A 72,089-nucleotide genomic window follows, 5' to 3' on the forward strand; every position below is an offset into this window, starting at 1 on the left:
AATGTATATAGTGTATCCAACCGTAAATTTATAAACATTGTGTGTAATGCGTGTATAACAACGTTGTCACGTCGATATATGATGGTACAGGCATATGTTTGAACTTGGTAAAGCACGTCTCGTGTATATATAATGTCTATAGTTCATCCAAATGTACATAACTTCATCTAAATGAATATAGTGTATCCAACCATACATTAATAAACAATGTGTATGTATTGCATCTATAGCAACGTTGTCACGTCTATATATGATGGTAGAGGAATGTGTACGAGCATTCGTGGGTTACCCGATCACCTCCGAGCAAGCTCCTCTAACATCATTCACTTCGTAGATATGGCGGTGAATTTTTTGTCTCGCTTCTGTGTTGATGCGATCATGATGGCGGGACTGGGCCAGTCTAGAAATGTTGTCTTCGCTGGGAGACTGAGATGAGTTGACATGGCTCTTGAAGAAGAAAACGTCGAGAAAGGTAGCAGGGGGACATCCGCAAGCGAGGTAGAACGGCGAGTAGCCGGTTGTGCGCTCGAAGGCCGTGTTGTAGGCGAAAGTGAAGAATGGTAGCAGGGTAGTTTTTGTGGTTTGGTTGGATGTAGACGGCTATCATGTCAGCAAGGGTACGATGAAAGCTCTCGGTGAGACCATTGGTCTGGGGGTGGTAGCTTGGAGCTGTCTTGTGTGTAGTTCCGAAAGCGCTCAGTACTCCATTTAACATTTGTGACAGAAACACCCTTCCACGGTCGCTAAGCAGTATACGAGGAGCCCCATGACGCAGTATTATGGCGTGAAGAACGAAGGTAGCAACTTCCACAGTTGAGCCTGTAATCACAGAGGTGGTCTCAGCGTAGCGCGTCAAGTGGTCTACGGCGGTCACTATCCACCATTTGCCAGAAGATGTGACGGGAAGAAGCCCGTAAAGCTCGACACCCACAACCTCGAATGGTATAGTGGGGCAGAAAATTGGCTATAGAGGTCCGGCAGGTGCAGATGTCGGGAGTTTCCGGCGCTGGCATGGGAAGCCACAGAGGTGGTCCCACGTACCGCGCTACCCTAGTAGAAAGGTCAGGCCAGTAGAAACGACACTGAATGTGGTCAACAGTTTTTTACACCCAAAATGGCCAGAAGTCAAGTCATCGTGGAAGGATTGAAGCACATGACGTCGAAGAGCGCGTGGTAGCACAGGAACCCAGCGTCGACCGTCAGGATGGTAAATGTGGCGGTGAAAACTCAATTTTCCAGCTTAAAATGCAGGAGTTTACGACGATGTCGCGCGTTAGGAGGATGGGAGGCTCCCGAAAGGTGGTGCTTAATACGCCTGCAGTATGGATCGGACAACTGGCGTGAGCGAAATGTTGGATCGTCGTCCGAGAACAGGTGACCTATTGTGGCGAGCGTAGGAACTGCGGTAGAAGTGATCGCCGAGGTCTCGCTTGCGCTGATCTGGGTAGTAGGAAGCGGGCAGCGAGAAAGAGTGTCAGCGTCTTGATGTTTTCTACCAGACTTGTAAATTATGTCAAAGTCATGCACCTGAAGGCATAGAATCCACCGAACCAAGCGTCCGGACAAGTTCGGAGTGGAATGCCAGCATAAGGAGTGGTGGTCCGTAACGATGGTGAAGTGACGACCGTGGAGATCAAATCAAGTGAAATCATTTCATTTCCCAGAAAGAAACAGGCTCTGGAGATGAGGTTCACTGGCTAAAAGCTGTTTATGGACAGCTTGACGAGGCCAGTGAACCCTATACAATGCAGTTGGGACAATGACAAAGATATGTAACAACGATAAATTGGTCATAACCTAATATTACAATACCAAATACGGTGAAGAAAAACATATATATACATTACTACAAAAACATCCTTAGAAGGATTGATTGTTGGGCGAGTTGGTAATTCATGATGAAAGCAATTAGCGCGAAAAAACTTAAGACTAGACGAAGAAGGCTACAGCACAAGCGCATACTAACAACTGAACTTTTATTAGAAAGACGAAAATATATAGCAACCCAAACCACATGCTCACCACAAACACAGCCGAAAACCTTAGATGTGCGCATCCAGGTATGTTAGCTCTGCCTTAGTTAACGCAAGGGAAGGCTTTGCCACACAGTCATCTCCAACTTTCAAAATGAAAAAATCGCAGCATATCCACGGAGTGAATGATGATGAGTGGGCGAAGCTGCGGAGATTCATCGGTAAACCGTGAATCTTCCGTGAATTCTGCCCAGTACATCATCACCGACGTGAGATCGGGCGCGTTTATACTAAAGGTTCGATGAGTTATGACGACTTGCAGCTCACATTAATTTTACATGTACGCTGTGAATTTTCATTGTTCAGAAAACCATTGCTTTAGAAAACATCTGGCGTCTTTCGTTAAGCAGCTGGCGTCTTTTCGTTTTGCTTTAGAAACATCTGGCGTTCTTTCGTTTTGCTTTTACAAAACATCTGGCGTCTTTCGTTGGTTTATTTCATCAATCAACGGCGTTTTGAACGAAATTTTTATTGTTTAATCACGCACAGGAGAAATCTCACCAGGCACTACTTTGGAGGTAAACAATGGCTGCTAATGGGAATGAGAGACAGAAGAAGTCGGCTTTTAGCTAACACTTACACTTCTACTTCTACTAACGTTTCCTGCTGGAACATGCCAATGGCTGCTAATGGGGAATGGGAGACAGAAGAATTCGGCTTTTAGTTAACGCGCACGCTGCGAATTTTTTATTGTTCAACAACGCACAGGAAAAATCTCCCACCGGCACCACCTTGGAGGTCAAAGCGTAAGACTGGTTACGCACTACGACTACGACTACGAGGGACGAACGGGTGCCGCCTTAAGGAGCTTCGCCCCTAAAAAGCCTCAACTAGCTCACGTGCCGTCTGGTCCCTATGACGTGCGAGCACTTTCGCATCAGACAAGCGAGGAGTACACCTACACTCACGGCAGTGCAGGGCCAAATTAGACGACGCCTGCCCATTCAAAGATCGACGGTGATCTTGCAGGCGCGCATTCAGACAGCGGCCTGTTTGTCCTATATAGTATTTACCGCACGTGAAAGGCACCTGATATACAACCCCCTTGCCACAAACCGAAGGGCTGTCCCTGTGTTTCTATAGATGTTGTTTTTTCGGCCAAGAATAAGCTTGGTAGAGTATGCGCCGCTGTTGAAAGGAAGGTGGATGGGACTGCGCAGAAAAGGCATGAGTGTAAGGTGAAACACAGGGAGAGCGCTTCGGTTTGTGGCAAGGGGGTTGTATATCAGGTGCCTTTCACGTGCGGTAAATACTATATAGGACAAACAGGCCGCTGTCTGAATGCGCGCCTGCAAGATAACCGTCGATCTTTGAATGGGCAGGCGTCGTCTAATTTGGCCCTGCTCTGCCGTGAGTGTAGGTGTACTCCTAGCTTGTCTGATGCGAAAGTGCTGACACGTCATAGGGACCAGACGGCACGCGAGCTAGTTGAGGCTTTTTTTCATTTTGAAAGCTGGAGATGACTGTGTGGCAAAGCCTTCCCTTGCGTTAACTAAGGCAGAGATAACATACCTGGATGCGCACATCTAAGGTTTTCGGTTGTGTTTTTGGTGAACATGTGGTTTGGGTTGCCTATATATTTTCGTCTTTCTAATAAAAGTTCAGTTGTTAGTATGCGCTTGTGCTGTAGCCTTCTTCGTCTAGTCTTACGTTTTTTCGCGCTAATTGATTTCACCAAAAACATCCTGATACCAAACATAGCACAGAAGATAGTTACATAGAGGCGAGCAAAAACAAAAAACAAAAAAAAGAAAAATAATACAAAGGAAAAACCCAACAACCATAACACCACTATCGCCAAAAAAATTTAAAAACCTAATGACGAAATATCAGGGAAGAAATATATACAAAATTGCACCTTGTGTATGACCTGCATCATACAATGTACATGAGATGTCAGACGAAGAAAATTATACAGACACTGTTTTTGCTATATACTTCCATCATATAACCTACTCGGTACAATATGGATGCACACACTGAAAGAAAAATGAAATCGTACAAAAACAACACATTTTATAACGCCAAAACTTTAGCCTATATCTACAAAAAAGGATCGCAGTTCTTTTAATTAGAAGCTGTTTACGTGACTGTATTTATTGAGAATGCTTGGTAGATTGTATTCCAATGTTTGCGATTTGTAATTATTTCGAACCTCGGAACAAACCAAGCGTCACTGCTTCTTGTTCCCAACAAAACGTTTTTTGCAGTTAGACATGCGGTATTTTTAATGAATTGTTTAAACAAAATGGAAGAGAAATAGTAGGATCGCAGAATGCGAAATGTATGCATATATGCAACTTTAGTAATACCGTAGTCCCAACACACGAGTTGCGTTGATGACAAAAAATCTAAATTAGCTACATGTCTAATAACATTTTTTTCTGTAAGATCTGAAGTTTCATTGTGTTAGTTTTTGTCGTGGTTGCCCACACCAAACTGCAGTAATTTATGTGCGAAAGAAAAAGAGCATGGTATATTTGCCATTTCACTTTTGCGGGTAAGATATGTCTGCAACGAGCTAGCACACCGATTAGACTAGAGGCTTTTCTGGAGATATCAACGACGTGTTGGTTCCAGCTGAAGTTTGATGAAAACGTAACACCAAGAATTTTATGTTCATCTACAAAAAGAATGTCTTCACCTGCGTAAACTAACGCTTATTTTGATGAAAATATTTTGATTTTTGCTCGGAATACGCTGGCTTTTGTTTTCAGTGCATTATTTTCAATAAATTTTTGGTAGACCACAAGAAAACCTTGTTCAATAACTCCTTGCACCGAATAATTCACTCGTTTGCGTCAGGGCCTGAAAAAAGCAGGTTCGTGTCATCAGCATATATGACAAACCTCACACTGGGATCAATATCCACGGTGTCATTGATGTACGCATTAAATAATAGCGGTCCCAGTACGCTTCCCTGGGGCACAACATTTAAGACAGGTAAATATGATGACGTGTGAGTGCCTAATTGAACGCATTGCTGTCTGTTTTGCAAGTGTCACTTTATCAATTGGAGTGACGTGCCGCGGATTCCGTATGATTCCAGCTTAAGGAGTAAAATGTTATGATCAATGCAGTCGAAAGCCTTGCTGAAATCAAGAAAAACTTCTAACGTTAAAAGATTTCTTTCAACATTTTGCAGTACCATTTCCTTAAGTGTTAATAGGGCTGTCTCCGTTGACCTTCCTTTCCTAAAACCAAACTGAAAGTCAGTGATTATATTTCTGGAGCAAAAGAAGGCAGATATATGCGTATAGATTAATTTTTCTAATCCCTTAGAAAACACAGGAATAATTACATAATTAGCCACCAGCTTACTGTCACCACCCTTGAACAACACAGTCACTCCGGTTCTTTTGATATCATCTGGAAAAACACCCGACTCAAGTATGAAATTAAAAATGTGGCTGAGCGCAGGAGTAATGCAACCTAAGACATATTTATTGGTTTTATTTGAATTTTGTCAATGTGTGGTGCCTTACTGTTCTTCAGATTCATGAATGTCGTGTAAATTTCTTGTTCATCCGTTGGTGCTAGAAAAATACTGTCGGGGCATTTATTTCCTGTTGTAGCCCTAAAAAAGTCTGCTTGCAAAGGCCTATTTGCTGATATACCCACATTGACAAAATGATTATTCAAGAGATCCGCAAGTTCTTTACCAGCGAGCTCAACATTGTCAACGGTAATATTAGCTGGTGCGGAGTCCCGCTTACCGCGGATAAACACATTATTAATTAAGCGCCATACAACGTCAGGTCATTGCTGTGCGCTTTCAGCAAACATTTTCTCGTAGTAAGTTGCCTTAGCTCGCTTAAGCTCCCGATTCAGCTTGTTACGTTTTTTTTAAACTCTCCCAAATCTGTCAGCACTCTCGATTTCAAGTATAAGTTGCAAAGTTTATTCTTAAGTCGTATCATACTAGCAAGAGAGGGGATCACCCATGGTTTACGTATTTTTTTCGCTAGTTTATCTTGCTTGAATGGAAAATGTTTTGCGTATATATGTACAAAGACAGCAAGAAATTTCCGACAGGCTTCGTCTGCACAAGTTAAGTTGAAAAGAAAATACCAATCATGCTCACTCATGTCCTTCTTAAAATATTCCAAACTGTGGTTTGTTACAGTTTACATTGTGTACGGTTCTCGATAAATCTCCTTAATATTCGGCTTATGGGAATAACGCATAAATACCGGGCAATGATCACTTATATCTGGTGAAACTGTTCCACACTGAAATACACTGGCTTCAATATTTGTTATTATTAAGTCAAGGCACGAGACAGATAATGGTGTAACACGTGTTGCTGTGGAAATGACATTCCTAAATCCGGCACATTGAAGCATGTTCAAAAAGTCGGTGGTAATGGGGTTATCATTCACGATATTGATATTGAAATCTCCACCACGTACTAGTGTATAATTAGTGGACGATACGTAATACAGAAACTTATCAAAAAAGTTTTCAAAGTTCAAAATATTGCCCCCTGGAGGACGATACACAACAGCTATCATGTCTGAATTGTGCCTGAGTGCCAAAGCTTCGTAGTCCTCACACGTGACACAGAAATCTGATACTAAAATATACTTCCAGCGATCGTCAACGTGAATAGCACGCCTCTACCACGCCTTCTACCACGACGTTTCAGTCATCACGATCACTTGAAACTTGAACTGGAAATCATTCAGAAGGTAGTGTATGACGTCACGCTTAAACTCTGCAGATCGCACATTGAAATGCAACACAGTCGAATGGAATCTGTTTTGAGCTCTAAGCAAATGAGGCAATACGAACTCGTGGTATTCCATCTTTCTTGGACGAACAGTCAGGCTTTACGAACTAGACGTTATCATAGATAACGAACTTTCATCATGAATCTGAATTACAGCTGAAAGCTCGCTCTGCATCGCCAAAATCTTGCCATTCGCTGTCCACACAGATTTCCAGTTGCATTCATGTTTCTTTCTTATTGCCATTCCAAGTAGCCTTTTCAATGTAGGGCAAAGATGCTCGTTGATGTAGATCGGTGTCGAGCTATCTAGTCCTACGTGTTTGTTTGTTAGTCGACACTTCTTTGCTTTCCTCAGAGTTGCATCACGCTTCGCTCTTGATTTGAATTGTACAACGATGTTGGATCGCTCAGGGTTTCGCGTAGGCACTCTGTGACAAGATTCTATATCTGTTTCTCTAATTGGCTCATTAATGGCACTTCCGATCATTTAGCATGATAGCAGCGCCCTGAATTTCTAGATTGACATTGCGAGAGTACTGCTTCAGAAGCAGAAGTCGCCTTTCCATGTCAGCACCTCTATACTCCAAAGCTGTTCATTTAGCTCGAAGAAGCTCGTTTTGTTTTTCCTGTTCAACATTTACCGAGACCGCAGTACTCAGATTTTGCTTCAGTTCCTCAACTGCTTGGTGAGCAAATTCAATGCTGTTAGCCATATTTCGCTGCTCAGTTCTTAATTCTCGAATTTCCGTACGAAGATCACGTTCTATCATGTCTTTGTACTTTGCAAGCTCTTGTTTGAATTCCGCCCGTAGTTCTTCCTTGAGCTTTATGAGTTCTTTTTTTCATGGTTCAAAACAACAGTGCGCGCTTACACGTCCGTTAAAAAAGGAAAGTCACAAACTTCACAAGCTTGGCAGCGACGACGAGAAAAAAAAAACTACAATGTTCAACTACTAACCTGCAGCAACAAAAGGCAGAGTGGTTGGATATGGATGGAAAATCTGCACCGACCAAACCACAGCCGAGCACTCCTGCTCAGTTATCGTGTAGTTCTTGTCGGCAGCGGTGAGTACGAGATTGGCATATGCAACCACTCTCTCTTGAGAAGAGGTGTCGCTTTGCAGAAGAACGAGACCTATACCGCGGGCGCTACCGTCAGTTTGTAGGATAGTTGGTGCGGCTTCTTCAAAATGGCAGAGAAAAGGTTCGGACGTGAGGGAGCCCTTTAACAGGTCGAATGTCGTTTGATATCCTTCAGACCACACAAAGGGGACGTCGGAAGCAAGTAGCTGGTGTAGAGGAGCAGCTATCGAGAGAAAGTTTTTTTTTTATTTTTTTTTATTTACAGATACTGCAGGCCCTCCTCGGGCCCATGCAGGAGTGAAATACAACAATACAATCAGGAATAAGTAGTTATACACTGGATAGCTTGGCATAATTCAAAGAATACATAAATAACAAGTACACACCAGGAAAGTCATCAATGTTCAGTGCATATATATTTTTGTGAGACAACATAACTACACTCAACTAAAAAATTTTTCAATATAAGTAAGCCATTGAATTGCACTCAAAGCAATGTATATTCAATATACATCACTTATATCAGTGAAACTAATACTTTCAATGTGTTTCATAAATGAATCCGTCGAGGCAGCATTCACTGCTTCCACAGATAACGCATTCCAATGGAAAATTGCGCGAGGAAAGAGAGCGAACTTGTGGACATTTATGTGGCTAGCTGGCTGCCTAAAAGTTTTATTGTGATTCGTCCTGGCTGAAAGTTTTGAAGGTTGCTGAAGATAACGTTCCCGTGATCATTTGAAGTCCCCATGATAAAGTTGGTAGATGAATTTTAATCTGGATACTATCCTGCGCTGCTCAAGTTTTTGTAGGCTTGCCCTATTACGTAGATTTGTTACACTATAATGTCGGGAGTAAACGGAATATATAAAGCGCAAAGCTAAATTCTGGACTCTTTCGATTTTATTGATCAAATATTGTTGCCAAGGGCTCCAAATAATGTCGGCATACTCCAATTTTGGTCGCACTAGTGCTTTATATGCGTTCAGTTTTACCGTGGGAGGAGTATTACGCAGTTTTCTCTTCAGAAAGGTCAATTTCTTCAGTGCACTCGTACAAAAATTTTCAACATGCATTTCCCAGATGAGGTTACTGGTAAGTGTGACTCCTAGATATTTAACGCTATCAGCTCTCGTTATGGTAGCATTTCCTAATGAATATGTAAAGTTAAGGGGCCTCGATTTGTTGGTAAACATAATGAAATTTGTTTTTGAAGGATTTATTTTTAGTCCCCACCTTGCACACCATTCATTAATTGAGCGTAAGGCATCATTAAGTTTAATTTGGTCTTCTTGATTATTTATGGATGTGTATACTACGCAGTCGTCCGCAAATAGTTTAATTTGGATCGGTGGCTCGACGCAAAGACGCATATCATTAATATAAACTAAAAAAAGAAGAGGCCCGAGGACTGAGCCCTGCGGGACACCTGAGTACACTGCCAACTCCTTCGAGAGACAGCCATTTATGGAAACACGCTGTCTTCTGTTTCTCAAGTAGCACGCGATCCATGCTACAACCCTCCGTTCAATGCCTATAGCTAATAATTTTGTTATTAAATTCTGATGGGGAACGACATCAAATGCCTTCGAGAAATCCAAAAAATGGCATCGGTCTGACCTTTCATATTGAGAGTGCTAATTAATTCATCAGTTATTTCAGCCAGTTGGGTAACGGTAGATAAACCAGATCTAAATCCATGCTGTTGGGCATAAAGTAGTTTGTGATTTTCTAAGTAAGTGATGATGGCCTTAAATATAATGTGCTCAAATAATTTACAGCAAGCACTAGTTAAGGAAACGGGCCTGTAATTGTTAATTTCCAAAACGGAGCCTGATTTATGTACCGGGATTATTTTTGCCGAGCGCCAATCATCAGGAATAACTGCAGCGTCTAACGACGCAGTGTAAATGCGATGTAAATATTTTGCCACCCAAACAGCATATCTACTCAAAAACGTATTTGATATTTCATCAGGACCAGGTGATTTCTTTACATCTAGTTTGTGCAAAAGGCAAAGAACACCATCCTCAGTTATTTCTACTTCTGGCATAAGACAATCGTAGTCGTATGACTGCAACTGAGCATGCGTGGCTGTCCGTGTGAAAACGGACTGAAAAAAGTCATTAAATTTATTGGCAATGGCAGTCGCGTCAACAATACTTTCACCCGCGACTCTAATCTCTGAAATGTTCGTTTATCTTTTGACAGATAGCGCCAGAATTTTTGGGGTTCTTTCGTCATGAATGACGGTAGAGTAACTGAAAAAAAGTTTTCTTTTGCCGATCGCGTTAGTTCTCGCAGCTTCGAAGTAAGGCTTGAAAGGTTATTCGTGTTTTGACGCTTGCGCCGACGCTTAATTTTCCGTTTCAAATGAATCATTTCTCGCGTGAACCACGGATATTCCCTATTAATACGTTTCTTTTTTAACGGCACATATTTTTGCTCGCAAAAGAGAACTATTTCTGTAAAATTTGTCCACATTTCATTGACATCGTTAACTTGGCTAAAACAATCAAAGCGCGATTCCAAATAGTCTAAAACAGCGTTATCATCCGCATGAGTGTAATCTCTTACGAAAGTATCCGACGGCCTAGTAAAGCACGTATACCTGAAACAGGACATGACAGAGCAATCAACTTGTGATCGGATATCCCCTCTTCTACACTGGCGGAACAACCTTGAAGTGAGCTGCTAACGAGTGCCAAATCAAGAAGAGAGGATGATGAACTGTCCACCCTGGTAGCCTCAGAAACTAGTTGTTCTAAGCAGAAGTTGAACGCGGTCGTGATCAGTATTTCTGAACTTCGGGATTCTTTGCCATCATAAGAAAAATCAGCCCAGTTTATACCCGGTAGATTAAAATCTCCTGTTATTATAATCCGGGATCGAGAATTCGTATTATCTGCAAGATAGTCCTGAATGGCTTCTAAATATTCGGGCGAAGAACTCGGGGGTCGATACACGCCCCCTAAAAGTATACTTTTACCATGATATTTAATCCTGCACCACACGCTTTCGTGGTATTAATGCCATCCAAAAGAGTAAATGCGACGTTGTTTTTAATGGCGATAGCCACTCCTCCCCCTCGTGACTCCCTATCTTTCCGAATAAGCTTGTAAGAAGACGGTACGACCTCCGAATCTTGCACATCTGCATGTAGCCACGTCTCAGTGATTACTAAGACGTGTGGATGATAACATGAGATTACGTCTTCAAGGGAACTGGCTTTATTAACAACACTGCGCGCATTCAGTGAAACAACTCGGAGAACCTTGCTCACAGGCTGTCATTTTTTATTGCTGCTTCTCGTGTTGACTCGGGTAGTTTTAGAATGACCAGAATCCTGCCGGGCCTGCGCATCACGTCGTGTAACCTCCAGCCGTTGGTTTGAAAGCTCGTCCCAGATATAAACCTTATCGTCTACTTTCAGTTTATCAAACACGAGGGAAACCTTTGCTCCATCGGCCTTTTCCGCTGTTGCCGAATGGCACAATCTACGGCGTAAGTCGCGAACTCTCTTGGAAAAATCTTCAGATATAGAAATGTGTGTTCCCTTTAGCTTAAAGCAAGCTGACATAATTGTAGCTTTCTCAGAAAAATCAAAGAGCTTTAACATAACTGGTCGGTGTTTCCCAGCGCGTTTAAAACCAACTCTGTGGATGCGCTCGATCGAATTCACTTCGACGCCGAGTAAGTCCCTAAATACTTGTTGTTGAACTCTGTCTTGCAGGGATTTGTTATCCTCTTTTGATTCCTCACTTAAACCATAAATCATCAAGTTGTTCCTTCGACTTCGGTTTTCAAGGTCATCAACCTTACTAGAAAGCTCATTCACTAGTTCCCTCGTCCCTTTGCACGTTGCTTCGTGCTCGATCAGCTTTTCCTCACATTTTTGTAACCGACCAAGCTCTTTTTCAATTGACGCTATCCTTTCTTGCACACCACCTATAGTTATTTCCACTTGTTTCAGGTTAGCGGAAAGCATGGTTAGCGTCTTATTGGTTTTTGTTTGCTCTTTTAAGATTTTTCTGAGAAGCTGGCTGTTTACAGTAGCCTCGGATTCCGATTCCGAGGACGGACCGGGGTTAAGCTCCACGTCCCCCGATGCTAACAGAGCAGTCTAATAACAAGCAAACAATCACACAGCGAAACAAACAAACTTTGTGGGCTTGGCAGCACTATCAAAGTAACAGAATCGTCGCGAATAGAATAGACAGGATACTTGTCACCAACCTGGACGAAAAAGCAGAAATGCATGAGCGTCCGTCCGAACAAGGTGCTGCCAAACCCACTGAAAGGGCGCTGTAGATGAACCTTGGTTTTATAGGCAAGCTGGTAAGTGTCCGTTGACGTCACACTGCGAACTTCATGGCGTCGACACACCTCCTGAGGCGTAGCTTTCCATGGCGGTGTTCCATCGAGACGTTGCAGCTGCGCATGCGCGAGGGTACTGGCTTGGGGTGAAGGAATCTCTGGAAATCCCACGGCGGCATCCGCCCGCAACAGGGCAATCTGGACGAAAAAGCAGAAATGCATGAGCGTCCGTCCGAACAAGGTGCTGCCAAACCCACTGAAAGGGCGCTGTAGATGAACCTTGGTTTTATAGGCAAGCTGGTAAGTGTCCGTTGACGTCACACTGTGAACTTCATGGCGTCGGCACACCTCCTGAGGCGTAGCTTTCCATGGCGGTGTTCCATCGAGACGTTGCAGCTGCGCATGCGCGAGGGTACTGGCTTGGGGTGAAGGAATCTCTGGAAATCCCACGGCGGCATCCGCCCGCAACAGGGCAATCTGGACGAAAAAGCAGGAATGCATGAGCGTCCGTCCGAACAAGGTGCTGCCAAACCCGCGCCTGTAAGACACGTCAAAAGTTCTGGATAAACCGACAAAAATAGGAGGCGAGGCCAAGCAAACTCCGCAGCTTCTTCGGTCTTTCGGGGTGCTGAAAGCGAAGAACCGTAGCAATCCTGTCAGGGTCTGGCTGAATTCGGTCTTTGCTAACGACGTGTCCCAAGACCTTGATGGGGCGAAGCAGCATTTCTTGGTGTTGAGTTGGAGGCCAGCGCCTGTAAGACACGTCAAAACTTCATGCAAGCGTTGCAGGGGCTGAGGAAACGTTGACGAAAAGATAACGTCGTCCAGGTAGCCAAGGGAAGTCTTACATTTGAGGCCGCACAACAGAATGTCAATCATGTGCTCAAAAGTCGCGGGCGCGTTGCACAGCCCGAAAGGCATCATGTTGAATTCGTATAGCCCGTCGGGGTTGGGAACACCGTTTTCTGGTTATCGCCTTCATGCATGGGAAGGCGACAGTATCCTGAACGCAAGTCGAGGCTTGAAAAGTATTCCGCGCCATGCAGGAAATCAAGGCCGTCGTCAATGCGTGGCTTGGGGTACACGTCCTTGCGATTGATCTATTGAGCGCCCGGTAATCCGCGCAAAAGCGCACAGAGCCGTCGTTTTACGGACCAGAACGACAGGACACGACCAAGGGCTAGATGCTCCCATTTGAGCATGTGGGCAACGTTTTCTTCTATAAGTTTTCTCTCAGCAAGAGACACGCGGTAGGGCCGGTGGTGTACAATAGATGTCCCGACTGTCTGAATTCCATGCGCTGTAGTGGCAGTGCGGCCAAACATAGACGAGGAAACATCGAAAGAACTTGCAAGTTTCTGTACAATGCGAGCAGCTGCTGCGTCTGTGAAGCTGTCAAGTCGTTGCTGATGGCAGCGGTAAGGAGGAGGAAGAAGCATGCTCCCCGATGGAAGGGTCTTTGGATGAGACGACTTGCTGTGGCATGACGAATACAGGCTCGTGATCGGCAACACGCGCCACCGGAGTTTTCTGTGCCAGCAGAATCTTCTCCGATGTGGAATTTACGGCAGTGATAAGGCAGATCCATTGCGAAAACGAACGACACCAGACGGAAGAAGTATGCCTTTACGAGTAGAAAGTGATAACGGGAAGACCAACACGTCGCCGTGGTGGATGTCGTTGAACGTAATGGTGACAATTTGTTCTTGGATTGGCGGCAGTTCGATGTCTTCCACAGCGATCAGACGAACTGGCTTCTGGGTGTCGTCGTCGAGCATGCAGTCGGTGTCAGTAAGGTGGACGACGCGTTGTCCATAAGAAATAGCCGCGAAAGCAGATGACAGAAAATCTCACCCTAAAATGATTTTGTGTGAGCAACGGGACATGACAGCAAACTGGAAATGATGACGGATACCGTCGATAAAAACCCGAGCAGTAGAAAAAGCAGAAGGGCGAATGGTGTTCCCATGGGCAGCGACTAACGTGGGTCCATCGCAAGGCGTCATCACTTTGTTCAAACGTTGAAAAAATGAGCACGTATAACAGAAAATGTTGCACCCGTGTCCACCAACGCATCGACATGCACTCCTTCCACTACAACAAAGACCATGTTGTACAAGCCTGATGGAGGAATTTTAGTCCTAAGTTGGAACGCTCTCTTTGCTCCAAAACCTGCATCACCTAGTTTTCGAACTGATTATCTGTGGTGAATGAGGCAGGCCGAAGTGAAGAAGAGGAGCGGCGAAAGGTCGAGGGGGAGAGGCGTCGTGCGGATCGGCTGTTGCGTGGTGGATTCGACGCGGGCGAAGATCGAGACCGGTGCGTGGGCGACGAGTAATGCTGACCATGTAAGTGGCCCCACTGTAAAACATTCGGCAGGTCCCACGTACCGTGGGAATCCATGCGCGGGATGGTGACTGTGGCTTAATCGTTCACATTGAGCGAAACGTTACGGAATAACGCTAGAGAAATGTGAACGTGGTATACACACACTTATATGGTGAAGAGTTGCATATATAATATATAGCAGTCGTTTACAGTTGGGTAACGATGACAACAGCGGCATGGTTGTTACCAAGACCAAACGCGGTAAGCTGATATGTAGGGCTTATATTATTCATTACTGGATAACGCGAATCTGAACAAGACAATGAAGGGACAAAGATGCGCCGGACAGGCGTTACTCACAAGTAAGCATCATTCAGGAAAATTTATCTATCTCTCTCTCTCTCTCTCTCTCTCTCTCTCTATATATATATATATATATATATATATATATATATATTATATATATATATATATTGTGAGGACGAAGATCGACACCGGGGCTCTGGTGCGCGGGGACAGCTAGAGGGTACAGGCAGAGGAAGAAGATGTGACACAAAAGAACAGCTGGCCAAGGTTCGGGCGTTGTCACTGTCTCTGTTCTTCATTACAATGGCACAGCCTAAGACTAAGACGCAAATCGAACCTTGAAGCTGAAGCTGCGTGTCCTCGAGGGTCGTCGGCAGCGCGGGTCTCTTCATCCAAAGAACGCCGTCCACGCTTCCTCGATAATAGACTCCACGACTCGACCGCTGCTGCCGCTACTAATCTAATCATCCGCGGACGGCGTCCATGCCCCTTCGGGGGTTCTAGCGTATGACCTTCCAGGAACCATGCTACCACTTTCGTCTGAGAATGTGCACGGGCTGCTGTCGTCAGAGAACGTTGCGTACGCTTCCCGAGACACGCATCCCGTGCCCTTCCAACGCGTGAGAATCCAGGAGACGCCATTCAGGCTTCCTTGGACGTGGATGTTGCCGTTGGGAGTACTGCTACCACCGTATATTCCGGGGTCGTGAATCCTCACTCCTTGTGCACCTCATCCGACAGCGCGTTGGAGCTGTTGCGTACCATCGCACACCTCCGCGTCGAGATTAATACCTGGATAGCGCGGTGCTCCTAGCTGTAAACTGCCGCTATTCCATCATTGTGCGCAATGAATGCCCTGTTTGCTGCAGCTGTCTCACAAGGACTTGAATCCAGCTCAGTCCAGAGCCGTAGAGAGCTCCGGTGTGCCCTGACGAAGCTCGCATCTCAACTAGGCTCCTTGGCGTCGATATACTCCAGATTTTCTTCTGCCACCCCACCGTCGCCGGCTGTCTGTGGGTAACCGGAGTTCTGCGGCTTCCAGAACGACGCCGACAACTGAGTGGCGACCGTGAACGCAATCGGAGCTCGCGAGTGCTGGACGATCAGCAGAAGGGGTCCGTGGCCACACACCGCCTTTGAAACGGTGCTGCGGCATGGCACGTGTACGAAGGCGTGAAGCAACAGTCCTGGACGGAGTGGACCACCAGGCTCGTAGCTGCTTTTGGACCGATTAACCACCACCTCGCTGCCACCATGCAGTCCAATTTACCGTTACCGAGGATGGCGCTCTGAAGGGGCACCACCTCGGGGCTGCTAGTGCGCAGTGCAGCTTACCGCCACGACAAGTTGAGACAACATTCTCTTCACAGCAGTTGGTAACGCGTGCCCCAAGCTCATCTTCCCTTGGTGACCTGGACGTGACGGCTTCTCTCGTACTTGGCACGCTGTCAGTCCAGAAGCCGGACGAAGCAAGACCATTACTAATGCGTGCGGAGAGCCATCTGAGCTAACTCATCCGCAACTTCAAGCGCATGAATTGCCCGAATGCGCAGATGGCCACCTTGATTTGAATGAGACCAAGAATATAGCGGCGACCACGTGTACCCGATGCACCCATCTGGAAGAGTCCAGGACATGCATGTGTAGAATGGTGAGAGCAGCGATTCTGAAAGGAAAAGGCTCGCAGTACCTGACTGCAGACTATCAACGGTTCGACGGGAAGGAGTACGATGTGTCCAACACGCAGGCTTTCAGCGAGAAGCTTTCCTTGGACGAGCGCATGAAAGTTGCCCTGTCGCTATTCCCGCTTCCTGCTGACGGAATATCAATGACGAAGAAACGTGCGCTGGGCTTCACAACCACGGCACCCGACAGTCGCGTAGGCCGCTCCAGAGACGTCGGGCGTCAATGAAAACGAAGAGAGCGAGTGCCCCGTTGACAGCGTGGAGAATTATGCAGTAGAAGAGAATATTTCAATTCCCACAAAACCGCAGAAAAATCCTTACGAATGTCGTGACCGTTTTCTCGGTGTTGACAATCATAAGATTTTAACCGAAAAAAGCATCGAGACACCTTGCCAGTACGGTGCCTCATCGGATGCTGTTCCGGTATCCGTCCCCGGCATGCCGCGGTCACGGCATCCGACTTGGCCACCACGGGTACCACAGCCAGCGAGCTGTCTGCAGGCGTCATTGCAGCTCCGGCCGGCGACTCAACTGGCTTGCTTTCACAAACCGCTTCACTGCCAAGCGACGCCGTACACGCTCCCTTAAACTTCGCCTCCAGTACCGCAACTGAAGCAACCTCAGTATCGTCACCAGAAGACAGGCTTAATCTCTCGCCTGCGACCGCCAGCGACCTCTCTAAGGTTATGCAGGTCATCTCCACTTTATCCAAGCGCTTGGAAGACGCTGCCGTCTCATTCACAGCAGCCTGTGCACGCACCGCATGGCCTTCGCCATCGTTCGACGAAATTCCCGAATTAGTGGCGTGGAACAGGAGCCCACTGCCTGGGTGCAAGTGATCAATTCGTTGGCCCGTCGATACGCTTGGCCTGACGACGTCAAGATATCGCTAGCCGATATCTCCGGTTCTGCCAAGGCGTGGCATCAATACGATGGCTATAAGTACAATTCCTGGAGCGAATGGAATACAGCCATCGCCACTGCCTTCAGCCCGCTTCCCTCTGCATACGACGACCACTTCATGCGCATGCAATCGCGTCGGCAGGCTCCTGTGAAGGCGTCCGTGAATATGTCTACGATAAGCTCAGGCTTCTGGAAAACTGTGGCATTACATGGATCTCTCCAGCTACCCGCCAGTACGTCGTTGATGGGTTGGTTGATTCTACCCATGCTGCCATCTTATCTTCCCAGTCACCTGAAGGGTCAGCCCAGGTGTTCGCTCACAAGGCAGCCGACTTGCAGCAGAGTACTCGCGGTCGTCTGAGCTTCGACACATTAGAGACCGAACGTTCACCGCCCCTCTCAACACGACGTGGATGCTTCAAGTGCGGCCGAATATGCCACAACACTAAGGAGTGCCGTCAACCTTCACAGACCCGAATGCATTACCAGGCCTGTCCAACTCCTCAGATGTCAGTCCACGTCGAGGGAATAAGAGACTTGTCTGCACTGGTTGACACCGGTGCAGAACGGACGGCACTACACCAACGTCGTGCCCCAGACGCTATCCGGCCGTGGACGCAACCACCACTCTGCGGACTTGGAGGAACTGCCATGCCAGTAGGAAAGGTCGACATTTCAGTCCGGACGTCAGCGGGGACTACAGTTCTTGAAGCTGTTCCTGTTTCGTAAACCTCCCTGCCGACATGATCTTGGCAGCAGATTTTCTTGTTGTCTGACGACATCCAGCTCACCATAGATCGCCGCCACGTCGAGTTCCGGCCTGCCACACCTGGGAAAACAGCGACGACACGGCCACCACCGACAGGTGAGCAGTCCACTTCCCCTACCCTATCTTTCTATACTGGCTCGCCGTGAGCCAGTGTTTGCTGACAATACAGCAGAACTCCCGGGCACTAATTTACTGCTACATCGTATACCAACGGGCGACCATCCGCAAGTATGCGTACCCTGCGAAGATACGCTGAACGAGAGCGTGCAGTGATCGCAGAACAAGTAGACGAAATGCTCGCCGCGGGCATTATTAGACCGTCATCGAGCCCGTGGCCAGCGCCAGTCCGTCCTTGTGAGGAAGAAAAACCGGATCGTTTGCGCTTTTGCGTGGATTACAGGCAGCTCAACAAGTGTACAACACCTGACTCGTACCCTTTACCTCGCGTTGATGACGCCGTTGATACAGTACGCCACTGCAAGTACTTTTCGTCCCTTGACTTAAGCGCAGGGTACTGGCAGATCAACGTCGCGGAGGAAGATAAATGCAAGACTGCCTTTCGCACTCCTTCGGGCTTGTATGAATTCAACCGATGCCGTTCGGGCTGCGAACGGCTCCTTGCACATTTCAGCGTGCGATGAATTCCGGGCTAGGGTGATCACGCCGCACACCACCACCACCACCGGATTGAACTCCGCCATAAGATACTTCGCATCTAAAACAGTCAGGCAGCTACAGCTGAAATGAACTGTCGTTTCGTTTCTTGTCACGTCCGTAGTGGCCAAATGTATTGAAGAGCGGCACGGCAGCTGCGGGGCACGGGCTGGACAGCGAGGAAGAAGAGGCAGAATATAGAACAGCTGGCCCAAAAACGGGTGCTGTCTCTGTGTTTCTTCACTACAATATATATATATATATATATATATATATATATATATATGCATATAGGAGATATGACGGTGACGCCGACGGTAAAAACCATCGTAGATTGCCCACATCATTGCTACGGAATTAAAAAGTGTATTCGATGTAGCGACACCCAGAAAAAGATATCCATAGGGTATTTTACTCTTTCCTAACGCTTCCAGGCACGCGTTTAGGTTCTCTAGCGCAAAAAGCATGGCCAATTAAAGTAGTCGGCGAATTTAGCAGCAGCTTCATCGTTAGCTATCAGTTTCAAGTAGGCAACGATCAGTTACTAGGGCATTTCGACTGTGACGGCGCTTTGGGCTTGATGCAGAATACAGAGTTCTCAATCCAGCGAACAGAGTCGACTCGTCATGATAATACCCATCGTGGTGACTTTTGACCCTCTACGCAGCCTCTGAAGACACAAAAAAGTAGCGTGTTATTCTGTGTTGGTCGTTTTTTAGTCGTTTGGCGCACTCCGTGACGCCGGAATTGTGATTCACGTGATGTTATTAGCTTCGTACTCTAGTTTGTTCTACATACGAGAAATATCAGTTGTCAATGGTCTCTTACCCTGCCAATGGTCTCTTACTGTGCAAACGGACATAACAGCGTGTAGCTAATAGGCTCGACGCTTAGCTTGCGAACATCGCTGTGAGCTAGTGAACAGCCCTGTCGCGCAAACAGATAACGAGAAACATAGGCAACTCCTGATTCTATAGTTCTCATCGTAGCAAACATTCACACACACATCACGGTATCCGTTCCCTTGTAACGGGCAATGCAAACGCCTTTTTTTTTCCTTGTGTGCGGGATGTTCCATGTTGAGTGCCAGCATGAAAACGTCTTTCTCTCCTGAGAACTCGAAACTCCTGCTATACAGGCAGGCTAGACGAAGAGCTAGGGCGCTCACCGCACTCAATCAGGTGCCCATTAGCGTTCTTACCAGGGATGGGCGCACAATCCCAAGAGTAGATGCTATGAAAATTCTAAGGCTTTCATTGTACTCAAAAGATTACAATGCTAAGACTACAGCTCATCTCACCACGAAAACAGAGATCATTCTGAGAATATTTATGAGAGTGTCCATCACGAAAGGCGGTATTGACATGGATATCCTCCTCCGGGCTTACCACGCTTTCCTCCTGAGCCATGTCACTTACATAGTGGCCGCACTCAATTGGACTGAAACGGAGAGGGATCAATTAGACACGCTTGTGCCAAAAGTTTCAAAAAGGTGCTTGGCCTGCCAATCACGGCTAGCACAGAAAACTCATGAAGTTGGGAGTACGCAACGCCACTTGGGAGTTAATGAAGCACAAAGGTCAGCATAAATAATTAGGCTATCAAACTTCAAAACAGGCAGAAAGCTGCTCACTGCGGCTAGCCTCCTTCCTATCTTCATTCAGGCAGAGATCGCGCTACATGATAATCAAAAAAGGAACTGCTTCATTGCTGACCAATTTCCACCCGGCCCTGCTATCACACTAGCACCGAACTGAAATTGTAATATAAAAAAGAGAGCAGGAGACCTTGCCATCTACGCAAAGAACAAAACATATGCTCCATTCCATACAAAAGAGGATAATGCCCCTGATCGACTGTATACGGTTCTGTGCCGTGCAGACGAACTATGGAATTGTGAGATCTGATGTCACAACTGGTGCACAGGTTAAATTAGGTAAGCCTTAGGCCTGCATATACTCAGTACAGAAAACATTTGTGTTAGACGCTTTTTCAGTATCTTGTAGATATCTACCATGCCTTTCTCTAATTTATCTAGCTATAAGTTTTCCCAAAATAATATATATATTGTGGTCATTTATCAGGCCCTTCTTCATATGTACATTATCATCATCGCATGGTGTTCTTCATCATCTTCGCTTGTGGGGATATATCTTGAGCTTGTGCTGTGCCTCGGATGTGTTCGGTTCCCTAAGGCTCGAAGGCTTATTAAAGGCGTGTCAACTGCGACGTCACAAGTGGTGGAGGTGCGACGTCACAAGATATATATATATATATATATATATATATATATATATATACGCACCCACAAACGTATAAACACTCACGGTACACGGTACAAGACACCATGGCAAGAGAACTGCATAGACTTCATGCACACTATTGCATTGCAAAGCTGACAGTAGTTAATGGGGAACCCATAAAAGGCAATGAAAGCAATGTCACATTTGCATTTATTCAACGCATTAGCACAGAACAAGTTTTTGTACTTCTAACTACACTATACACACATGGTGAACTGCGGTAGGCATACATGCATGTACAACAATGTCGAATAAAAGAGAATACAAAATAATCAAAGTGACAGGGCTATATGTTTGAAAATTTCAGCAATCCCAGAACTTTGTGCCATAAAAGTGCTTCATTATATCTGCTACAAAACTTTGAAATTATGCTGTACTCGCATAGCAACATTGGAAATGAAAAGCACATTTGAAATGGAAAGCCAAAAACCAGCTTAAGTAAACCCACTAAAAATTATAAGATTTTGATCTTATGGCCTGTGTCCTTAAAAGGGTAGATACCAAAGAAGGAAGGGAGCAACAAGCCAGCTGCCAGTATCAGACATATCACTTCTCAATGTGGCAAGCAAACACAAAAATATAAGTTCACTGACAGGCAGAAATAGCATCAGCAAATAGCATCGAAAGAATGTTTCACATGTTTGTTGTTAAGGAACGGTTGCAACTGTAGTTTGTTTTCTGCATATGCATATTCTTCCTGCAAAATGCCAATACAACAAATGTCATACGACAAGGCGGTTAGACAAGCAAGGTGAAGTTGAGGTTTATTTCGGCAAAAAAGCAAAACAAATAAAGGTACAATTTGCCTAGGGGACCGCCGAAAAGGTATAAAAGCCTGACAAGGTGCTGCCGCCCTGAAAACCTAAAATCCACCAAAATCACAAAATGCTCAGGGTAAAAAATTAACAGCCAATAATGAAATAAGCATAAATTAGTTGCTACATGCAGGTTACATGTGTATAAGAAAACAAAGAGTGAATTGGCCCAGGCAATGGCATTAGTAAGGCATATAAGTGACCAACAAATGAAACAAATTTTGAGAAAATAAACAAGCATAAATGTGACATTACATGACGAAACCTAAGATATCAATGCATAAGGTATCAAAAATTAAAAAAAACAAAGCAAACAAACACTTTAGAGAATACAAAACAATGATTATGATGACGGTGAATATGTTTATGTAGATAGCATAGGTGTGTGCATAGGAGGACAGCGGGGGGGGCGGTGCCCCCCCCCCCCTATTCACCTAAGAGCGGGAGGGGGGTGCAAAGTCAGCCCCACACATTGTCAGCGCCATACATTGGCATAATTGGGAGGGGGGTGCTGCGAAAAAACCTTCGCCCCCCTGAAGGGGCAGCCTGCGCACGCCTATGGTAGATAGTGAGTGTGACTGAGTCTTCCTTTTACAGCGAAAGCTGTTATGAGATCATTTCACCGGCCGTTTTTGGCGCCGTAGTTGTCCGCCGCCGCCGCCGCCGCCGGTGTCCGTAACCAGTACCGCTCGAAATAAGAAAAAAAACGAAATAAGAAAAAAACTCCAGGATGGAACGAGGTTTGAACCTCGGCCCTCTGCGTGGGAGCCCAGTATTCAACCTCTGAGCCATGCCGGTGCTTGAAACTGCTTTGCAAAAAGGTCCTATACAGGCTTCATGTCGGAAAGGAACCACATTAGCATATGCAATATAGCGTGGTAGAAAAGTAAATAAGCACTAAGCGTCGCACAACGCGAATTCTGTAACCAGGCGTCACACAATGCGAATAGCGCAACGAGTAGGTTGTTGAATGCTTCCAACCCATTACAAAGGACTCTGCCATAATTCTTCATCGTCATCAGGCACAGCATCAACAAAGTGCGCATAATGCCTTACATGCGTATAGTAGGTACCAACGCTCTCCGTAGAATGACGAAAAATGGCACAGTGCCTGCTGCCCTACTTCTCAAAAATTACAATGATTTATAGCTTAGTGGGTTCCTCACAAGTGCACTTGTATTGGTTGCCAAGGAAGCCCATAAGCGCATGATCCACTTCCTCGGGGTCTCAGTAAAATTACACTGATTTATAGCGTAGTGGGTTCCTCGCAAGTGCACTTGTATTGGTTGGCAAGGAAGCCCATAAGCGCATGATCCATTTCCTCGGGGTCTCAGTAAAGTTCTTCGCCCCCCCCCCGTCTCTCTCCCACGTCAACGTATGTTATACAGCATGACGGGAGAGGGAAATAGTGACCGGGCGTCACCCAATGCAAATTACATAACTGGTGGGCCGTTTACAGATTCCAACCCATTACAAAGGGCTGAGCCATAATTCTTCATCGTCATCAGTCGTCGCGTCAACAAAGTGCACATGATGCCTTACTGACGTGTAGCTGGTGCCTCGCTTCTCCGCAGAATGACGAATAATGGCTTAGTAGGTGCTTCCCAACTTCACAAAAATTGTGATTTATGGCGTAGTGGGTACCTTTCTAGTGTACTTGTTTTGTAGCCCCAAGAGAGCTTAACGGGCTCTAGAAACGCTGCTCTTCCAGCTTTCGCTGTGACTGTGCTGCGGTTTCAGCGCAGGCCTGGCGTTTTTTTACTCATTGTTAATCATTTTTTACTCTTTTTTGAAATCCTGCATGAGTGTATATCGTCAATCAGAGTAGTTGCATTCGGGTGTCAGATCAAGGTTAAACGAAAAATATTTCTGCAATATTCTCTGCCTTACTATCACAAGACCCTCACCAAGTATAGAGTAATTATTTGGCGCATGAGGCACTTGAGTATTTACAAAAAACAGAAACACCCTGCTGCATGCCTAGGCATGCAGCAGGGCGATTAATAACAAGTGCACATAAAAAGGAGACATGCTCACCGATGAAAGAAAGAAAAAGAAAACTGCACATTCGAACCTATCATATCAACTGTTGGACAAGGTGCACCATATAAGCTTTTGGAGAAACACATCTCGTACAGTAGAAAAATATGGCACACATCGTTTAGGCACCTTCGAAAAGATTCGGCATTTTTGCTACAACGAATGTTCCCCCTCAATTTACAAGAACACACGGTGAAGCTATGCTGCTTTCATGCAGCAAACACTGCCCTACACGTGCTGGTGGATGCTCAATACTGTACACGAAGTTTAAAAATACTACTGACAGATAATTTCCTAGCATAACAATAATATGGTATGAGCGGCTGCACCATACAGTATAGAAGCCTCTTGAACAAACCTCTTTAACAATCTCTGAGCAATAAATGCCTCCGACTCCTCGACAGTTTCCTTGAGCAGCATGAAGACACTTTTGGAAAGCGGCATGAAATGCCTGATGTATTTTGATGGCAGAATGTCATCAAGACATGGGATGCTGTTATACAAAAGCCAGAATTTTCGTTCGGTTGCCTTCCAAAAGGCCCTTTCCGAAACTACAGAGGGCTGCAAGAGCATCAAGTGTTGCTGTTCTCACGTGACTTAGACCGACGTCACACTGTGTTTATACGTAACACCACCTCGATATGAACACCACAAATGTTTTTTTAGGGAAGTGGCATTGAAAACGTACTAAATGCATTCCGAGCTACCCCAGTAAACTTGTTAGTGTTCTTAACACCAATTTTATTAAGCGCAAGAATACAAAAAACTTCTAAAATATGAGTCAGTACTCAATCACCAATATCTCACATAATCGGTGCTTTACAAGGAACCTTCTGATCTCGCCACCTTACTTCTGATCTCGCACCTTCAAATATGAGCTATCGGTGGTTGTAATTCAGTAAGCACATTTTTATTGAATTACGACTCACACAAGCACAAGATTGCAATCCACTTACAGAGGGGCCAGGAAGCATTACTGCTGAATTTCTTGCCACACAATCAGAGAGGTCAGCATCTGGGTTGTCGACTTCAACATCCTCAGGAGCCTATTGACTACATTCCGAATTACCATGGACCTTGCTGACTGTTATAGGAAATTCATCCTGCTGACATGGCTCATCTTCGAGCCCAACATTGTTCTCAGTAAGCTCATATGAACTTGCCTGCATAGAAAAGGGAGAGACAAAACAGAAGTGAGACGATATTCCGGAGTTATGCATTCATGTTCGATCATCAAGTATCAAAGCCACATAAGCAATTTTGTGAAAAAAGCAATAAGCGACATGATAGAGTTAGCTCTCGCCTAGAAGTTGAATCGCACGAGAGTGACAGCTGTTCAATGCTGCCAGTATGAAGGCAGCAAATATGCACCAATGCTGGCATGACATGTGCTCTAACAATTTAAGCATATTTGTTTTTTTTTTGGCCGTTCGCTCCTTCCGTGTGACAACCAGTAGTATGTTACTGATGTACTATTCCAGCTTGGTGCTACACACTGGTTTCTCAAAATTTTGGGCAATGAGGTACGTATTATACATTTCTCCAATTGAGAAATCTAGAAAGAGAAATAAGTGATCTGGTCATGCAACCATCCATTTCGTCGCTTGTCACTGTGATATGCCAAGTAGCTCCAATGGAATTTAGGCTTCTAGCACTCGCAATATGACGACAGGTATGAAACTGGCAATGCTTACAGCAAAGTGGTGCAACCATAAAGAGATCACAGATGCTGCAATACTGGATAAGTCATAGGAATCATTCATGGTTCTGACAAGAAAAGCGTATTAATAAATCTTATCTGCCCCAGTTTAATCTCACTACCACCGTCCTTTTGACAGCAGCTCAGCTTTTTGAATAACAGGCAAGACTTAATCAAATGGTTGAAACGGGATTTGTAATTGGGATAGCTTTCTAGATGTGAAGATGTACACACCAGCCCAAACTGAAACAATACAGGCCAGGAATCTTTCTTCCTGTCTCTGCTTGCACTACCAAGCACTACTTCATTCGTTTCATTGAATCAGGTGCATTTACTCAATGTGGATGCAATTCGTTTTGTATTAGTAGCCTCTGCATAGCAATAGTGCGTTAATGTTTTATGAAGACAGGCACTAACTGATTTTCTTCGTGGAAATGTATGCCTCATTTCTTTTGTCGCAAACTGCAAGTACATGGGACATTCCTAACGCACCTTGACACCATTTGGGTCCTAGCTTTGCTGTTCATAAATAACATCTGTTCCACTCGGGCACTTTTGTAAGGCCATGCAGTCGATGGCCGTCAAGAAGCCACAACTATATCGACTCAGTGCACTTGTCACGCTGCTGCTACACGGAAGTTTTCAACGACCGTTCAGGGTTTGAGGCTTTTCTGGAACAGATAGTGTGACACTGTGGATCTTTATTTTCATTTTCATGTCACCGAAAGTTCAATAATATAAATCCTCATAAAAGCACATATATGTCTGTCACTTTTTGTTTAAACGATTCAATCAACTGTTTATACGGAGTTATGAATGCATATTTAGTATACCTATTGACAGCCCCCTCAGCATTATTCCCCTCCAACCCAACCACTCCCTCCCCTCTTACATATACAGGCATCTACCACCCCGCCCCGTGTTGTTTCAGCAACCTCCCCCCCCCCCTCTCCCGTCATTTCGAAGTTATGGGTAAAATACTGCTGGCACCGCGCGCCCCGCTTCTACATCGATGTGAAACAGTTACAAAGTTAAACGAGGATTGCATCGCCCCACGGTGGAAAACTGTGATATCAGTCATTTACGGCGAAAGAAGCTGTTGCCTCAGATAAGCACGAACAGAACGGCTGCGTGTGCGAATTGATATTGATAACGCCGGGCTATGAGAGTCATTTCAAGATATCACAACTTACCTGTGAAGCATCTAGAGCAGCAGACGATTCTTTCTTCTGGCTCCACACAATCTGTAGGGGAACTTTGACGATGTAGTCCGTTCCAAATAGAACCGAAAGCGCCGTTTCTGAGGCGGAACCGACCACCACGACGGGGTCATGGGTGCACGGGGGCCCAGGGCCGTCACTTCAACAGCCGCGCTGTAATGAAAGAACTGCGATCTACGATCATCACATTGTAATCCACCGCGTCGTACACACGCCGTTGTTTTGGTGGCGAAGTCGGTTAGCAAGCAGCGCGGCAATTCGTGGTGTTCAACGTTGTGAGTTCGAAACCGCGCATTGTAGCTTTTTTTTTAGTGTTCTCGGTTATTGTTTTGAAACATTGCGTCAGGATTAACATGACTTCTCCGAAGGAACCGTAACTTTACTTTTTTAAAAGAAAATCAAGCGGAAGGTTGCTGCAGCAGTACACTGTAGCTGCAACCTTACTCAATACCCGATACATTGTTTCATTGTATCGAGTCTGATTTATTACGTTGAGAACGCACTCTAGCAACAAAGACTTGAAAAAATAGCGACAATCCTCAGAACACCGTTGATATATCATGTTTTATAGAACCAGTTTCGGTTTCGATCGAAGCCGGGACTGGTTGTATAAAAGCTGTGATAATATAATAAATAATTAGCAGCGATTTCAGGTTTGTGATCACTTTATTTGTGAATTAGAGCTCCTAAACTTTCAACTAAAGCAACAAAGTTAATGGTTGAAGAAGATATCATGCCACTACACCTTTAGTTAGCGGCAAAACATTCATTTTGACGCCACTGCTAGCAACACTGGCATTGTTTTTTTTTCATTTTGTGGAGGATTTTCCGTGCGTGAACGATCGCCCGCTTGTGAAAAGTTAGTGCGACGCAGTGCTTCGTCTACGTAAGATACCAATTTCACAAGAACGAAAAGGTTGTAAGTGCGAAAAGTGTGCGGTGGTTTACCCGCAAGGACGTTGACGACTTCACCCCTGGGGATGTCTTCAGTTCTCACTGGGAGCGGCGATGAGAAGACCAAAGTCGGCTCTACGACACCGTGCTTCTGCATATGACGCGTGATGTAAAATTCTTCAGTACATGGGGCACATAACCTGTGTGTATGTTTAAAATCTCTTCTTGCACGTGCGGAGTCGAAAAAGAGCTTAAACTTCAATCTGGCTGCGCATGTTCAACTTTTTTCCCCCCCACTCGCCATACGTGTTGAACCACGCCGTTATAACTCCATATCATGTCCTAGCGCTGGCCGACCGCTCTCTACATGTAGCCTATTTACTATTCTGTAGTATGTAGTACTTTACGCCGAGCTGCCGTCGCCGCGTGAGAGTGTACCAGCGAATGCTATGCCTTGCACAGTGTTGAAATCCTGTGTTAGGGCAATATTATAGATTTAACGTTATTTGCTACCGGGGAACCATGATTTGCACAGATTTTTTTTTAAAATCCACGATGTGAATCTGTGATAGTATACAGGTGACTACCGCAGTTCTTTGCCACGTGGTATTTTCGAAATGCATGGATCTAGACGGGTGCGAGCAAGTGATGCTATCTTATCGCTGCAGCATAGTGCTCAGGCTTCAGGAAGAGGTTGAAACTAGCGTGCGGTCTGCGAAGCCCGAAGCTTACCAGCTTATACATTTTTTTGTCGAAATCTTTGTCAACATGGCATTACACCCATTTTCACTAACCAGAGGTCGTGCTCTTGAATTCGTATATTCTTCATGATGCTGGTTCTATTGCTGTGAGGCCTTGCTCAGTGCTATAAGACCGGTCTTCAGGGCATAGCTTGACGGTGGTCCTGGTCGAAGCTTTCCCACATGTGTTTATACAAATGTGTGCAAATCATCATAATTACTTTCTGATAAGTATGACTTAATTGTAATATTGCACTACTGCTAGTTGGAGTCATAAGTGTATAAGCAAAACTGTTTATTTCTCTTTCACAATTGTCGCATAGTACATGGTTCCCATTGCATGTTTGCATATTTTTGTGTGACTGCGTTGGCTTGTATTGTCAACTGACCTGTTTATCGATTATGACGTGTCACTTTTATTCACAGTCCAAAGAAGAAATGGACAAGTGTTTCAACGCATACGGAACAAAAAAAAGATATGTCGGCCAGCCCAAACAAACATTTATGACGTCTCGGCTTTCAGCACGCAAGCCTTGATCACAATGAGTGCATCACCCGAAGTGTTTCGTTTAAATCGGCTTGAGTAATCACAGCAAAGGCTGTGCGTAGATGGGGTTTCAATTTCGGTCGTTAAGATTAACTCTCTTGCAAGTGGTCTGTAGGATGAGTGATTCTATACGTAGCTGAGATGCTGCCATATTTTCTGTTGTGACGATTTTTGCGTTGTCTCCATCAATGTTGTGGTCATTCATCATGGCGTGTTCAGCTAAAGCTTTGTTGTGGACGCTCTTATTTTTTGTCACGAGCGTGCTGCTGCAGACGCTTCTTGTAGTTTCCTGACTCTCCGATTTAAACACTCTTGCAGCCTGCCAAGGTATCTAGTAAACTACACTGGGGAAATGCTCCCTGGGCAGGGAGCGGTCCTTCACTCCTAAAAGTTGATGCCGCATCTTTTTGGGTGAAATGTGTGCCACATACATGTCATACTCAAGCCGGACATGTGCCAAACATTCGCTTGTGAAGCAAGCCCCCGTACCGTATATTTAATGAACAAACAAATGTATGGCACATGTTCTACGTGAGTATGACATGCACATGGCACAGATTCCACCCGAAAGTTCATGCCATCAACTTATGAGAGTGAAGGATAACCTGCCCAGAGAGCGTTTCCCCAGTGTAGTTTACTAGGTACCTTGAGCAGGCTGCAAGGGTGTTCACACTGAGTCAGGAAACTGCAAGAAGCGTATGCAACAGTATGCCTGTGATGTAAATAATACAAGCGTTCGCAACAAAGCTTCAGCAGAACATGCCGTGATGAATGACTACAAGATTGATTGGACCAACGAAAGAATCGTCACAACAGAAAAAGTGACAGCATCTTGGCTACGTATGGAATCGCTTATCATACAGAACACTTGTAAAAGAGTTAATCTGAACAACAGGAGTCTAAGCGTGATGAATGCCAGGTCTTTGTAGCAATTTCTCAAACCTACTTAAATGACCCGCTTCTGCTGATGCAATAATTGTCAACAAGGCTTCCGTGCTCGAAGCCGAAAAGTGATAAACGCTTCTTTGGTCTGGTCGGCATCTCTCTTTGTTTCAATTGTACGGTGCCAGCCACACAGGATTCCTTCATGCTGTCGACTTCCATGTCAACGCATAGTACATGCGCTACGGCAACTCAAGAATAAAGAGTGCACAAACCGCAACAGAAGGTAAGGTAATGGGAAAGCTGTATATCTTTTTTTGCTTCGAAAGCTTTTCAGATACAACGCCCTAGCATCCTTGGTTCTTACATAACTCATATTATGTGTAGCATCTGGAATACTGTACTCTACGTCAATAGTTTCTTGCTGCAGTGAGGAAGCCGCAGGATTCATTTGCGGACAGAAATGCCAAATGTTCCTAAATATGCATTAATATCTGTCATGCCAGCTCGACGTCTGCTTGCTATGTTGTCTGTGCCTGCTATGTGCTTAGTGGATTGACACAGCAAATACTTGGCATTTTAACCATAAACTGTGTTTACATGAACGTGGCAGTAGGGCCTTGCTTCACATATACATTTCCTCAACAGTTTCCTGCAGCTTCCTTAGATTTTAAGTAAGGACAAACACTTTGCACACAAGCGTAAAAAGATGATCATAAAGGTATGTGCTAGCGCAATTACATGTCGTGACACCAGGTGCCCTCTTTTTCAGAGGGCTCTAAAATGCACTTTGGCACACTCCTGGCAGTCTCATATCGTCTTGCATTCGCCTTCACAACTTGATGTCTTTCATGTCCTGCACAACAGGATTGCTTTTCTTCAAAATCAGTCACATTTGTGCGCGTTGAATGGGAAGCATGGAGTGATGTTTTGTCTTCTGTATCTGGACCCATGTGGATGGACCCATGTGGCTGAAGTGTGCAAGCTTCTCCATGTCATGACACCACCCCCCTTCATTTGCTTCTTGCGTCACTGATCATGGACACCTAATTTTCAGATGCTGTCACCATTGCCGAATTTTCCGAAACATAAAGATCACAGTGGCGCATCCCAGATGAGAAAGAGATTTTAGGGCTTTCACAGCAGGTGCCATGCCACTTTGAGGCTGTATTGTTGCCATGCTGAATGATTCTTTAAAGTAGTCGCATTTGACTACTGAAAGCTCATATCAATTTCAGAGTTCATTGAATGTGGCATGGTTGAGATGTCCGCCAAGAAGCGAATCCTGGTTAGGGAACGAGAGCGCGATGCGAACACTGCCCGATTACGCTGTGGCGCCCAAGACTTGAAGGCGAAGGTCAAGCGTTCTGCAAGTGTTTTTAAGCATTGTTGGTAGGGTGAGATAGTAAACAGATATTAATAAGAAAATCCTAATAAATTACTTAGGTTGCTTTGCAGAAAATGTGTGGGAGCAGAGCTAAGACATTTTCTGAATAGCCATGCAGGCCACTTGCCACTTCCTTGAAAAGGAGACTCCTGAGGAGGCGTTTCTGCATGACACGGCCTGTTCGATCCTTTCATTGCAGGATGAACAGTTATTCCCATCATTACAGCCTTCACCAAATGAGATTGCAGGTGTGTACTGCTTTCTTTTTTCGCTCTAAGTGTTATTCCAACCTGTAGTTATATTACCAACGAATGTTAGTAGGCACTTAACGTTCGTTACATATATGGTGTGAGCGATGCAGTGAATGTATCTCATTTCCCCAAATGCCGACTACACTTTCTAGTGTACAATTTAAATATCAGAACCTCACACTGTACTCGTCTACTGTGTCGATGGACGTTGATTACAAATGCATCTGTGAATCATAGACCACTCCTGCACTTTATGGGCAACCGAGTTGTATTATTTTTTTCATTTATGCCGTAAGGCGCACTGGCACCAAAAAAATAAAAATAAAAGCTAGGTGACGCTTTTGAGCCGCTCAGCTGGTCCAACAGTGGAACAGATGGAAATCGCTGGGAGGCCGTCGCAGCTAAACACTGAAGTTCGTGATTGAATTGCGCAGTAACATGTTGCACCTCACCACATTCACGGTGTCGAAGTCCTGGCACGGCGCAAGCAGAAAGCTACAGCTCGAGGCCCGTGCGCTCGTCGCGGGGGCTGCTGCGGCGTACACACGTTTCCCATAAGCGCTTGCGCGTCCGTAGGTGGCGCTCGTGTGCTTGAAAAAGGTATATTGCTTTTAAGGGCCGTATTCACAAACCAACCTTATCCTTTTCTTTTGCCCTCCTCATCTTTTCGGCACCTTAATGCGTTTCATAAACAAACCTTATGCCGCAATCCAACCTTTCCTTAATCTTATCGCCGTGTAAGGTAGCCCGGCAGGTACCTTAAAGCGCCACTTATGCGGCGCGCTATGGCTGATTACGCAAGAAACTTAACAAAATCATTAAAGCAAAGGTGACGTACGCTACCGGCCTCCATATGTGCAACTAACGTTGCGAGTGCTTGGCAACCATCCAAATCCATGGAAGGGTTCAGCGACCGGTGTGCTGCTGAGCAGATTCCGCTTCTCGAAGCGAACACATCATGTTCCCGAGCTTGCCGCTGGAAACGAGCCCCAACAACGTCGGTTTTCCCGTGCCACCACTCCTTCAGCTGCTGTTGGCGCTATATTTCTACGGCGCAGGCACTTTTCAAATTGTCAATGGTGACTTGGTGGACGTACCCTAGCGATACTGCAACGCATTATTAAACGTGTGAAAAAATCAGTGCGGGTACGGCGGGGAAGCGAACGTGTTTCACTGCAGGATGGAATATTTTTTTACCCATTTTTGCACTCACGTAGCAGCTGCTCGGTGCGAACATCACTCTTGCTGCTTTGAGCTGCTCCCGCTTTCTCGTGTTATCCTTCACTAACACCGCGGACTATCACAATGCGATGCTTTCAAGTCGATTACAAGCGCTGGATCTTCAGTGAAATTCAATTTTCGTCTTTCTGTCGCACTCAGTAACAAGCGTATGACCCACGCAAACAGCCACACACGCACACTCGCCGGCAGACGGAGAAAAAACGCTCGCAACTTCACGCGCCTGTCGGCGCCCTCGTAGAAACCAGCGCTTCGTGGACCGGCGAGTATGCCTCTGCATGTGGCGGCGAGTCTACGCGAGCCGACGGTTGCTATGACAGCGGTAAAACGTTAACAAAGAAAAGGACCAAACGGCGCAGTAAGACGGCGCGTGTTCTTACCGAAACTTGCATGGTCATGTGTTCCTGCATTTGTATTATTGTTTTGAGGAGCATGCAGCTATTTTTTCTTGCTAATAAACCAACAATAAGCCATTAAAAGTTCATAGCCTCGCTCCCATGCTCGGTCCTTATGACGACAAGGCCTCCTTCCGTAAGGCTGCCCTAAAACCGAATAAGGCGAGTTTATGAAGTGCACTGAGACCTTTTCTTATCCTTACACTTTTGCCTTTCTTACGAAAGGCCGCCTTATAGCGTTGAGATAAGGTTGGTTTGTGAATACGGGCCTTAAAAGTCATAGTGGCTAAGCGCAATTGGCAAGCACAAGAGTGTTCATAACACCAAATGCTCCATTGGAAAAGTATCTCTTGCAATTCAATACGTCACGTTCATATCAGTGCATAAAAAGTAATCGTTGAATAAATGTGAATTAGGTGTTCCGGCACATGCTGCTCATGATAGTACGTCGTATACAACACAATAACGCATGCCGATACCGTCGTGCCGTACTCTTGTACTATGCCTCTTAGCTGCTACATCCGATATGCATCCACATGGTAATACCTACGCTGTATGTGTTATTTCTTTCACATTTCATGTGTAGAGATACATGCAGGTTTGTTTGGATATATGCAGTATTTATGATTTAAGAATGCGGTTGTACATTATTTTCTAGTCATGCTCCCACGGCGCCAATGAACAGCGGGCGACCAAACAGCCGACTTGCTCGACGCTTGCACACATTTCCTTGCTGCCTGCGAGGCATTCTGGGATTGCTTGAAAAGGTCTATTGAGCAGCTGAGAAAAATTCATTCAGTGGTCTTCCTGTATCATAACAGCACTATTTTTTTTTCTGTGTTCATTTGTAGGTGCCACGGGTCCTCGAACAGTAACATATAAATGGGTGCAGACATCCTATCCTATTGCATGCTTTCACAGTAATGCAGCAGCTTGGTCTTGAAGTAGTGCGTGTGTGCACCTGTGGTAAAATTTTGGTTTGGTTACAGTTCAGTACCACTAATGATCTGCATATTTGCTGCTCTGACCACTTATGTCACAAGCGGTCTATGCTGTAATGTCTCTGCCAAAGTGGTCATCTTTAACAGTATGCGGCACAGTGCAAAGTTATTGAATATAAATTTGATGTAGAAGTGGCTGAATTCATTAAAAGCTCACTGTCGAGTTTGTTTTTTTATCACACTTGCCTCAGTCTAGCAAAAGCACGTGTATCCACGGCGCCTACAGAATCTAAACAAATGTTTGGAACATAAGTGCAACACTGAGCAAACATTGACATCATTATTTTCTGAACAGTTGCTGACGTTGCAAAATATTTTCTTTGAGAGGGCGGAGAGGCTCGACCTCCCCGTCCCGACATGGGACCAGCCATGAGTTGGATGTGTAAACATCTCATACTCTTCCCTCCGGACCAAATCTCTCTCTCTTGCGCTCTTGCATTTACAGGTACAATAATAACTTCTCTAACTTACTAAACGGTGGAGCCTGAATTCTAACAGTTGAACATTTGTTGATTTTGCTCCATGAACAGGTACAGCACAGTGCTGCTACGGCAGCAACAACTGCGCCTGCTACTGAGTCTGCTGCCACCTCATATCCTGCAGCTACACCAACTAAATGTGCTGCCTCTTCTGGTCCTGCAGCCTTAGCAGTCACACTGCCTTCTGCCTCTGATGCTGGCATGTTGCAGTGTTCGTTCAGCAAGGATGAACAGCTAAGATAATCAAGGATCCACAAGGAGTATTATAGGTGCGTAGCCTATCATGATAATATCTAGTAACAAGAGTGCTTATTTGGGCCAGTCTGTACAAGTCCATAAGAAATGAGAAACAGCATGAACCACGGCATGACAGGATAAAGATGAACTAAGCGCTGTTATGTTCGGACTACGTTTACAGTGCAAGTATGTCAGTGCTAAGTCCATATCTATGTTTTTGTCTTGTGGTTTGCGCTGTTGCTTGTTTTCTTTGAGCTAGTAATAAGATGTGGACTTGAGCTAGTCGGTAAATAGCTGCGCGCGAAGACATAGGATGTGTTTGCGTCTTGTTTCTTTTGCAATAACTAGTCTTGTGCCGAGTTTCAGCTTACCTAACCAAGCAACAATGAATGTGTGGGTTAATTGCCAGTTCTTGCAGTCAGTCTGCATGTGGCCTGATAATCACGTTGTCTCGACAAAACCCTAAAAAAATAATGCTGCTGTGGTAAGAGCGACAACAATGCAAAAACAATTGTAAGAGGTGCTGGTACCTTTGCTTGCTAGTGCTGCGTGAGTTATGCTGATAATCTGTACTCAGCCTTTACCGAAAAGTACACTTCAGCTTTCAGAATCTGAACCTAATTTTCGAGGATGGCTTATCTTTCTATTCAAAAAGAACATCATGCGAGCTACTGCATTCACAGTCCGTGCGGCGATCTGGGTCAACACAAGCTAGATTGTGTTGCCAATGTAGTCATCATTCACCGTGGTCATGAAGCGATACAATGCTGAATTGTAGCTTAAACTCTGTGCGGAGGCTTTGATACTCATTCGGTAACTGATCAGCACTTGCTGGAATGGGGGCATTGTGTGTGTGAGGGCACATTCAAAGTGCAGCTGCAGCACGGCACCCTGAAATATTTCTTAATCCACAGCAGCTTTTGCCACGCTTGTGACATAGCGGGAACGTTACAAGGAGTCGAAATGAAATTACTGCTGGCCGCAACCGATGCAGACAAACCGCATTGTTGTTATTGACACACTCATTATGGTGATTACTCTTTGTGAATGCATGCCGGCAATGGGTACCGAATAAGAATGAAGCTACTGTTTGCCACAAGAGATGATAATATTTACGGATTCGTAGATGGTCATTGCTCAATTTTGAAGACGCGCAGTCAGTATATACAACAGGCATCAAAAATGTTCAGGTGGTGGCCTTCGAACCTCCAAGCAACCCCTCTAAATCCCTTGCTAGGCCAGTGAACACAGTCCATCATGTTTTCTTTTGTGTATTTTGCGAATTTTGTGTATTGCCAATTTGCCAAATTTTTGCCAATTTTGTGTATTTTGTCAAATGCTCCCTTTCTAGAACATACCGCCCCTCTTTTCAAACAGCACCAAATCGTGAAAATATCAGATCTATATACTTACAAATTGCTGTGCTGCTACAAAAAGGCAGCACTCGGGAAATCGGACACATTTCTTAAACTCGCGAACCTTAAACAAAACGTAATTTCCTATCATGTCCGATATCAACCGCCTTGGCACGTTCCGTTCTCACGCACACACTATGGAACGCAACGCATCCAAGACATCGTCCCAAGAACATTAAACTACTACGAAACGCAAGGAACAGATGTTTTATTTCACACAAAAAAAGAAATCAGAGGTCTGTTCACGTAACAATTCAAACTTGCCTTTTCCAATATTGGAGTATACACGTATTTCGCAAGTTGTGTTTTCCTTCGTTATTCATATGCTGTATGTATATACATATCTCTATTTGCATACTATGCGCATGCATATGTGTACATAACTGCGCATCGTACATTTTAACGTACTTGAAGTGCTTAGTATATTTACTTGCATTTTTTTTCACTTCTTTTTTTCTTCTTGTAAAACCTTGTAAAACTAGTGTACCTGCGCTCGTAATGAATGCACTACGGTATCAATGTGTAATTGTGAGCAACTATTAATATGCATTCTTTTTTTCACTTTTATCAAGTGCTGTACCCTGTCGTTTCACCGCCGATGGGTGGCTGGCGCTTTGTCAAGCTGTCATTGGACAGCTTTTTTCCCGGCCACCTTTTTTCACCGTAAATGTTCTTGTTTTTGGTGAAAATAAAGTTCTTTGATTGATTGATTGATTGATTGATTGAATTATGAAAGCTGTACTTGCGTTTTTCAAACTTTCTCTCTTTCCCAATTACTTTTATAGATAGCAATTCTGAGAGCCCATTCTCACTTCTTAGCAAAAGAAAAGCAATTTTTCCTGTTTAAGAGCTGGCTAAGAAATGGCGAGACCTTTAACAGTACTGAGTGCATCACTTTGCAGTTTTTGTAACTCATGTACTATATGACAACTTCCAATTGCACAAGCCATTTTGATAATAATTTTCTCACAGCACTTCAAGCACAAAAATCTGAGAATATATATACGTAATGGGACTGCTTATTTTGACTGTTGACTAATATGTATTTGCATTTAGTGTTCACCAAACACTGAAATATACAGTGTGATAAACTATAAGGTGTACCTCGCAAGGCATTGTTAACTGGTCAAATATAATAGAGCTGAAACCTGGAAGAATATGCAAGTAAAACATAAGAAATTATACGATTTAGGGGAATAAATAACTATGTGGCTAATGCAAGTGCAACTGAGAAAATTATACGATTTAGGAGAACAAATAATAATTCATTCTAAAAAGACAGGGCGTGCAAAGACGGACACAAGAAAGAAGTCAGGACACCACAAACGCCGACACAAACTGAATAAATAACTATGTGGGTAATGCAAGTGCAACTGAGAAAATTATACGATTTAAGAGAACAAATAATAATTCATTCTAAAAAGACAGGGCGTGCAAAGACGGACACAAGAAAGAAGTCAGGACACCACAAACGCCGACTAACAACTGAAGAGACGCGCAACGGCGGAACAAAAAAGAAAGCACGAAAACTTATCTGCTCATGCTCATGCAACAGGCGAAGCCATCATTCTGGCACACGTGGGGGTCTACATGGAAGTAACTCTTAAGACATTTGAACTGTTCTGTCTTTTTAGAATGAAGACTTACCAACTAGCTCCGCTCTCTGTAATTCTAAATAATAATAATGTGGATAATGCTGCACTGTTATCATTTACTACTTCCATGTTGACATAGAGGTAGCTTCAATATTATTTTCAAGCTTGCACTTGGCACAGTAGAGCCCCACTGTTACGTTCCTCGCTGCGTTTTCCTGGCTGGTACATCGTTTTCTGCTGGTCCCAACATAGCTTACATAGGGTCCTATATATCGGGAATCCCATTACATCCTTCAGTCCCTTCAAAAATGTATCAGCAGGATTCTCTGTATGTGTTTCAGTTCAATGTGTAGTTCAGACTTTGGAAGTTCAGCTCATTGTTATTGTCTTTGGGATGAATTAATTAATTCATTCATTCATTCATTTTATTACCTCAAACGTCCCGGTTGGGATATTACATGAGGGAGTGGGTATTACAAAGGCTAACAATATAATGGTAGTTATGATGGGATAGATTCGATGAGCCGTTTAAATGCTTGGGTGTCGATGATGGTGGCAACTTCGGTGGGCAGGTCATTCCAGTCTTGGGCTGTGCGCAGGAAAAACGATTGATGAAAGGTCACAGTATGGGCTTGTGGTGGATATACTGCGTTACAGTGGCTGTTGCGGGAAATGCGGTGGTCTCTTCTGATGTATGGGTTATCTAAAGGAAAAGAATGGAAGAATTTATGATAAAGGTTAAGACGTGCGATTTTGCGGCGCTTAGCCAGATCGGATAAGTTAATCTCTGCTTTTAGTGCCGAGATGCTTGATGTGTATGAATAGTTAGGCAGTATAAACCGTGCCGCACGGTTCTGGACAGACTCGAGGGCGTAAGTGAGGTTATTGTGGTGAGGATCAAAAATCGCATTAGCATATTTTAGCTTTGGCCGGACATAGGTTTCGAAGGCAACTTTTTTAATAGAAGGAGGAGCGAGCGAAAGGTTACGGCGTATATACCCTAGAATACGATTAGCAGAAGTGATTATGTGGTTAATATGACAGGTCCAAGTTAGGTCACGCGAGATGTACACACCAAGATATTTAAATGAATCGACAGTAGTAATCTGGTTGTTATTGATGCTGTAGTTATAAACAACGTGATGTTGACGACGGTGAATAGACATTAACACAGTTTTAGTTACATTCAAGGACATGAACCAAGTGTTACACCAGTTCTGTATGCGGGTGAGGTCACATTGTAGTATGGAATGATCAGAGGGGTTATTAATTGCGCGGTAAACAACACAATCATTAGCGAATAGACGGATGTGAGAAGAAATATTACAGGGGAGGTCATTAATGTATATCAAGAAGAGGATGGGGACCAAGTGCGGTACCTTGCGGTACGCCTGAAAGAACGGGTGTTAGAGATGAAGAGCGCGAGTTAGCATAAACAAATTGCTGACGGTTGGTTAAAAATCCTCGTATCCAGTTTAAAACACAGGGGTGGATGTTAAGACGGGATAATTTTAATAAAAGACGACCATGGGGGACGTTGTCGAATGCCTTTTCGAAGTCTAAAAATATTGTGTCAGTAGGAATGTTACGGTCTAGGTTTATGTGTAAATAATGCAGAAAAAGAGCAAGTTGAGTGTCACAGGAGTAATATTTGCGAAAACCATGCTGACTTGGGTGAAAGAAATTTACAGATGTTAAGAAGTTAGCAGTATGCGAGTATATGATATGCTCCATCACTTTACAACAGACGCTTGTTATAGAAATCGGACGGTAGTTACTCGGCGATGCTCGGCTTCCTTTCTTGAAGACTGGGATGACCTTGCCCACCTGCCAGTCATCTGGAACGGAACCGCTGTCGAGTGATTCCTGAAATATGAGCGACAAAAACAGGCTACACACATGTTTAGTATTTTTTAGCACTTTAGCATTGATGCCGTCTACTGCCGTGGATGATGAGTTATTCAATGATTCAATGACTTTGACTATGCCGCATGAATCAAATGTGATGTTTTGCATCAGCGGATATGCGGAAAATAGAAGATCGGGTAAACTGTCGGGTGGCTCATTAGTAAAAACAGAACTAAATACTGTGTTAAGAGAATCAGCAATTTCATTCTCAGGAATAGGAAGGCCAAAGCTATTATTAAGTGAAATCTCACTACAATGAGAGGGATTAATTGTTTTCCAAAATCGCTTCGGGTTATTTTGCAGCATAGCTGGTAGGGTGTTAGAATAGAACTTGTGCTTAGTTTCGATGGTTAGTTTATAATATTCTTTCTCCACTGCGTAATAATTCTGCCATGTGGAAGCACAGTTAGCTCGTTTGGCAGCTCGAAATAGGCGTTTTTTCTTATTATTTAGTCGTTTGAGGGATACATTGAACCATGTGGAATTTATTTTCTCTGTTATTGTGATGGTAGGAATATAAATACGTAAAAGACGATGCATCTCTGCTTTGAAAAGCAACCAAATCGACTCGAGAGAATTTAGCGGAAAATTAGCGGAAAAAGTGTCAAGGTATTCTGTTAATTCTCGGTTTATGCTAACATAGTCTCCTTTATCGTAGAGGGTAAGTGTTTTTCGATTTTTTTGTTTCTTTAGTACGTTGCAATAAAACGAGGCATGCACTGTTAGATGATCACTCAAACCGCGCAAAAGGGTGATAGGCGTGAAGTTATCAGGATGCGTTGTTAACACAAGGTCCAAAACGTTGGACGAGTGATCAGTGATGCGCGTGGGATCAGTGACGAGCTGCGTTAAGCCGAATGTTATGCATGTGTTTAGAAAATCGCTTGCCGAGCTGCTGTTAGATAGTGAAGAAGCGGGATCAGACCAGTCAATGGAGGGAAAATTAAAATCGCCGAACAAAAGGACAGGACTATTAGGGTACTTGTTTATTATTGTGTTCAGACCTTCATGAACTAAAGGCGTGAATGAACTGTCGGAATTAGGGGGCCGGTAGCAGACACCAATGAGAATGTGCGGGTGTGTGGCTGTGCATCGAAGCCAAACCATTTCCAATGGTGAAGGAAGGTTTACAAGTGAACAATGCAGATTCCCCCCCCCCCCCGGTTAGTGGCGATTAATACACCGCCACAGCGCGAGTAATCGGCTCTATCTTTCCGGAATATGTCAAAGTGTGAAAGAAAGGGGAGAATCTCGGAATTATCGACGGATGTGTTAAGCCACGTTTCTGTTAATAGTAAGACATCGCAGGAAGATGAGCCTATTAAGCTGCACAGTGCATCGCGTTTGGGGATTGCAGTACGAGTGTTAGCCAGTAAAAATGAGAGGGGCTGATTCCGTGAAGAAGGTTTATTACGAGATCTCAATGATGGCTATTGGCGTTCTTCAACTACCCTATTAGTAATGTGGTCGTAATAGTAGGTTTTATCATTCGTGATAAGCTTTTCATGACGTAACCTGTATCGCATGTGCTGGGCCCTTCCAAACTAGGAGAGGCGTTTATGGGCAAGGCGCGTGCTGGGGGAGAGGTCTTGCGCGACGACATAGCCTGTATCTTTGAATTTCCGCCCGGAACACAAGATGCGCTCTTTATCTTTAAAGTGAGCGAATTTGACGATTATAGGCCTGCGTTTCCCAGTTTGGTAAGACCCGATGCGGTGTGCACGCTCGATATCGCGCGGTTCTACCTGTATGTCTAGGATTTGTTTACAATGTTCGATGACAATTTTTTCGGAATCAAGCCATGTTTCCTTAGGTTTATCTTCTATGCCATAGAAAACAAGGTTATTTCTTCTAGATCTATTTTCAGCCTCATTCATCCGGGTAGACAGTGCATTTATCTGTGCCGTATTTTCGGTACATGTCTCATTCACTTGAACTAATTCAGCCTGCATGTCGTCGATACTAGCACAAGATGTCTCGATTTTGTCGAGCCGTGCTTTAATTTCACTGAAAGTTTTATCATGATCAGCCAATTTCTTTTCCATCGACTTTAGCTGCGCCAGCATCACCGTCTGCCCGGATTGCAGTTCATTCAAAACTTTCAGAATTTCTTTGTCGGGGCCGGGATTAGATTCAACATCACCATCTAGCAAGACAAGGCTTAGTAACATATGAGAACAATCACTCACAATGGAACAAAAACGCCGTGGGCCCGGCAGCACCAGGAGTGATCGGTGACTAGTTGGTTTTGCGTAAAGGCAGTAAGAGTTCATTACCTGCACCAGGAAGAAGCGAGGAACGTTAGCACGGGTCATCATTAGCGTGCTGCCGGACCCACTGAAAGGCGTGTTGCTCCGAGCTTGCTTTTTAACCAAATCCCACGCATGCGTGGAATGTGCAGGGGTGGTTCCGGTGTTCAAGTGGTCGACTGAAAGCCACGATGCTTGTTGATACGGTCGACGGCCGGGCACGAAGTGCGCAGACCGGGATGCTCCGAAGACAGGTTGATTTTGAGGACCAGAATAGTCCCACCGCATGATCCTCGGGCAACAGAGGCGTCGCGTCCGGCCGTGGCCTGACAGCAGATGGTGGGAACGGGGTACAGAGGCCGGAAGGCCCCAGTAGCTGCAAACTCCAGAGTCCGAGAAACTGCACCAGGAAGAAGCGAGGAACGTTAGCACGGGTCATCGTTAGCGTGCTGCCGGACCCACTGAAAGGCCTGTTGCTCCGAGCTTGCTTTTTAACCAGTGCTGTTTGCTAAAGAAATCATTTTTTGTTTGTATCTGTGCAGGTTGACCTGCCTAACGGTGGACGCTCTCAAGGGCCTCCTCGAAAAAGGACTTCCATTTGGTTCAGCGGTCTACCATCGCAATATGGTGCACAGGTGCCCACGCGCATAGGAGCTTCACGAGAACGAACCGTTTTGCAGCAGGCGGCCAGAAGCCTGCACATCAGCCATTGTCCCCACATAAAATGAAAGCATAGAGAGGTCAGCGAGAAAACCTGCGCAATTCAGTAGCATGCATGTTTTCTGTCATGCATGCATGTCGTTTTATAACCTGGTAGCAGTTCGGCGGCTTCAGTGCCATATTTCTGAGCACAGCTGCAAGTTATATTTCCAGTCACACAATGTACAGCCGTCATTTTTTATGAAAGGGAACACGCGAGCGCGTGGCAGATAGCCTCGCGCCGCCTATGTGGCGCGGTGCAGTGGCGAAATATAAAAATAAAAGGAGAGAGTGGTGTCATTCCCGACTACTGCCTACACTCCCGTTACGAACGTGTCTTTATTTTACGCTTTCTTGATATCTATGCTCTCTTGGGGCATTTCAGCAAACAATGATTGCTTTCGATAAGGATTGTTGCTATCACAGCTTCGGAAGCATTCGAGAGAAACTAAAAGGAAAACAAAGTTTGGCACAACAAAATAAAGCGATAAAAGAGAAGGAAAACCACAAGAAGAGGTGCAGGCAATACACGGAACGGCACCGCCCTCTCCTTTTAGTTTTCACATTTCGCCACAGCGCCGCGCCACATGTGCGGTACTAGGCTATTTTCCACGCGCTCGCGTGTTCCCTTTCATAAAAATGACGGCTGTACATGCCTAGTGGTTGAAATGCTGAAATGCTTGTCTACTTCAAGCAATACTGCAAGTCGGCGCAGTTGGAACATATTCATCTTCACGGATTCGCGCGAGCACACGGAGACAAAGAAGAGATACACAACGACGAGCGCAATCTAACAACTGGTTTATTTTTCGCAAATCTTCACTTAACAACCCTCCGATTAGTGCGATCTAGTAAAAAAAAATTCGGCAGATCCCACGTACCGTGGGAGTCGATGTTATGCGAAGCATGCGGCGGGTAGGTGACTGTGGCGTAACTTTTTTTACTGAGCGACACGTTACAAAATGATGCTAATGATGTGTATATATTTTATACGCACACATATATATGTTGAAGAGCTGCATATGTGTTATATAAGCAATTGTTTACGGTTGGGTAACGCTGCCAATGACAACGTGGGTGTTACCAACAGCAGAAGCGGTAAGCTGATATGTAGTGCTTATACGTGTCCCGAGAACGCACGCGCGTTTCACGAACTCATGTGCATGTGTGCAAGAAGTTCTTGACAGTTCTTGAACAAGGGCATCATCACCGTGATCAGTGACCACCAGCAGCTGGTCACGACTTGTTATAGAATCCGGTCATGACCGTGGTGAAGAGGTGTCCATATGTATTGAAGTATGTGGTATAGTAGAGCTGTTGGAATTCGTGGATGCCTCGGTCATTTCGTCGACAAATTGTCTGTCGACAGAGCCGGCAACAAGTGGGAACCTGAAGCCAACTTCCACGTTGGTGAGGCATAGGCCGTCGAGGCTGGTAGGCCTGGATAGTGCTACGTAGACCAACATCAGTGGATGGTGTTTGTCCTATTCCTAGACTACCTGGGCGTATGTGGCCTACGTAGCCTAGTCTACAAATGGCTGTCAATCAATCTGACATCATCCTCGGTCAGCAGGAGGCCATCGCCCAGCCTCTTAAGAAATGAAGAGGACACTTCGTCGTTCTGGTGGACGAAGTGCACTTTACGATGTAAGAATGGCACATTGGGCTTGTTGGTTTAACATATTTGAAGTTTAAGGCGCGAATAAGGCGCTCCGTGTGCGCGTTCCTATTTTTCGTCCGTGTCTTATTCGCGCCTTAGACTTCAAATATGCACTTTACGATGCGGTGATGTGGATATCATATGTAACTTTCGTTAATGTATTTCTCCGGGCTCGAGCAATGCTTCAACATAGCTTGCTGAACCTTAGGAATACAAACGTAATGTTTATTAGACTGCTGTAAAAGCGGAGCCAACACTGGAACTACAGACGTCAATCTGATATAACGCTCGTGTCGTAGGAGTACACATCGTAGGAGTATAATGTAGTGTTTATTGCTTTCTTGTAAACTTAGACAGCCAGCACCACAACCACAATTGACGTTTCACCGATACTACGCCTGTGTAGGCTGTTTTTCCAACCCAATTTATAGACATGGCGTGGCTCAGTGGTAGAATACCTGATTGCCACACAGAATTCTTGGGTTCGATTCCTCCTCGGATCCTAATTTTTATTATTTCCATTCGTTGTTTCATGGCTGCCGATGTTGGTTTTACCTAACTCTCTAGCATTTGTTACCAATGTCTGTTCTCACCGTTCCTGGGTAGACATAAACTGTCAATCACTTGTGGCGCATACCTGTACACCGCGGCCCGTGGTAAACGGGTATGTGCCACACGTGTCTAGTGGAAAGGGTTTGACGACGTACGCGGCAAGATTTTAACATTATTTATGTCATGACCCCGCAGTCATATTCGTCAAATCCTCTTACCCTCCCATGCAAATGTTGGTCTATACCAAGTTAAGGAGGCGATCATGAGAGCGCCCAGACGTAGGCGGCTAGATAGATAGATAGATAGATAGATAGATAGATAGATAGATAGATAGATAGATACGTAGATAGAAACGCTCAAAGTGCCAGAGGTTCGCTAAGAAATGCTTCGCATTTAAAAAACTCGTCAAATGCGCACATGGCACAGCTCGTGATCACATGCCTTAACGTACATATGACGACAGCAAAATTTCTTTCTCAAGCAAGGCAACAGATGGGTGGCTAACACACTTTTCTTTTTGCTTGTAAATGTAAAAGGCCTCCACTTTCTCCCTCGAAGTTTGATTGCGATGCCTGTATTCAATGATGGTGCTACTAACAGGGTGTCGGAACGGAACGAAAACAAAAAACGAAAAACGACAAAAACGATATTTTTGACCGGAACGAAAACGTAACCGAAACTTTATCTGTTATTTCGTTCCGGAGTGAAACCGAAATTTTTTAAATCGCTTTTCGGTTCACGAGAAAACTTGGCAATCCGGAACAACTGAGGTTAGGCAACGTGAGCAATTATGCATATCTCAGGGTACAATATTAGCGACGTACCTAAGGCAGGAATTCCAAAGCACAGATGTGCCGAAATTGTGCGAAAACCGAAAACAGTGGCAACCAGAGATGTTTATATTACCGCAAGTGGACTTTTGCGCGCCTGTCACTCAGGCCAGCGTGGTTAGGGCATTGTCGGCGCTGAAGTTTGTTGCAGCGAAAGCAGTTATGAGATCACAACAGCCGATTTTGGCGCCATAATTGTCCGCCGCCGCCGGTGTCCGTAACCGCCATCGCGTGAAGTAATCAAAAAAAAGTCACAGTTTCGCCGCAAGGGCGAAGCAATGAATGCGATAGCAAGAAGAGCGGCCCGTGATGCACGCGCTGCAACTACCGTGCGTCCATCACTACCCGTCAGCTACTTGACAGTTTTAATTTTTCACGTACGTAGGGACTTCTCATACGCAAACGTGAAAAGCACACGTACGTTACGTGCACGACATCTGTAACGCTTTTAGCTACACGTATGCGACGCGCGGTGAGAGCTACCACGTAGCTTCATCTGCTGAGAATGACGAACACTGCGGTAGCTTGTTCAAGCGCCCGCGCGAGCAGACAGCGGAAGGGCAAGGTTCTCCCTGCGCAACTATAAGAAGCGAGAGAGCTGGCCGACGCCTTTAAGTGCGCCCGACGCGCTCCTAGCGCCATCTCGCTGGTAATGAAGAAACGCTTATAAGCGCCTCCGTCTCGGAGGACTGCAAACGGTAAAGGGTGTGTATATAACGCTCGCCGTTAGCTGCCTGATGGATGTACGCTTTGTGGAGTAGTGCTTAGCGCACCGCGCTGCGAACTCGGAGGTCGCTGGTTCGATTCCGCGCTTCGGAAGCATTTTTCTTATTTATTTTTCTTTGGGATATTGATGTATATATACATACTTATACATATACGCAGCATGACGGCGGCGACGGCGACGGCAAAAATCAGCCGAGACTGTCCATATAATTGCTATCGCAATAAAATGAAATGAGAAACGAATTTCTAGGATCGGATGGGATCGGAACCCGTGGCCTCTGCGTGGCAGTCGGGTATTCTACCACAGTGCCACGCTGGTGCTTGTAGCTCCTTCGCAAAGATACTCTATACAGGCGTCATGTCGGGCAGGGAATTGTGTTAACATATGTAATGTAGCATGGCAGAAGAGAACAACCTGGCATCACGCAGAACGAATTGCGCAACGAGTCGGTCGTTCGTGCTTCCAACCCGTTACAAAGAGCTCAGCCATAATTTTTCATCGTCATGACCCGCAGCCCAAAGTACACGTAATGCCTTACAGATGCGTAGTGGGTACCACGATTATCCGAAAAATGACGAAAAATGGCACAGTGGGTGCTTCGCTACTTCGGAAAAATTACGATGATTTATAGTGTAGTGAGTACCTTGCACGTGTACTTGTATTAGTTGCCCCAAGATAGTCTACAACGGGCTCTGGAAAGGCCGCTCTTCGAGCTTTCGCTGTGACTGTGCTGCGTGTTTCGTGCAAACCTGGCGTTTTTTTTATCAGAACAGCAGTTTCGCACATCAGAGAGTACAGTCAAGACATGCTGCTTCTCAGATCGTGCTCACTACCTTGACACAAAGCATTGAGCCCGCTAAAAAATCGTGATTTACTTTCGAGAAAAATACTATGGCCATGGTTCCTCATTACTTTGTCAATGCTATGATTTTAAATTGTATACTGCTTTGTGCTAGTTGTTAGGAATTCGTGGTACAGTTACTTTGGCTCCTCTGAAGAACGTGTTTTACCCCTGTCCCACTTTCTTAAGAGGAGCGCAAGTAACTATCACAAGTCCAATGTTTTTTATCATTCCCGCAACTTCAAATTTTTGCATAAAAAACAGTTACGACCCGTTACGGAACATTTTAATTTCGTTCCGGAACAGAAACGGAACGGAACTTTTTGCGGTGGAACGAAACTAAAACCGAAACGAAAAACATTTCGTTTCGACACCCTGGCTACTAAAACGAGGGGTGCATGCGCACTCATTGCAATGCAACGCTAAATGTGTGTTAAGGCGGCCTTTCAGACTCGACACATGTTCCCTTAGCCTTGTGTTTATACATCTGCCAGTCTGCCCTACGTACGCATGACCACACGTCAAAGGAATATTGTACACTACATTGTTTACACAATTAACAATCTGCTGCTTCTTGGTACACATTTAACAAACTAATAGTGATTCCTTACGTACACGGGCTATCTCAGAAAATAAAAAAGGTAGCTAAAAATTACAAGGTTAAGGTGGTGTTTTTGGCCAAGAACAAAATCGGAGGTGTGGGTTCTTTGGTTGACCAGAAATGGGAGAAACTGAAAAGTCTACAGGAAGACTACTGTGGTGTTAAACTCAAGCACCAGTTTGTTAAATGTGCAAACAATGTAGTGTACAATATTGCTTGGACGTGTACTCATGTGTACGTAGGGCAGACTGGCAGATGTACAAACACGAGGCTAAGGGAACATAAGTCGAGTCTGAAAGGTCGCCCTAACACACGTTTAGCGTTGCATTGCAATGAGTGCGCATGCACGCCTTGTTTTAGCACCACCATTGAATACAAGCAACGCAATCAAACTTCGGGGAAGTTAGTGGAGGCCTGCTAGATTGACAAGCGAAAAGCAAAACGTGTTAGCCACCTTTCTGTTGCTTTGCTTGAGAAAGAAGTCTTACTGTTGTCATGTGTATGATAAGGCATGTGATCACGAGCTGTGCCATGTGCGCTTTTGACGAGTTTTTTAGGCCAGATCGCGCAGATCGGAGGGGTGTCAAGTGAAGGTTTTCGAATATATAAACCAGTTGTAAGATTACGCTCGTCGTTGCGTATCTCTTCCTTGTCTCCGTGCGCTTGTGCGTATCCGTGAAGGTTGTCCGCTTGCTTTTCAAGTATCTGCATATTAAAATAATTTGATATAGTTGAAATCTTGATGGCATCTGTTGCAAGTTCTTGTTTGTCCGGAGTTTTTTTTTTTGAGGAAGGTAAACCTGAACTGGGGTATTATCTGTCATGGCACCGACATTCTTGGCGTGCGAGCCTTCCCGAAGTTCAATATGTAAGGAATCATCGTGAAAATTTGTTGCATTGGTAGTCCTACATTTAAAAATTAGCCCCTCAGTTTGTATGTTAGGCTGTATGACGAGCACGTAGCAGGTTATTTACTGAAGAGCGCGTAGCAGACGTATGAAGAGAACGTAGCAAACGTATATTTTCTGCTAGTGTTACCTAAGTGGGTCTTAATCAGCTACCGTAGTGCATTGATAGGCATTTCTCAATGAACGAAAATGTATCTGTGTTCCGTCATTTTTCTTTGCCGATAAAGGCAGAGCACAAATCTGCAACAACCATAGTGAACTTAAATCATCAAATTAGGGAAATCCTTTAATGAATTGTTCTTGCAGTCTCTTCCAGGCACTACAGTACCTTTCGGAAGAGGAAGCGAAACAGGCCGCCCAGAACACCAGGCTTTTGGCTGTCCCAGAAGACAACCAAGTTGAGGCGCGGGCAGAACAAATAAGCAGAGAAGTCATTTTCATTTCCAAACTACTGTGTAAGGCTTATGTTTTCGCCCGTGGCCATGTAAACATGCATGTTTACATGGCCACGGGCGTAGACAATGCATTTAAGGGAAGGCAATTACACCTGGACCTGTCGTGCGAAAACACACCAGCCCGGTTCTTGCCAAAACACGCCAGTCTGGGTCTCAACAAAACACGCCAGCCCGGTTCTTGCCAAAACACACCAGTCTCGTTCACACGAAAAACCGGTTGTATACACCAGACCCGCGACACCCGCCTGAAACCGTGTCTGAATTCCCGCTCTGGTGGGAACGGGAAAAACACACCAGACACGGCCTGGTGGATTTTTCGACTGGGTCCTCGTCCACCTTTGATAGGATGTCTGATGCACGAGACAGGCACGTGTAAACACAGTACAATAACAGCAGCCCGCGTCGACGCTTTAGAAAAAAAATCACAGCATGTCCACGGAGTGAATGATGATGAGTGGGCGAAGCTGCGGAGGTTCATCGGTAAACCGTGAATCTTCCGTGAATTCTGCCCAGTACATCATCACCGACGTCAGATCGGGCGCGTTTATACTAAAGGTTCGATGAGAGTTATGACGACTTCCAGCTCACTTTAATTTTACATGTACGCTGTGAATTTTCATTGTTTAGAAAAGCATTGCTTTAGAAAACATCTGGCGTCTTTCGTTAAGCAGCTGGCGTCTTTTCGTTTTGCTTTTAGAAAACATCTGGCGTCATTCGTTGGTTTATTTCATCAATCAACGGCGTTTTGAACAAAATTTTCATTGTTTACTCACGCACAGGAGAAATCTCACCAGGCACTACCTTGGAGGTAAACAATGGCTGCTAATGGGAATGAGAGACAGAAGAAGTCGGCTTTTAGCTAACACTTACATTTCTACTTCTGCTAACGTTTCCTACTGGAACATGCCAATGGCCGCTAATGGGGAATGAGGGACAGAAGAATTCGGCTTTTAGTTAACGCGCACGCTGCGAATTGTTTATTGTTCAACAACGCACAGGAGAAATCTCCCACCGGCGCCACCTTGGAGGTCAAGATCTGGTACTAGCGTTAAGACTGGTTACGCACTACGAGGGACGAACAGGTGCCGCTTTAAGGAGCTTCGCCCCTAAAAGTCACTGTTTTGCCGCAACGGCGAAGCAATGAATGCGCGAGCAATAAATTGGAATGTAACGCGAAGAACGGAAAGCAGCTCGAAATTGCCAGCGCGTCGCTCGAGGCCAAAGGACGCACGAAAAGAGCACACACAGGACGCCCGCGAACTATCATGCGTCACAGATCGACACTTGAAGTAGAGTTTACTAGGATACTTTGAGTGGCGCAACCGGCTGTCGTGGCGCGGTCTATTTTGTGTAGAAAATGGACCGGAAGCGTCCCTCGGCATCGCAGGCAGCCGATTGCTGGTGCGTTTCAGAGGCGGCGAGATAGAACAAAAATAATGTAGAAATGAACGCTCCATCGCAACTGAACTGCATTTTTTTTGCTACAACTAATATGCGCCGTGCGAGTCCCTGGCAGACTAGAGTTTTGCTTTTTTTAGGAGCGAATCTCCTTAGGCCCGCACCCCACCGTCGCCGTCGAAGCTCCCTGCAGCATAGATACGGCGCCGGAGCAAAAAGACAATAAAACGCAGCGCGCTGAAAAAAAAAAGAAAGAAACAGGCGCGCGCGGCGTACGGCGCGCGTCGCGCAAAAGAACACACAAAGAAACAAGGTGCGCGACGCTTTGTTTGTACTTGTCTTCTTATGTCTGTGTTTTCGTAGCGCAATTTCTGTGATGTCATGGAACATCAACTAGCCCAAAATGCTGCTCTCATTAAGCAAATAAACAGTTTCAAAACGTACATAGTCGTTTGCGTCCCATTTCTAAGGAGCGTCGCTCATTGGTCGTATTCGTACACAGAAGAACTGCTTATTTTTTGTTAATTTATTTACGACGCGCAGAGTGATTGTACCTTGTCGTGCTGTGGTGAAACGCGACAATAATGCAGTTCTATACTCGGGGACTACTTTTTTTGGCAATGAAGCGAAGGCTACAGAGCCACAATGCACGTATCCTACCGCTAATGAATGCAGTCCCACAATTGCGTCCGTATTTTCTGCGTGAGATATATAAAATACTCCTTCATTTTCTACATGTAGCTTTTCTGAGACGGAACGCAGCGCTCACAAGCGACATATATGTATTTCTTTTACTTTATACGTTGTCACATTGCGTTTTGGAGTGCGTGAAGAAGTCGCGCCTTTTACCCATACCTTAGACGCTAAGCAGCGTTTGCGTCGAAATGCAATGCTTGCCATCACTTTCCACGGCCTTACGAGACGTGCGCCACACCGAACTACTTCGGGTAGCAGTACATGTGCAGACGCTCTGCCCCCGTAGCTTTCCCTTCATTGCCCAGAAAAGTTGTCCGCGAGTATAGAAAACGCTTTTGTTAACCTGCTGCTTTTTGAAATTTGCTCTAAGCATAGCTTCGATCAACTTGCACGCAACGTATGCAGCGTTAAGCTCAGGGAATTCGCGCACTGCACACGACGTCAATGGAACGGCGAATTTGTGCAGGTCGTCAACGGAGGCTCAAAGCAAAGCCCACGACCGCATCCCCCGTTTCAGTTTACGTTTCACCCCATTCGTTCTCAGTAGCGACAGTTGAACATTCGTCGGGCGACGACGCATTGCCCTGCTCGATGCGGCGTCGTTTCCTTTCACTACGGTCGTCAGACGAAAGCTGACGCCGTTTTGTCCGAGGCCGCGGCGCCGGTGTTTCCTTGGAGAGAGATCACGGTGCATTCGGTAAAATTGTTGGCACCGCGTCAAGTCGAATAGACGGCTTTTCTCTCGGCACTCGAACTTTCGCTCCCTAATTACATGCGCGTAGTCTCTTTCAATGCAGTGAGGCTCAAAGTGATCTTCACAGACAGCGCTATCGGCACCGAAGGGCTTGTCAAGTTGGCACAAATTTCATTCCCACACAGGTTCTCGCTCTTTATCATTTGCAATAGGGTGACTTGATGCGCGCTTTCTTCGCGCATCGAGACACACAAAATTGGAGCTTTAAAAAGCCATATCTTGCGGCCTTGGTTCATGCGTGTGTACACAGTATTGCACCCGGGCGCGTAGCAGTGATTCAAACGCTGTTCTTATTTTTAGGGGCGAAGCTCCTTAAGGCGGCACCCGTTCGTCCCTCGTAGTCGTAGTCGTAGTAGTCGTAGTGCGTAACAAGTCTTACGCTTTGACCTCCAAGGTGGTGCCGGTGGGAGATTTTTCCTGTGCGTTGTTGAACAATAAAAAATTCGCAGCGTGCGCGTTAGCTAAAAGCCGAATTCTTCTGTCTCTCATTCCCCATTAGCAGCCATTGGCATGTTCCAGTAGGAAACGTTAGTAGAAGTAGAAGTGTAAGTGTTAGCTAAAAGCCGACTTCTTCTGTCTCTCATTCCCATTAGCAGCCATTGTTTACCTCCAAGGTAGTGCCTGGTGAGATTTCTACTGTGCGTGATTAAACAATAAAAATTTTGTTCAAAACGCCGTTGATTGATGAAATAAACCAACGAAAGACGCCAGATGTTTTGTAAAAGCAAAACGAAAGAACGCCAGATGTTTCTAAAGCAAAACGAAAAGACGCCAGCTGCTTAACGAAAGACGCCAGATGTTTTCTAAAGCAATGGTTTTCTAAACAATGAAAATTCACAGCGTACATGTAAAATGAAAGTGAGCTGCAAGTCATCATAACTCATCGAACCTTTAGTATAAACGCGCCCGATCTCACGTCGGTGATGATGTACTGGGCAGAATTCACGGAAGATTCACGTTTACCGATGAACCTCCGCAGCTTCGCCCACTCATCATCATTCACTCCGTGGACAAGCTGTGATTTTTTTTCTTTGTTCTTTTTCTTGCGTTTAGGTCACTGATGCGTGGCGCAGCTCACAGACGCGAACGCAAGTTGGAGCATGCCAACTTTCCTCGGCGCGGCCGGGCAAGACGAGAGACGCGCGCGTTCCTTCATTTGCGCGTGCCGCGTCCCCGGCCATGTTCAAGATTATGCGATGCCAGCGCCGCCGCTACAATCTTCAAAAAAGGGGACACCGGTTTGCAAGGGGCGCCGTCGGTAGCGCCACTCAAAATTTTCTAGTACACTCTACATCAAGCGCACTACTCAAACATAAAGCAGGACGCACGAAACGAACGAACAGGTACACACAGGACGAGCGCGAACTAACTGTCACAGTTGTTACTCATTTCTGTTTGAACAGCCCGCTCCTTTCACAAACGCGGCCGCTGCAGCGAGCGAAGTGACCTTTGTATGCTCTGTGACTTCAGCGCGGGCATCATGGGGAAAGCACAAGATATACAAGCCCCCGCTCTACTTCCCGGCCGCCCCCCTTCTTTCCTCGAGATAAGCGCACGAATGCGACCACGACCTGTAGGGCGAAGAGCAACGGCGTTTGAAGGAGCGGGGCGACGATCTTTAAAGCGCGCCACACGCCCACATGGCGCCATCTATGTGGTGACTAAGAAAGCATGCTGAATTAAATCATGTATATAAATAGCTCGCCGTTAGCAGGCAGAAAGAGGGTGCTGTTGGTGGCTTAACCGTCTAACGCCGCGCGCTGCAAAGCGAGAGGTTGCCCGTTCGGTTCCGCGCGTCGGAAAGCTTTTCTGAAATATTTTTCTTTGTGGCTTCTATATATATATATATATATTGTTATGCTGTTTATTGGACAGCACTCGGCGACAATGAGCTATGGTGACAGTCAAGGCAAAGGCACGGGCTCCGAGCGCGAGCGGCCTTTAGAAGAGGACGACCCACTAGGAGCCGCTGGAGAGCGCAACCGTTAAACAGTACCAATTGCTTCGCCACAATTACCCCGGGTACGAAAAGGGAGCCGTCCGGCGACCTAACAGCTCGTCACTATGAGTGGGTCATAGTAGGCTTTGAGGCGCTGCACGTTGACTATGTCGCGCCCTCGACGGCGCATGTCCGAAGCTGGTTCGATGGGTTCGATCAGGTAGTTGACCGGGGATGTTCGCTCGACGACCCGGTAGGGGCTTTCGTATTTCGGCAGTAGTTTTGACGAGAGACCAGTTGCAGTGGTAGGGACCGAGAGCCATAGGCACCGTACAGTCGAGTTTTCCAGCGCGACTGCAGCGCCAGAACGCAAAACCTAGCAGACAAAAAACGCAAAAATGAGACGGGGTTGCTCAAAATGGAACGCGATGTGCGCGTCTCTTTCTCTGAACGAGTGGGCGGACTGCAGCCGGGATACACGGGGGACGCGTTCGCGCGTCTGTTTTCTGCGTGCCCCTAACGGCCAATGCCAGCGAACTTGGGACCGGCCAGTGCGAGCAACGCAGCTCCCTCTGGTCAGTGTACGGTGCCTATACGAGCGCTCCGGGGAGGAACGTGGACTCAGAAGTGGTGGTGCCACCGCGAAGGCTCTTCTGCCGCTCTTGTTCGTGCGTTGTAAAGGACTTTGCAAGCTCGCGACACTCTTCAGCAAGCCTGGCTGTGTCAGAAATAGGCGCACACTCAGATGGATCCGGCTTGTAGGGTAGTATCGTGTCAATGGTGTGCGACGGGTGCCTTCCGTACAACAGGATTAAAGGGTGAAAAACCAGTAGTGCTTTGAGGGGCGGTATTATAGGCGTAGGTGACGAAGGGCAGAATGGCATCCCAATTTGTGTGATCGGCGGCGACGTACATTGAGAGCATGTCGCCGAGCGTGCGGTTAAAGCGTTCGGTTAGGCCATTCGTCTGCGGGTGGTAAGCAGTAGTTTTGTGGTGAACAGAATGGCACTCTTTGAGAATGGCTTCGACGACCTCCGACAAGAAGACACGGCCTCGATCGCTGAGAAGCTCCTGGGGTGGACCGTGACGCAGCATGAATCGGTGTAGCAGGAAGGAGGCAACATCGCGCGCTGTAGCCGCTGGGAGGGCTGCGGTTTCGGCGTATCGCGTTAGATGGTCGACGGCGACGATGGCCCAACGGTTACCAGCCGACGTCAGAGGAAGTGGTCCATATAAATCGATGCCCACGCGCCCAAACGGACGGTTAGGGCAAGGTAATGGTTGTAGACCGACTGGTGACACGTGCGTTGAAGGTTTTCGGCGTTGGCAATCGAGGCAGGAGCGGACGAATTTCTGCACGTAGCGGTACATCCCTCGCCAGAAGTATCGTTGTCGAATGCGCTGGTAAGTTTTGGATACCCCAGAGTGCGCGCATTGCGGATCATAGTGGAAGGACTCGCATATTTCAGCACGCAGACTTCGGGGTATCACAAGTAGCCACTGGCGGCCGTCGGCGTTGTAATTGCGTCGGTGCAGTAGGTCGTCACGAATGGCAAAATGGTGGGCTTGACGACGCAACGTGCGAGTGGTTGGTGTTGCCGACGGATCAGTGAGCAAGTCTATCAGCGAGCTGATCCACTTATCCTTGCGCTGCTCGGTAGCGATGGTGTGAACATCGATAGAAGAAACAGCAATACTGTGAGATACTGAGCAGGAGGCATTGTCGTCAGGCAAGGGGGAGCGCGAGAGGGCGTCGGCGTCAGCATGCTGGCGTCCGTTGCGGTACAGCACGCGGATGTCGTAGTCTTGCAGGCGAGGTGCCCAGCGGGCGAGACGGCCCGAGGGATCCTTTAATGACGACAGCCAGCATAGTGCATGATGATCGGTGACGACATCGAATGGGCGACCATACAAATAAGGTCGGAATTTTGTAAGAGCCCAGATTATCGCCAGGCACTCTTTTTCCGTGACGGTGTAATTGGTCTCGGCTCTAGTAAGCGTACGACTTGCGTATGATACGACATATTCGGGGAACCCTGGTTTGCGCTGCGCAAGAACAGCGCCGAGGCCTACACCGCTCGCGTCCGTGTGCACCTCCGTTGGGGCCGTAGGGTCGTAGTGACGTAGTATGGGAGGAGACGTCAACAAACGACGGAGCTTGGCGAACGCGTCGTCGCATTCGGACGACCACGAATGTAGGGGCCCGTTACTCCCAAGGAGCTTCGTCAGCGGCGATATGATGGTGGCAAAGTTGCGTATGAAACGTCGAAAATATGAGCACAGTCCGACGAAACTGCGCAGTTCCTTGACGGACGTGGGTTTGGGAAATTCGGCCACGGCCCGAAGCTTGGCCGGATCGGGAAGGATTCCGTCCTTGGACACGACGTAGCCTAGGATTGTCAGCTGCCGTGCTGCAAATCGGCACTTCTTCAGATTCAGTTGGAGGCCGGCGTTGCTCAAACGCGTCAGAACATGCCGCAGACGTTGAAGATGCGTGGAGAAGTCCGGAGCAAAAACGACGACGTCGTCCAGGTAACACAAGCACGTGTGCCATTTCAAGTTGCGCAGAACGGTGTCCATCATGCGCTCGAAGGTCGCGGGCGCATTGCACAGACCAAACGGCATGACGTTGAACTCGTACAAGCCGTCGGGCGTGACAAAGGCAGTCTTCGGTCGAGCATCATCAGCCATGGGTACTTGCCAGTACCCCGAGCGCAAATCGAGAGATGAAAAGTATTCTGCTCCTTGGAGGCTGTCAATCGCTTCGTCGATGCGCGGCAGCGGATAGACATCCTTCCGAGTGATCTTGTTGAGCCTTCGATAGTCCACACAGAACCGCACAGAACCGTCCTTCTTGGCAACGAGAACAACAGGAGACGCCCATGGGCTGTCCGAGGGTCGAATAACGTCGCGTCGAAGCATATCGTCGACTTGCTCATTAATTACCCGTCGTTCTGTGGGAGACACGCGATATGGACGTTGCCGCAGTGGCGGTTGGGCGCCGGTGTCGATGCGATGCGTAACAGCGGACGTGCGGCCGAGAGAAGTTTGCCCGACATCGAAAGAAGAACGAAATTCTTCCAACAGGCACAGAAGCTGGGAACGCTGGACCGACGTAAGGTTGTCAGCAATGGCGGGACCAAATACATCCGCGGGTGATGAATCAGACGTGGAAACGGCACTGATGGTACGGGAACTGGTGCAGGGCGAGTCATCGGGTGCGTCCAGAACTTGTGCGTCTTCGAGGGGCTCCACTCTGCCGAGACATTCCCCTCGCACCAACGTAACAATGTGCGGGGATGGGTTGGTAACAAAAATAGCGGTGCTACCCTGAGTGACTTGCACGGTCGCGAAAGGTACCAGCAACCCTTTCCTAGTACGAACGTGGTCAGATGGCGAAAGGAGTGCAATGGTGTCGCAGAGACCGGCGCAGTAAACGGGCACGGCCGTCGACGAGCTTGGGGAAACTTTGGTATCGTCTTTGACGAGGATCTTGGTGCATGCCGATGGACTGTCTGCTGGCGTCAAATGTGAGAACGGTGAGAGTTCGAGGGCGGCTGGTGCGCAGTGAATTATGGCGTCGTGGCGGGAGAGAAAATCCCATCCCAGGATGACGTCGTGGGAGCATGCAGTAATTATGATGAACTCAACGTCGTACAGAACGTCCTGGATGACGACGCGAGAAGTGCATACTGCTGTAGGCCTAATACTCTGGGAGCTGGCGGTACGGAGGGACATCCCAGAAAGTGGCGTCGTCACTTTTCGGAGTAAGCGGCTAAATTTTGCGTCCATAACGGATACGGCGGCTCCAGTGTCGATAAGGGCAGATGCGCGCACACTGTCCACAAACACGTCTATGACATTCGATGGACTTCGCTGAGGGCTCTTACAGTTCGATAGCGTCGCAGCCCTTGCCTCGTGGACTGCGACGACTAGTTTTCTTGCTCTCGTGCGACAGAACGTGGCCGCATTGGTGAAAGTGAGCGACGCCGTGGAGACGGAGAGCGGCGTGAATGGAGCTGGGCGTGACGTCGGTGACATAAGCGGGTCGTAGAATGCACGGCTGGACTGGCTGGTGGTGGGTGACGCGACTCGAGGCGGCTGCACGCGATGGCAGTAACGTGCCACGTGACCGGCATAACCGCATGCAAAACAGATGGGCCGATGGGCAATTGCTTCGCCACAATATATATATATATATATATATATATATATATATATATATATATATATATATATATCGCAGCAACTATATGGAATCCGGTTTCCCTTCGCACCATGATAGACAAATTCGCGAGTCATTCCTCATCCACAAGTTCAACGCTGTCTCAAATGGCATAAATGAAAATCCAGGCAAGCTGAGGTTTCTTTTGGCGCGGAACTAAGTTCTAGTATCATCACAATCCAATAATAATCACTACACGCAGATTTTTGCTGCACGCTTTCGTAGCATCGTTTTTCTTTGCTTTTTGTTGTCAATGTTCGCACGCCTTCAATTGTTTAGTGACGTTTGTTGTCAATGCTCGCACCCCTTCAATTGTTTAGTGACGCATCTTGTCATGTTCAAGCGCTTTTTCTCTCTTTCTCTTTTTTTCCTATATGCGTTTGCAGAATTGTATTTTTGTTTGTAGATCTTGTTACGGCTTTGAAATTATTAGTCACGCAATCTGTTTCATGGAAGCACCTATTCTTCAGATACGTTTACACGCCTTTGCAATGCAGTGATTACTGCAGTGATTACTGTGTGATAGTGATAGCTAGATAACATGTTAGGGGCCCCTTATACCACGTGTCTACTTAAAAAGAGCGCATTTCTGTATTGTTTGTTCCCTGATGAAGGGAACAAACAATACAGAAATGTTCCCTGATAAAAAGTTTTCGTGTTGCACGTGCTCTACATCGCAAAGCATTGATTCGACAGGATCCAAGGACACTTCCTTCCTCACACACACACACACACACACACATATATATATATATATATATATATAAAAACAATGAAGTGCTAACAAAGGACCCGGAAGTAAAAGTTCAAAAAAAATCAAGCACGTAGGAAAAATTGTTCAGTAAAGGACTGACGTTTCGGCCGCGGGACCGGCCTTCGTCGGAGTGATGCGAATATGCGACGGTACCGCAATATAAAATGCGCAGTAACGTATCATAGCGCTGTTAATGGCTGACAAGCGGTTGTTAAAAGCACGTGGGGAAACAGTGCGCGTGATAGGACAAGAAAAAACGAGAATACACGCGTTCGCACTTGCGCAAGACGAAACGAATAAAGGAGTAAAAAATGAACAATGAGTAAAAAATGATGAAGCCACAAAACGCTTCTGTCACCGGCACAAACATCAATAGCGCGTAATAGGTACAACTTTTCGAACTTTTATATATATATATATATATATATATATATATATATATATATATATATATATATATATATATATATATGAAAGAAAACTAGTCACAGTGAAAAACATAACATATTCTGAGCTTTCGGCCGGGGACCGGCCTTTATCAAAGAATGCATTCGTACATGGCGTACGGGTTTAAGTACAGATTTTGTCAATACATAGATGTAGACAAACCATCGTGATTCGTTGGACTATGACATGGGAGGGGCCAGAATAACAACAACAGCAAACAAATCCCAGGGAGAGAGCGACACACATACAAGGTGACACACACAGCATTGCACTCTGTGAAGAGTAGAGTATAGGCGGGGTGAGAACATACACAAAATAAATAACAAACAGCGAAACGAACCTACGTGTGTGGTTTGGAACGAGACGCGGAGGGGAAAAGAAAAAAAATGGCAAAGATGCGAACGCACTTACCACGCTAAATGGGGAGACTCATCAACTACGGGACTAAAGGAGAATACTCTCACGGACGCCGGATGTAAACATGCAGCACGCGTTTCCTTGCTACCTTGAAAAAGCGCGTCAAAAGCAGTTAAGTGTTTGCCCATTCATGCGCCTTTTAGAGAAGGGGGTTCGGTACGGCTTTTGAAGTCGACCGGTCTCCGCGGGCATCTTGCAGGTGCTCGCGGCAATGACGATAGCCCTCCCTCAAAAAGAAGGATACGACTCGCCGGTGAACAAGATTGAGGACAGCTGCTGTTAGGCGCAATGTGTGGGCACATGTCATATTTCTTTCAATCAAGAGACATGATAAACATGTACATATACATATACATATCCGTACATGCACACACACATATAGATACATATGGATATACATACACATGCACATACGTACTCATGTGAACCAACAACCGATGTTCAAGCGTAAAAAAAGGGGGGAGGTACCGTATTCGTGCTTGCAGGAAGGGGGGAACGAGCACGCACGTAATACCCGTAATCACAGTACGAAACTTAATGACATATGTATTTATCAAGAAATGGGTCCAGGCTCGAATAGCACAATGCGCGACGTGTGTAATCACATGTGTACATGCATGCACATCAGGGTAAACGGATGCTTCAAATTCTGCATCCCTAGTACACAGAGAGAGAGAGCGAAGAGGGAGAAAGGAAAGACAGGGAGGTTAACCAGAAGCAGTCTCCGGCTTGCTACCCTGCACGTGGGAAGGGGAAAGGGGATGTAAAAGAATGAAAGAGACGAAGAAGAGTTTGTGACGACAGCACGCGACAAAATACAACAAAACAAAACAAAGTCATAAGCGCACCATTTTCACAGCACCATTTTCTTCCAGCAGTCACACTTTGACATTGGGTCCGGTTGCGTGGAGAAACCGCAACAACGCCCTCAGAGCGGCTCGTGCTGAAGACCGGGTAGGCCAGGGCCCTAGGATTTTGTTCTCCGTGAGAGGGCGGTTGTCCACCTAGCCTAGTGCGGCTAAGAGGGCTGCTCTTTCGAAGTTGAAGCGGGTGCACTCACAGAGAAGGTGCGCGACTGTTTCGCTGCACCCGCAGACTTCACACGACGGGCTCTCAGCCATTCTAATAAGATACGAATAGGCATTTGAGAAGGCCACTCCAAGCCATAGACGGACCAGCAGGGTAGAGTCATGTCGTGATAAGGTGGACAGGATGCGTAATTCAAGATCAGGGTCCAAGGCATGCAGCCGTGCACTTGTAAATGTCGATGGTGACTTCCACAAGTCCAACGTTATACGACGAGCCAGCATACGAAGTTCTCTTGCGGCGTCCGATCTTGACAGGGGAATGATGACACTGCTGACACCGTCATGAGCTGATCGGGCAGTTGCATCCGCTTGGTCATTTCCCTGAATGCCGCAGTGACTAGGCAGCCACTGGAATACTACTCGGTGCCCTTTTTCTATTGCTTCATGGTGGATTTGCCTGATTTCCGCGACGAGCTGCTCATGTGAGCCATGACGTAAAGCGGAGGGTAGGCTTTGTAGGGCTCCTTTGCTATCGCAGAAGATAGACCACGAATTAGGTGTCTGCTCCATGACAAATTGAAGAGCAGCACGGAGCACTACTAGTTCAGCAGCTGTAGTTGAGGTTGCGTGAAACATTTTGAGCTGTATTGTGATAGCTCTTGCTGGAATTATTACGGCGGCGGTTGAGTTTGTAGTCATAACTGAACCATCAGTGTAAATATGGGTGTGAGCAATGTACACCTCATGTAAATACAGTAGTGCAGCCTGTTTAAGGGCAACCGATGACATTCTTCTTTTCATCCTAATTCCTGGTATGGTAAGGCGCACTTCGGGTCGATGTAGGCACCGTATAGGCGAGGATGGCCTTGCTGCAGGCGTATAGTTCGATGGCAAAGAAGTACTATGGGCAGCAATAATGCGGCTGAATGTTGTATGCGGCCTTTGTGCAGGTAAATATGCGAGATGGTGCGAAGGTACCCGGGCAAGGTGTCGAATATGCACCCTGAGGGTATCAGTGGTTACGTATGTTGACACAGGATGGTCTCCTGCAATGACGATTGTTGCCGCTGTAGACGCACATTTCGGAAGACCGAGGCATGTCCTTAGAGCTTGAGCTTGCAGGCCGTGGAGTGCATTCAAATTTGTTTTGCAATTACGAGCCCGGATACAAAAGGCAGCTACGCTGACCGCGTTGTACTTGAAAAATCAAAATCTAGAACTGTCACCGGAGAAGTGCTGCTTTGTCGCATTTACACGCAAGACAATGCGGCAGTACACAATAACGATCAACGGGCAAGCAGTTGTCCACGACCGGAAGCACCGCTTTTTAGGCGTAATCATCGACCGCGATTTATCATGGACGCCACACGTTTTGTACTTGAAGAGACGGCTGGCTACCATAGCGCACCTTCTCAAGTTTCTGGGTGGAAAGTCGTGGAGCACATCAGTAAGGTCTATGCTGCAGCTCTACAATGCCTTATTTCTCGGTTTAGAAGATACAGTCTTCCTGTGATGGGAAATCCCGAGTACAAAAGTTTCTTGGGAATCGGTCACCTAGTTGCCGGCAGAATCAAATTTTTCGGGTTCGTTGCAGGTCAAGCATGATAGTCGGCCTATGCTTTCATTTATGCCACCAGAGACACTGTTAAATTTGTGGATCAGGTATGATTCACGAGCCTCCTGGTCATAATGGGTTTTGAAATTGCATTGGAGTACCGCCGCGGAAAATGTATGAAAGGGGTGGCCAAGGTTATTAACATGTTTTGGATAGAGGAAGGTGCGGTAGAGCCTTTACGTGTGCTCTGTGATTATTGATTCTCATCCTGAACGCAGTCTCAGTTTGACCAATGTACTGTGCATGGCATAAGGTGCACTCGAGAAGGTAGATTATGTTCGCGCTGTCACAGTTGAAGTTGCCTCTTATCTGATAAGAAAACGAAGACGCGGTACTTGTGACGGTGGGCACTTTGTTCATCATTGGACATAGTTTGCACCTAGGCTTGTTGCAGGGGCCGCTGCCTGTGAATTCAGGAGTGTTGACTTCAGAGGACGTCACAATATCTCTAATGTTCTTCGCCCGTCTGTAGACAACGCGTGGAGGTTCCGGGAAAACACATCGTAATTTTTCCCTCAATGCGTAAAAAAGTGTTTTATATATAGCAGTGACACAACATATCTGTACGACTTGCATAACATAGAAATGCGATAGTCCGACCAAGAGAAGACCAGTAGCGTCGCTCTTTCATCAGTGTCCGTGAAGCGCAGATGGTTGAATTTTTTCAGGCAAGAAATAATTCAATTAGAATATATTGTGACATGCAAGTATATGCTTTAGTATATTAGATAAGTATATCAAGTAATTACCAAAGTATTTTAATTTCATTTGTAATTAGCTCAGTACCCCACATCATCAAATGCATTTCATAATTTGTGCTCTCTATACAAGCAAAATTATAAATGTTGTATGTGTTCCGCCATTAATCTTTTTTATTAAATGTGAAGCATTTCTTAGCGAACCTCATGTACTTTGGCCTCATGCACTTTGATCTAGCCGCCTACGCCTGGGCGCTCTCTTGGTCGTCTCCACAAGTTGTAGTATAGCAAAATTGGCATAGCAGGGGATTAGTGTATTACGAACACGATTCACTGGCCATGACATGAATAACGCGAAATGCCTGTCGCGTACGTCATGAAACCCTTTCTCTCAGTCACGTGTGGCACATACCCGCATACCAGAGTTCATGCTATGTGGGTATGTGCCACAGGTGACACAGTCTCAACCAACACAGCAACCGCGAACACACGCACATTGACACGCAAGGAAAGTGACAATAATAACAACAATTGTTGGGGTCTTATGCCCCAAAACCACCAGATGATTGTGAGAGACGAAGGGCCACGGAAATATTGACCAACTGGTATTCTTTAACGTGTACCGAGATCGCAGAGTACACTGGCATCTATAGCATTTTGCCTCTATCAAAATTCGACCGCCGCGGCCGGGATCGAACCTGCGACGTTCGGATCAGCAGCCGAGCACCGTAACCGCTACAGCACCACGGCGGACGCAAGGAAAGTGAAGAAGCTGAAGACAGAACACCCCAGGAGGTCGCCCAACTACCATGCACTCGTCCACGTGGTCTGTAACGTGAACCACGTGGATTACATAAAAACCGTGGTCAATGCTTCCTACAATAAATCTGCCGAGAGAACCGGGCCTCTCATCATAACCGGTGACTTCAACCTTGATTTATGAAGACCCAACAACGCCTGGTCCTTATACTGCGCGAATGACGGCTTCAATGTGTACATGGCGATGTGTACCTCGCTGCCACGTCGAGGACAGGAGGCATTATAGATCATTTCATTGTAAGAGACATTGATTATTTCCACCAGCTGTACTATAACTTGCACCTAAACTACGCTCACGAACACATCCGATTGACAAGTCCGGTCCAGCTGCTGGTGCTCACTGATTACTGTGATGGTATGACCTTGCTGAAGGACTGTCAAGAACCCCTTCCACACATGCACTCGGGTTCGTGAAACGTGTGTGCGTTCTCCGTCATAACAGACAAGTACAAGCATAACAACTGTAACAACTGCAACTGTGACTGTAACGTACGTGCAGTGCGCCTGCGCGTGCCGCTCAGCTGTGTATATATCTAAGGAAACTTTCCTGAATGAAGCTTAGTTGCGAGTAACGCCTGTCCTGTGCATGTGTGTTCCTTTTTTGTCCTGTTCGGATTCGCGCTATCAAGTATTAAAGAACGTAAGCCCTAAATAACACCTTACTATGTCTGATGTTGGTAACACCCATGTTGCTGTTGGCATCGTTACGCAACTGTCAACTGTTATATACTACATATGCGACTCTTCGACATATGAGTGTGTGTACACCACTTCCCCATTTCTCAAGCGTCATTCCGTAATGTTTCGCTCAATGTGAAAAATTACGCCACAGTCACCATCCCGCGCATGCTTCGCATAACATCGATTCCCACGGCACGTAGTATCTGCCGAATTTTTTCTAACGTAAAAAAGGAGTTATGCTTCTGTATTGGGCCTGAGAGTAAGCTACAGTTTAGCACTCGTATGCGTGGTCTTCGGATAAGTAAGATAGCTTTCAGCCTGCTCTTGCTTCGTATATACCTTAGTACTTGTCTCAAAGTGGAATCTAAGTATGCCGTTGCCATTCATAACATTTCTTCATGTCACAATAATTCATATGACATTTTAACAGGTTTAAATATTCAAGCTCTTTGTAATGAATTGTCAGTCCTCGTAACAGATAAATACTCATTATATAAACCACACAAAAACAGCTAAACCACAAAGCCGGGTTGGAAGGATAAACAAAACAGGTTTCTTTATTTAGACATATGAATTGGTGAATTGCGCATAAAATAGATTCTGGAGACGTACTTCCAGGAATCTGTACAACTAGTACAAGAAGGAAGGAAGGAAACAGAAAAAGGAGAAGGCAGGGAGGTTAACCAGAAACACTTCCGGTTGGCTACCCTACACTGGGGGGTCGTGGAAGGGGAATAGAAAGACGAGAAATAGAAGGGAGGAAAGAGAAAAATAAGCAAGAGTAAAATTACACCATCTCCCGCTAAAGGGGACCATGAGGCGATGCGAAGCCGGAGCACTTGCACGATCGCGTTCCGTTGGCGTTCGTTGGGCATGCTACCGACCTCGCGTCGTGGAACGCGAAGAGGGACGCTACGCGCGTCTATCTTCCATCTAGCCTGGCCGTTAATTCTCACAGGGCGAGCGGGGAACGCGGCACACAGGCGGGCGAGAGGGGGGCAGCGTAGGAGAGGAGAGAGAAGGGGAGGGGACGCGCATGCGCTCGAGCTCATCGCGGCGTTGAGCAGGGGAGAATTTCGGCATGTCTAGCCCGCGTTTCAGAGGAAGAGTGGAAAGGGGGAGGGGAGAAGGGGAGAGGGAAAGGGGAGAGGGAAAGTGGAGGAGGTGTGGAGAGGGGAGAGGAGGTGTGTGGAGAGGGTATGCGCATGCGCATTAAGGGTGGTCAGAACGCACACCACCACCACCACCACCACCACCGGATTCAGCTCCGCCTTAAGATACTTCGCATCTAATAAGCACCAAGCGTCGCACAACGCGAATTATGTAACCAGGCGCCACACAATGCGAATTGCGCACGAGTAGGTTGTTGAATGCTTCCAACCCGGTAAAAGGGCTCTGCCATAATTCTTCATCGTCATCAGGCACAGCATCAACAAACTGCGCATAATGCCTTACTTGCGTTTAGCAGGTACCAACCCTCTCCGTAGAATGACGAAAAATGGCACAGTGCCTGCTGCCCTACTTCTAAAAAATTACAGTGATTTATAGCGTAGTGGATTCCTCGCAAGTGCACTTGTATTGGTTGCCAAGCAAGCCCATAAGCGCATGATCCACTTCCTGGGGGTCTCAGTAAAGTCCTTCGCGCCCCCCCCCCGTCTCTCTCCCACGTCAACGTATGTTATGCAGCATGACGGGAGAGAGGGAAATAGAGACCGGGCGTCACCCAATGCAAATTACATAACTGGTGGGCAATTTAAAGATTCCAACCCATTACAAAGGGCTGAGCCATAATTCTTCATCGTCATCAGTCGTCGCGTGAACAAAGTGCACATAATGCCTTACAGACGTGTAGCTGGCGCCTCGCTTCTCCGCAGAATGACGAATAATGGTTAGTAGGTGCTTCCCAACTTCACAGAAATTGTGATTTATGGCGTAGTGGGTACCTTTCTATTGTACTGTATTGTAGCCCCAAGGGAGCTTAACGGGCTCTAGAAACGCCGCTCTTTAGGCTTTCGCTGTAACTGTGCTGCGGTTTCAGTGCAGGCCTGTATAGGACCTTTTTGCAAATCACTTTCAAGCACCGGCATGCCTCAGAGGTTGAATACTGATACAGTTTGGAGGTTCTTTGGTATCGTCTTTGACGAGGATTTTGCTCGATGCTGATGAAGTGTCTGCCGGCGTCAAATCTGAGAACGGGGAGAGTTCCATTTCGGCTGGTGCGCAATGAACTACGGCGTCATGGCAGGAGAGAAAATCTCATCCAAGGATTACGTCGTGATAGCATGCAGCCATTATTATGAACTCGACGTCGTACAGAACGCACTGAATGACGATGCGAGCTGTGTATATCGCTGTAGGATGAATACTCTGGGAGCTGGCTGTACGGAGAGATGGATGGATGGATGCTATGAGCGTCCCCTTTATAACGGGGCGGTGACATGTCTACCACCAGGCTCGAAGGGGAAAAAAAAGCTCCCTTGTTTCATGTTGGCCTAATACCTTATCTACATTGATTAAATCTATGTTATTATACCAAAAAATATACATTCACGGTCTATCTCTCTGCCTCTTAAGGCAGAATGACCTTATTTTTCCCCTATTATTTATTTTTGTTCTTTATCTCTACTTTTCGGCCACCAATACTCTAACCGTCTCTTACTTATTTCTATAGCGGACGTGTTCAGCTTTCCATTGTTGTCCCTAAATCCCAAGGCTTCATGTAGACTCGTGCCCACACGTATACCTGGGTGAATATCGCCACATTCATTCAGTAGATGTTCCATCGTTTCCTTAGTTCCCCCGCAGCATGTACATTGTTCTTCTTCGTTACTGAATCTCGCTTTATAACTACGCGTTCTAAGGCAGCCCGACCTTGCTTCAAACAGTAAAGCGCTTCCCCTTGAATTATCATAAAACCTTTCCCTCCTTATTTCGTTTTTTTCCCTTTCGGTAGTTACTCAGAGCCGGCTTCTTTTCCATCGCTGCCATCCAATAAGTCCTCTCCGCCTCTCTGACCTTCCGCTTAATGCTGCTTGTTGCCATATCGCCCGCACTGTTAGCCGTATGTTTACTGGTGAGCCTCCTAGTTCTTTTTCTCCACTGCGTGTCAACGCTTTTTCTATACAAATACCTGAATACCTTCTCTGCCCATCTATTCTTCTTCATTTTCCTCAGCCTCTCTTCGAATCTCATTTTGCTCTGAGCTTCCCGCCCTTCAAAGCCTCTCCATCCCATATCACCCTTTACAGCCTCATTTGTTGTCTTCCCGTGAGCGCCCAACGCGTGGCGGCCCACCGTCCTTTGATTTACATCCATTCCTGATTGTACCTCTGACTTCATGCACACCACTGAGTTCCCAAATGTAACGAGGCATCCCAACGAGAATACAAGACTCATCATAGAGGCCGCAGCAATCGCTGAAGGTGGATCTGTTAGTAAGCCTTCGATAGCTTTGACTGATAAAGAACTTGCTTTCCTGCACCCACACATGCGCTAGGTTTCTTTTTGATAGGCTGCTCCCGTTGTGGTGCTTTAGAGTGCTTGATTATGTTGGCTTCGTGTTTCGGAGGGGGTGTCGATCATTTATCATGTGCGGTTTTTATCGCATGTCGTTTTTTCAAAAATTGCTTGTTGTTCGCAATAAAATTTTAGTTGGAAGTCAGCGCTCGTCTTCGTTGCTCTCTGTCTCGTGTCTTACCTTGCGCTGTGATCACAATTTAAAAAAATCCCAAATGTAAGCCCCGAGACCATCACACCCTTCCACAGCCCTCGAAGCACCTCGTACCTATTGTACCCCCATAAAGCTCTGTGCTTCATAATTGCAGCATTCCTCTTTCCCTTTGCTACCGATGCTTTCTCTTGTACCTCCATATATCTATCCCCTCATTTACCCATACTCCGAGGTACTTGTACTCGCTTACCCTCGGTATTTTTTGGCCCTGTATAAAGACCGCATGGTCTTCGTGATCATTGAATACCATCAATCCACATTTTGTTGCACTAAATCCTAGTCCTAGAGCCTCACATTCCCTTCCGCATATATCTGCCAGTCGCTGTATATCATCTTGACTGTCCGCAAATAAGACAATATCATCAGCATAAAATAGACCTGGAAGCTTCTGCTCGACCATCGTGCCGACCTGTTTGTGTGACAAATTAAATCCAATGTTGCTGCCTTCTAGCGTTTTTTCCATCCTCACCATGTACAGCATGAATAACAGCGGGGACAAAGGGCATCCCTGTCTCAGCCCCTTGCTAATTTCAACGCTGTCCTTGCTACTTATTCCTTCCCATTCTATACAAACTGTATTTTCTCGGTATATTTCCCTCAAAAGCTGTATACAGTCGTCACCTATGCCCACTTCTTTCAGTATATCCCACAAAATTTCCTGATTAACGTTGTCATACGCCCCGGTAATATCTAGATAAGCTACGTATAAGGGCCTGTTTTCTATTTTCGATATTTCTATACACTGGGTAAGAACAAACAGATTATCGTCTAACCGCCTGTCGATTCGAAATCCATTCTGAAGTTCTCCCAAAATATCATTTTGTTCTACCCACGCTTCTATTTTTAATTTTACTGCCTGCATCGCCAACCTGTATAGCACCGATATAATGGTTAGCGGTCTATACGAGCGAATGTTATCATTTTCTCCCCTGCCTTTATAGATTAATTCATTCTACTTTTTCGCCAACTGTCTGGTATTTCCCTCTCCTGTAAGCACTTTTCTACGGCTTTCAGCAGTGCTTCTTTAGCGTTATGTCCGAGTTCGTTAATGAGGCTGACGGGAACCCCATCTAAGCCCGGTGTAGTGCGCTTAGGAATTTTTCCTTCGGCTTTCTTCCAATTGAAAATCTCTAGTACTACATCTTCGTCGGTTGCACTCCTTTGAGTACTTTTACTCATCGGGGGAATCCCCTGGGCGACCTTTTCAAACGAATCGGCTGTTATCTTTCGGATGTAACCTAGCGCTTCATACCCTTCCAATTGATTTCCTCCTTCATCTACCATATGTTGTTGCATTGTGACAGACTTCCTACCCAGCGCTTTTAGGTGGCTCCAAAATATCCTAGGCGCGGCCTTCTTCTTTTCGCGAATCTCTGTCATCCAGCGTTCACATTCACCTTTAATTTTTGCCTCGACTAATTTCTGCACAATGGATTTTTGCTCTAAATATATTTCCCATATTTGGTTGACTTCGTCCTGTGGCCGCTTCTGCTTTTTTGCTTGTCTGTGCTCCCGTGATGCCTCACGTCGCTTCTCGATCGCCTCCCGGATTTCTTTGTTCCACCAACTTTTTGGCTTTCTCTTTCCTTTCCAAGAAATAGTTTTCTTCTCTTTTTCCATTTCTTTTGTGATTATATGTAGCAGCTCACTATACTTCCAGTCTTTACCTGGTAGTTCGTCTACTTTTTCCTCGACTCTTGCGGCTATATTTGTTATTTGTTTGTCATTTAGATACAAGCTGCCACACTTTGATTCTATGTTCTTATTATCAGTTTTATATCCCATTTGTAATATTATGCGTTTATGATCACTACCCAAGCTGTTAATGCCTTCCTCGTCTATTCTCATCTCTCTAAGTTTGTCATATATTCCTTCTGTCATGAGACAATAATCAATGCTCGATTGCCGGTTTCCGACTTCCCACGTGATCTGCCCCTCACACTTAGGCCCCACGTTAACTATCTCAAGACTATGTTGCTCGCAGAGATCTAGCAATAACTTGCCATTGGTGTCTGAATATCCGTCAAGGTCATGAATGTGAGCGTTCATGTCCCCTAGAAGAATTATTTCGGCATCATGACCAAATTCTTTAATATCGGTGCTTATGCATTTCACTATCTCCAGATTCTTTTCTCTGCAGTTATTCCCCGTCCAGAAGTAAGCTACACCTAGGCACGTTTTCTTTCCACCTACTGTGCCCGAAACCCACGTATGCTCTGAACACGTTTGTTTCACTCTATCCAATTTTGTTCTGCTATGGATTAGCATTCCAACACCCCCACCTCTCCTTTCTGATGTGATCCTGTTACATCCTTCCCAAATATAATTGTCAATATGTGGTGGGTCTTCCAAGTCTGTAAGGTGTGTTCCTGTAACCGCATAAACACCTATCTTTTCCTTGTTTAACTGTTCCTCAATCTCTAACCATTTTGCCTTTTTTCTGCCACCCTGCATGTTTATGTAACTAATTGCAACACGCGCCTTCTCCCTTCTATTACCTTTTCTCTGGTTTTTCGCTATACTGCCTGTCAAAGAGTCCCCCTGGTTGTTTTCCTCATTACAAGCTACCCTGGGCACCGCAGGGCCCGCGTGCCCCCCCAAAAAGCTACTGTGCGTCCTGCCAGTCGCCAGCCCACCTCATGACCAAGCCTCTTATCGAAGTGAATTCGGTCTCTTTGGAAACCGCCCCACCTGTGCACCTCCCTGTTTATATCCACTACCTCGAAGCCCTTCTCTCGACTAATTCGCCATATCTCTTTGTTTGCGTCGACAACCGCTCTTTGCAAGTTGATATTCCTCACTGGTACTTCCGGTATTGTGCATACCACTATCTGCACCTGAGAGGAAATGGCGCGCATGTCATCGACCCCTTTCGCCAATGTGGTCGCTAGTTCGGCTGATTCTTCATTCAAGACGTCGTTTAGACCTCCCGCGATTATCACGAGGTTACGTCCATTAGCCTTAGTTGCGAGTTTTGCGCTAGCTTGTCTCATCACTGATCCTAGCCTATGTCCCGAGACTTCCCTATTAAAACTCGTTTGTCGCCTCTCACCCTTTCCTTGACTGCTTCTTCGCATCTAACTAAATTCAAGTCCCCTGCGATTATCACGTGCTCCGACTCGTCTGCTGGACCGTCCCGCACCTGGCTACTGCCTCGGTTATTAGCGCGTGCCACTGCTGCTTTGTCCCCTCCCCTTCCCAAAACTACTTCGCGGAAGCTGGGTCCTGTGACCCTTGCACCTGTCTTTTCCAAACCTGTTTCCCCCTTCGCGTCTACCACTGTGGTGGTCGATGCCCCGCTGTTCCCGCTGTCGCTTGCTTCCTTGTTCACCATGACTACCTTTGCTAACCCCTCCTCGGCTGACTTAAGTCTTTCCCCCATAGCCATCTTTTTTTCCCGCTCTGTCGCCAACGCAATCTCCAGCTCGGCGATTCTTACCATGAGCTCATTCTGGGCAGCCATCATTATTTCCATTTTCGCCTCTAACTCGCATTGCTTACACTTGGCG

This window comes from Rhipicephalus sanguineus, chromosome 9 (genome assembly GCF_013339695.2).
Source record: "Rhipicephalus sanguineus isolate Rsan-2018 chromosome 9, BIME_Rsan_1.4, whole genome shotgun sequence".
Lineage (NCBI taxonomy): Eukaryota > Metazoa > Arthropoda > Arachnida > Ixodida > Ixodidae > Rhipicephalus > Rhipicephalus sanguineus.